General features: G+C 49.9%; 1 protein-coding gene across 2 annotated transcripts; it reads left to right on the top strand.

The window, feature by feature from the left end:
* Positions 1-17,010: 17,010 nt before the first annotated feature.
* Positions 17,011-42,328, top strand: Slc26a9 (solute carrier family 26 member 9). 2 transcript variants are annotated; one of them, XM_028876514.2, is made up of 21 exons: positions 17,198-17,668; positions 24,445-24,587; positions 26,820-26,959; positions 27,098-27,208; positions 27,869-28,044; positions 29,436-29,600; positions 30,252-30,404; positions 30,697-30,779; positions 31,504-31,651; positions 32,533-32,646; positions 32,830-32,907; positions 33,437-33,532; positions 35,322-35,428; positions 36,118-36,187; positions 36,277-36,369; positions 36,507-36,620; positions 37,090-37,371; positions 38,222-38,276; positions 39,036-39,178; positions 40,187-40,261; positions 41,727-42,328. In XM_028876514.2, the coding sequence occupies exons 2-21, from the start codon at positions 24,463-24,465 to the stop codon at positions 41,772-41,774; spliced, it is 2,376 nt and encodes a 791-aa protein (XP_028732347.1). In that variant the 5' UTR covers positions 17,198-17,668; positions 24,445-24,462; the 3' UTR covers positions 41,775-42,328. The 2 variants fall into 2 exon arrangements, with proteins under 2 accessions (XP_037067323.1, XP_028732347.1); XM_037211428.1 differs by lacking the exons at positions 40,187-40,261; positions 41,727-42,328 and having other exon boundaries at positions 17,011-17,668; positions 39,036-39,814.
* The last annotated feature ends 24,124 nt before the right edge of the window (positions 42,329-66,452 follow it).

The raw sequence follows: 66,452 nt of genomic DNA, 5'->3' as shown, positions 1-66,452 counted from the left end.
AGACTCCTTCCTGGCATCCGAGGAGACCAATGCTCTCCAGCGCAGAACAGTGTGGTGATCTCATGCGGTGGCTGGAGACCTGATGGTTCCTAAGAACTCTGAGGAACTTACTAGAACGCAGGTTCCTAAGCCCATACCCCATGGATGGCATAGTGCTGGGGTGAGATCTGCCCAGCTCTTCTAACCAAGCCCCCGGAGAAGGCTGACGACCCTGGGCTAGGAAGCCAAGGGGTCTGGTGAGAGCTGGGCCACCCATAATAGGCCAATAGAGGTGGGGGCACTGGAGAGCCAAGAGCCGGGCAGTGGCCATCACCGAAGAGTGAAATTCTCTTCCACCATCCCCGACCTAGGGGTCAGAGATGCAATAGCCAGAGAAGCAAAAGGCAGGAAGGTCAAACATCCAGCCTGACTGACCTGGCTAGCTTCTACAGTGACAGATGGTTCACTCAATCTCAGGACACCAAACAGTCTGGCTGTCTCATTCATAAAGATACCTGATCACTGGGCAAAGCAAGGCAAGCAAGTAAGCAGACGCTAAAGGCCTAGGGTTATGGGTTCTGTTCCACGCTCTGCTTCTGCCCTGAGAGAGGGCCTTTAGTGATCTATGGGGCTTCCCTGTGTTCCACAAGCTCTGCCTCCTTGTATCTCAAGGAAGATCCTGAGTGTTCCACACCTCCAGTACCCCTGAAGCTTCAGGGTAAACAACATCACTGCTCCAACCCTTCAATGGCAGACCAGACACCTAGATTCAGCCGGCTTCTGTGTGTGTACCAGCCCATGCCCACCTCAGGGTAGCTTCAACCTATGTCCAGTAGCCTGGTTTTGCTGCAAACCAAGCTCACCCATTAAGTGGATCCCACCTCCTTCTGAGGACTAAGGGAAGCTACTAGCCACTGACTTCCAGATAAAGACATCTCTAATCAGTCTTCCTCCTGAGTGATGTCCAGGTACCCTGAATTCTCTGCAAGGTTGATGCTGGAGATAGATATACGAATAGCATGGTCCAACAAAGCACAGAGGCTGTGGCTTCCACTGGGGTCTACCCTGGCCCTCATCTCTTGGCCACTAATGTGTGCTCTAATGGAAGACAGACACAAAAGCAAGCAATTGATCACTTGTTGCCCAAGATGCTATAATAAGTCTAGGCGGGGGCTGGGGGAGAGGAGAGGTACCAGATCCAGGCTGAGGGCTGGAGGGGATGGTAGCAGCAGTGTGCCTCATTCAGAAAGCTGTACAGAAACAGAAAAGAGAACATTCCAGACAGCAGATTAGACCCTGGGAGCAAAGGTGTAAAATCAAAAGCATGGCTGTCATAGCTGTGCATGCTTAGAGAAGGATCTAGAAGTCTTCCACCCAGCTGCTATGGCCAAGTATCTCAGGAAAATAATATAATGGGGACTTTTGTTAGGTTTTTTTATTGGTACATTACCATTTTGTTTGAATTTTTATAGTGAGAATTAGTTTCAGAATCAAAACGTATATATGTAATTAGTAAAGAGTATTCTGTGTTAAAAACAAAAAACAAAAACAAACAAACAAAAAAAAAAAAAACCAGCACTCGGGAGGCAGAGCCAGGCGGATCTTTGTGAGTTCGAGGCCAGCCTGGGCTACAGAGTGAGATCCAGGACAGGCACCAAAACTACACAGAGAAACCCTGTCTCGAAAAACAAAACAAACAAACAAACAAACAAACATAGAGTATTCTGTGTCTGGTGGAAGTCTGAGAAACATGGGGACATAAAATCAAGGGAGGAGCATAAGACATGCAGTGGAGGAGAAAAGCAAGGAACTGTCACAGATCCCAGGCCTGGAGAAGCAACAGTCTGACTCTAGCCCAGGCAGAGTCAGGCTGCTCATTCCTGGCCTGGGAGAATGCCCCTCAGCTGGACTGATGTTCCGCCATGATGCTCCCCCGAAGCTCCAGGGAGTAAGCTGCCCGCAGCCATGCCAAGGTAGACGCAGGCAGTCCCCGCCAGCTGCATGAGGGAGTTCCAGGCTTCTTGGAGAGGGGATTTTTTTCCTTGGCCTCCTTTCTCAAAGTCTCATGCCCCAACCCCCACCTCCCCCACCCCCGCCTGGATCTGAGCTAAACTGGAGGGAGATGAAAGGCCTGAGCTCTTAGAAGGAGGTCACTGGCAAAAGAGAAAAAGTAGTTTCCTACGGACTCCAGTCACTTTTCTGTAGAAATCCTTTATTTGTCCTCTGTCAGAGAAGAAGGAAATAGCTGGCAAGCTATAACTCAGGTGTGTCACTCAAACATGCACACATGTACAGTTTTGTTTTTTTTCTCGGTTCAGAGTGAGCCTTAAGACATGGTTGCCATTTGTAAAACTCTCCCTTTCACTGAGGTTGGAATTTTATTCTGGGGTTAGGTGTTAGGTCCTGCTCAACTTAATCCTCTACCTAGTCAGTCTCTCTCTCTCTCTCTCTCTCTCTCTCTCTCTCTCTCTCTCTCTCTCTCTCTCTCTCTCTCTCTCCCACCTCCCTCTGTCCCTCCACATGCCACCACACCCCACCACACCACACCACGGAGATGTCCTTCCTGGTCAGGTTAAGTAGGACTAGGGTTATAACTCAGCAATTTAGTGAGGTTTGTTGATGCGGTACCCAATTTCTTCTGTGGAGGGACGGGCCAAAATGGCATCACTGTTTACACTGCTTCGTGGGGGAACTATTTGAGCCCAAGAGAAGGCTGAATTAGCAATGGTATCGAGTACCAGTACTTTCTCCTCAGCTTGAGAACTCTAGAGAACAAAACATGGGGTGGTGAGGGCAGGGGGCACGGAGAGGCCACTTGTTCAAAGCTTGTTTAGTCCTGAGCCTGGGGACCTCTACGAAGCCAGTCCCTACCATAACCATTGCTTCTGAGTGATCAAAATGAGGAGCACTCCCTCCCAAACTGCTCTACTCACTAAAACCTTGGTCAGCTAGGGGCCGCACAGGACACGGGGACATGATTTATGCAGCTTGTGGTCAAGATGCTGCATCTCCGTCACCAGACAGAGCGGCTGAGAGTCGGCTGCAGGGTTCCAAGAAGGCAAGAGTCTAAAACCATTAAGGTGAAAAGTTGCCAGCTGCCGATCAACATCTGGTCATCTGTGCTGGGAAACAGAGACACACATACTTGGGGAAGAGGGCAGAGAAAACAAGATTAAGGCGAGGCGGGGCTTTGCTGTCCTTGAGTCACCTGGAGAGCTGTCAGGAAATGAGAAGGACAAGCCTCTTGTGTAATGGATCTGGACTCCTAGGAACACAGCCTGGGGATCTGCGTGTTTATTTTTAAATCTTCTAGATGGTTCCCAAGTAGAGCCAAGCTGAAGAAAACTACGTATTCAAATGAGGAGGAATCTGGGTGAAGAAACAGGGGTTTGGGCAACAGGGCGTGGGGTCCCAGGTTTGGAAAGGGAAGAGCTGAGTGCCGACAGTTCTGAGCTGGCTTGTGGTGGCCCCTAATGCTGACCAGTGGCCAAGAAAAACCCAGACTCCTTCACTCTGAGCAGTCTCAAAAGCAAGCTTTCCAGGGCTCAGCTGGTCTCCCGGGAGCAGGGCACCCTGTCATGAGAGACCTGTCAGAAACAGAGACTCGCCATCTGTGTCTTTCCACAATGAATTTGCTGAAGGAGAATAAAATCAACATTATGTCGGTTTCCTTGGCTTTCCTTCACCAACACCCCTAACCTAGTATTTATGGATATGCTGCAGGTATAGATTCTGTCTTCCTATGTTAATGACTAACATCAGCTCCCGGGTCATATGTTACAGTTCACACGATGACACGTGAGTTAGAGGGCAGTTCAGAAAGGGTTAAAGCGGTGACAGGATCCAGAGGGGTCTTGCTGAAGGCTGGGCAGAGGGATCACTGCAGTTAGATGAACCCAGCTCAGCCACAGAGCTACTCTGGAACACCCTGCAAGGCGCTGGGCTGGTTTGGGGCATGCTGAGTCCAGACTAATTGTAATTGGTGGACTTAAGCGGGCCTCATCAAGCAAGGCCATCGTGTGGAGCTGGGCTCCAGAGATAGAGGCAGGAGTTTGCCACCTGTCAATCAATCACTGGGATCTTATGGATGCCATGACATGTGCACCAAAGAGTCTGGTGGCAGGCAGGTGGGTGCTACTGCACCCCAGGTTACATAGCCCTCCTTTTGTGTGATCTGAGTAGGAGTCTTACCATTTTGGTCTCACACGGGTGGTGTGTCCCGTGTACCTGAGGGCCTCAGCCTAGCTTCCTGGCATGACTATGATGCATCCATGTACTCATGTGCTCCTGACTTAACTTGATAAGTTGTCAGGTGACAATATTTTATTTAAGTAAATACATTATTATCAGTCTGGGTCTTGTGGCCTGTGCTGGACCGATAGCAACTGTTTACTTGCATAAACAAAATCAGGAGTCATTCTGCCTGGGCGTGAGCACCCAAAACGGAGCAAACTGCTGCTTTACAAAATGGAGTCACACAGGACACAGCCTGAAGGTGTCTCCCCGCCATCCCAGTTCTGACAGGAGTAACCTGCTCTTCCCTCCAGGGGTGTGCTAAGAACAATTTTCTGGGCCTCTTGGGCCATTTCAACTGAAAAGTCTAGGAAAAGCTATGCCTCCCATCTAGGCAAGGTGTGTATCGTCCGAAGAAGCCCAAGCCCAGAAAATAATGCCCCCTGGAGCCTGGAAATGGGGGAGAGGATGGCTGGAGGGTAGAGGGGCCAGAAGAAGGTAGTAGAGAGGGAAGGCATTGGGAATAGGAGAGGAAGGCAAGAGGGGAGATCAAGGGAGGTGGCTTTTCCCAGGTAAACCCGGGAGGGTGTGGTGTGGGTGTGGAGAAGGTGCTTTCTTGCGTAGGCATTCTTGAGCCACACACGGTGATGACTAGGACACGGCTCCTTGAAGCGGCCCGCCCTCCCCTCTCCCCTTTCCCAACCCTTGTTATTTGGGGTGGGAGGTCTTCTAGTCACTTCCTTTGGTCTTCCCAGGTTCACTCCTGCGACCACTTGTTCAGTCCCTTACTATCCCACTGTGACCATTGTATAACCGTCAACGCCCAGGTCACCTCCACGGCATCATAGACTGAAGCTCTGGGCACTTCCCGGGTCCAGTCTGAGGAAGAATTAAAAATCTGTGACATTTCTTAAAGGGACCTGTGTCCACCATCGAGAGTGGTGAACTGAGCCTTGGGACCTGTGGGGACTGCTGTTCATGCTCCCCCTCCTGAGGGGGTGTCAGTGGAGTCTGGGAGGCCACTGGGCCTATCAGCTGCAGAGGAACACCTGGGGAGGCCTCCAGTCACAGTGCGACCTCCCTAGCGGTTATCCTGTGTACATGGCTGCTTATCAGATCCCTGCTTCTGTCAGGGAGGCGGGAGGGCTTGAGCACTAAGTGTTTGGAATTAAAAGGATCCTGGAGGTGGGGTCGGTTGCCCCCAAGAGATCTTTTAGCAGCAGAAAGTGAAAGCTGGGGTCTGAAATTCTTGCCCAGCTCACAGATATCTCTCCACCCAACCCTGTTGACCTTCTGTGGTCAACCAGAAGGGCCAGTGGGCATCCAGGCGCTAGCCACATCATTTCCTTATGTAATGGAGAGTGTGCCAGGGGATATATTGTTTGGTGGGTAAGAGAAATGTCCGGGGCTGGGGAGATAGGTCAGTGATGGACCACTTTGTAGGAGGCCTGGGTTCCACCCTTAACAACTAAAAAAAAAAAAAAAAATTTTAAACAGATTTTTAAAGAGTTGAACAAAGAAAAATGTCTGGCTTCATATAGCAAATTCTTTCTCAGAGACAGAACCTTATATGCTAAGGGAAGACCTTTGCAAGAACACACTGTAAGATTTTACTTGTATGAATGAAGTCACAGAACAGCCAAACTAAACCAGAGAGAGAGAGAAAAAAAAACTCAGAACAGCTATGATGTAAGAATAGGATGGGATTTCTTGGAATTGGGCTCCCAGGGAAGTTCACCCTCATATTCTGTGGGTGTTGATAGGAACCTCAGTTAGCCGAGGGTAAACGTGCAATAGAATTAGGTATATGGTCCTGCGCAGTAGATTGGTGGGTTTCATTATGAATAAAATTCGCCTCAAAATAGCTGTGGAAAATGCTGGACTGTGGTCATCGATCCGGCACTGAAATGTTGGTCTAGATGGAGATGGATTGCCTCACCTTGCTTTGAAATGCATCCAAAGAAGGAGGCTGGTGGGCAGCCGGGGTGTGGGCAGTGGGGAGGCATGGCTGAGACATGCAAGATTCCAGGTGACAGGCACATGGCTCTGGCTGCAGGGGTCTGGCAGGTTTTCTGCATGTTCGTCGTTTCTCCTAATAAACCATGGAGGGAGAAAACAAGTCTTACCTCCTAAGATCATCCCAGGCCCCCAGGACTCTGAGGGTCCCTGTAGAGTGTCAGCACCTCACCAGCCCTCCAGCAGCCCAGAGTCGGACGAGCCCTGTCCCCCTTCCGTCAAGGTGCCTGGATTGTTCTTCCTTTGTTCTCCTGCATCAGGGTTGGGGACCAGTGACTTCATACCTCATTCATCCACTTGGAAAGTCCCCTGATTCCACTCCTACCCCCACCACCAGAAAGAGAAGCAGCGCTCTCCTGTTTTTAGAAACTGTCACACATCTTTCTGAAGCTCCACACTGTCCAGGATGATCCAACAGCCTCGCCCTGAGAAAGCTTCCTTTCTGTCTTACCTAAACCCTGCATGCAGCTTTTCCACAGAGGTCTCTGGAGCCTGGGGCCGATGGTGATTAGCATATGTATGTGTTTGTGTCCATGTGCTGGGCTGTGCCAAAGCAACCAGTGGGGCAGAAAAATTAGGGGCACCAGGGTCAATCCAGGCTTTCTTCCTTGATGGCCCTTTGCCCTGCACTCCACCCAGTCACCTGACATGGCCAGGCCACTGTAGGTAAAAGAGCACTTATTCAGTCATCCAGTCTGCTTTGGCCGAGGACTTCTCTCAAATGATGTATCCCTACCCAGAGGCCAAACCAAGTGGGAGGCAGATGGCCCTCTGGGTACAGAGGACACTAAAACCTGGGTCAACACAATGGCCTCTTCTTCGGGCCATCCTCATGGTCCACACTTTCTGAACATTTAAGTCAAACACACTGCTGTCCAGCCTGGCAGTGCACAGAAATCCAAGGCTGAGCATTCTGTGTTGTGACGGACAGACCCTCAGTATCTACACAGGAAAAGTGGAGACAAATAGCCCATGCCCACATCTCAGGCCATTGGCACAACTGGATGAGACCGCACTCACAGAAGATCTTTATGAACTCCCAAGGCTTCACAGCTGCAAGGCGTTTGCTCACAAACCCAGATGCATTACTGAAGGACTCAGATCCTTGCTGTTTCTTTGTTGATTTTTGTTGTGTTTTTCAAGACAGGGTTTCTCTGTGTAACAGCTCTAGCTGTTCTGGAACTTTGTAGACCAGGTTGGCCTCTAATTCACAGAGATCTGTCTGCCTCCCAAGTGCTGGGATTAAAGGTATGCTTTTTGTTGTTGTTATTGTTGTTGTTGGGTTTTTTTTGTTGTTGTTGTTTTGTTTTGTTTTTAAATAGCGTCTCACTGTATAGCCCTGGCTGGCCATAAAATCATTATGTAGCCCAGGTTGGCCTTGAATCATGGAGATCCACCTGCCTCTGCTTCCCAAGTGCTGAGATCAAAGATGTGTGCCACCACACACAACTGGCTATTTGATATCATATAACCCAGGCTAGTCTCAGACTCATTATATAACCAAGGAAAACCACCCCGAGCGTCTGATCCTCCAGCCTCAGCCTCCAGAGCGCTGGGATTACAGGCGTGTCTCGCAACACCTGGCTACAGCCCTGTTTGTTTTCCATCTCTGTGAGTGGTACCGCTTCTGCCACCGCCCGCTCACCATTTCCAGGAAGAGAATAAGAGTGACCGAGAAGCCACCGAGCCACCAGATTCTTTTTGAATCCCAAGGACCCTCACTGCTTGCCCTGGAGACAGAGGCAAGGCCAACAGGAGGGCTGAGCACTCTGCCAGCCTTACTTACCTTAACACCTAGGAAGCCAGGAGATGGAAGTCCTGCTCCAAGTGATGCTGGGATCCCAGCTCGCCTTGACGAAGAGCAGAGTCTGGTACATCCAAATCAGAGTTCTGGAGGGGAAAGAAAGCAAGTGTATAAGAAGGGACCCTCTATGGCCTTTCCCCCAGCTACCCTCCTGGGTTCCATCCAGTCACTGAAGAAAGGTATTGAGCTTCAAGAAGTGGCAAGAACAAGCGGGGCGGTGGTGGCGCATGCCTTTAATCCCAGCACTCAGGAGGCAGAGCCAAGCGGATCTCTGTGAGTTCAAGGCCAGCCTGGTCTACAGAGCGAGATCCAGGACAGGCACCAAAAAAAAAAAACTACACAGAGAAAACCCTGTCTCCAAAAAAAAAAAAAAAAAAAAAGGTGGTGGGCGCTCTTATCACCTGGACCTAAGTGAGGTTTGCAACCAGCTGTGTGTTAGAGAGCCAATTCCTGCTGTGAAGGGAAACTCATCGCAGCGGGTTATGATACAAGAAAGAACTCCCCTGACCCACTCCAAAGAGAGTAAACCAAGGCTGGCAGTGCCTTTGGCTTCACAGGGTCGTTTTAGGCCCAGATTCCTTCAAGTTTGCCAGACCACCGTCGGCAGGCATGGTGGAGCCAGGAGTTAGGGAGAAAACACAGGAGAAGCAACGCCCACAACCTGAGCCAGGGCACAGAAGTGGCTTGTCATCCCCGTAAGTTCGGACACAGTCACACAGGGAAGGGAGGCTGGGCCTAGCATCCTCACGGTGACCTTACTTCTGACGATAAAAGCTGGCGGTCTACACCACAGGAACCCCCTCCCGTGCTTCTGATGGACATGAGGTGGCTCCTGGCCATCATTTTCCCTGAGATACTTGTCCCTCAAGCACTAGAGCTCCAAAATACAGCAGAAGGGTAGAATTTTCCAGATGACCTTGCTTTGCAACTCACCTCATCATCATCAACAACAACAACAACAATAACAACAAAACCTGCAAGGACCAGTTTTGGGTTGGGGAGGGCTAGAGTGTAGCTCAGTGGTAGATATCAGCCTCAGGTTCAACCTCAGATCCAAACAAAATAAGCTTCAAGGAGAAAAACTGGAGAATCTCAAACCTAAACCCAGCGAACTACAGTCCAAGGGAGATCCAGGTTAGCGAGAAGATGTGGTCCCCAGCCAGAGGGTCATGTTGCAAGCCCAGGCTCCTCATGGGAACGCTTGGCCCTCCAGACCACGTAACTGAATTAATTAAGCCTCTTCTCACTGCTCTGGGGCAGGACCCAGGTTGGCCACGGTCAATGACGTCAGCGGATAATACAGCTCGTATCTTAAGTGCCTCCAAAGCTCATACACTAAAGCTGGTTCCGCTGCTGATGTCAGATGCTATTAGAAGATTGTAGAAGCCGCTAAGGTGCAGCCTGCCTGGAAGAAGACTGGTCATTGGGGGAATACCCTTTTTTTTTTCCTCTCTCTGTTTCCTGGTGGTTTTGTCCCACCATGCAGTACCTGCCAGAAAGTTCTGCTTCACACAGACCCAAAGACAATGGAGTCAGCCGACCATGTACTGAAACCTTTGGAACCGTGAGCTAAAAATAAACGTCTCCTCCTCTCACTGGCTTCTCCTGGTGTCTTATCAGGGCCACAGAAAGCTGACTAACATGGCAAAACATGACACCAACATGCCTGGCATGCATGGTCCAGAAGAGGCACGTGCAGTGCTCCTAAGTGCAAGGGGTGAAGAGATGAACCCCAGGAGCAAGTGTGACCATTCGAGCCAAGGCCCTGATAGCAACTGGCCAAGTATCAGCCGAAGTCACCACCTACGGTGAGAGGGCAGGCCAGCCTGAGTAAGAAGACAGGCATCCTGGAGATATGGCTAGGCAGTCTCAGAAGACAGGAGAACATTCCCAGATGGCTAGGGAGAGGGGGCTTCACACAAAGGACAGCAGTGTCCGTGAGGAGGGAAGGGACGCTCTTGAGTGGAGGAAGTGATTCGAGCCGTGTGCTTTCCGGGAATGACGTCACATTTAATCTCCCCCACCTCCCTCTGAGGTAGGTGCTCTTGTTACCCACGTTTTTTTTTTTTTTTTTTTTTTTTTGCAAATGAGGAAACAGCTCAGAAAAGTTCAGTAACTTGCTGAAGCTGAGTGTGGTAGCACAGGCCTGTTATATAATCCAGCACTCGAGAGGCTGAGGCAGGAGAGCTGAGAATCTGAGGATAGCCTGGGCTACCTTGAGAGACTCTGTCTCAAAAACATAAACAGTAAAAAATCGCACGCCCATTCCTCGGGGAAAGCCGGAACCAACCTTCAGGAGATCTGGTTTCAGGGTCTGACAAACTCAGCTCCCTTCCAGGGCCAGTGGTGGTGTATCACGTATCCCTGTGAGAGGCTCTCTTGCCCTTGGGGCAAACAGCCCCAGATGGTCACATCCCCGTCTGACAGGAGCCCTGGCTGCCTCTCGGCTCCTTGCTCCGTGGAGCAGTCCAGATCCTGCCCACAAGCTTGGCACCCTGCCTGCACCCTCAAGATGTCTTTGACTGGAATCACAGCCAAGGAGAATGTACCAGCAGGATGAGACAAGCTGAATGCTGTGAGCAACCTGGCTGGAGCCGGGTCCTGAAGGAATGGTGTGAACTGGCCCGGGTGGGGTTGAGGGGGGAGCCTCTAAGAGAACTCCCAAAGCTGCTTCCGGTGGGCCTGTCCTTACACTCCAGAGACGGAGATACATCTGAAGCTATGGACCCCAACAAGACCCAACGAGACTTTGCCCCACCCACCCAGGGCCTGCCTGCTGGCTGAGGGGACTCAGAGAGGTACCTTTCCTGAATCCACCTCACCAGGGAACTCCACACACGTCACATGACCCCCGGCTCCCAGAAAGCAAGTGGAGTTGACACTGTTCAGGAAGAGCCGAGCAGTCTGAGGAACCAGGAGTTTGTCCCAGCTTCCTGCTCAGAAGGGACTTGCCCTCCTCTGGGGCTGTCAGCTATCTCCACCCTAGCCTTTGGAAGTTTGGGGAAGGATTCTGAAAAGGGGGTGGGGAGGATCTGAGTCCTAAGTGCCCTGAGCTCAGAGGTTTAAAAAAAAAAAAGCAATATAATGTTGATTTTGATGGGGGAGTCGTGGAGCTGACTAATTTGTGCCCCTTAAGCACGGCCTCTGAGGGAACCTCAGAGTAGAGTAGACTCTCTAGGATAAATTGGTGGTGTTGGGGGCACAAGGTTTCTCACAAAGATATCCACACAGAGAGTGGATACTGCCCTAAAGAGTCTGTTTTATTCCAGGCAGGAGCACACCAAGCATCTACAGATCTAAGAGCTCCTTCCAACCATGTAGGGGGCCAATCTCGCCAAGAGCTGGAAAGACCACAGGTCATTAAGGAACATGTGAAGGCTGGGAGGAGAGCAAAGGAGAAAGGTGAACTGTGTGTCCTCTGTCCCCTTCCTTTATGAAGGTCTTCTTGTTCAGTCCCCACGCACCAACAGAGGGACCAGTGACCAAGGTACCAGAGTGAGGGTGCCTGTGGTCCTGCCCCTGCAGCTCGGAGGAAGGCCCTGCTGAAGCTGCCTGGCTGCCAATCTCGGAGGTTATGAGGGAGGGCTTGCAAGAGGGAGCTTCAGGGGCCATCCGCTGTATAGGATAAAGGCATCACCGGGCTGGGGTGTGGCTCCAGGGCAGAATGCTGAAGGATATCAATGCTGAAGATAGGCAAGTAGCCAGACAGTATGTGGTCACCTCAGAGCAGGGGTTTGTGCCCAAAGGAAGGAATTAGCTTTACTACAGCACCTCCCTTCTGTCATGAGCCCCTTTCACAGATGGACAAACTAAACTTCAGTCAAGCAGGCTAATGCTGTGCCTAAGGTCAGTCATATGACTAGTAAGCACCAGGAGTCAAGACATCATCAGTCTGAAGTCAGCCTGAGGTCTCCTGGGGCCTGCCCTCAAGCAGCTGTGAGGAGACTTGCCACCTTGGAAAACTCAGCATTTCACATTGGCAGAGGTCTGTGGTTGGAGTCACTGGGACCCTGGGAGGATTGTGGGTGATAAGCACCCTCTAGGCTTACCTTTTTTCCTAAAGCATGCAGACTTGGGAAGGAAAGACAGACATACACCGCCTTCTCCCAACTGACCCCAAATCACAAACACCGTTTTTCCATCTAATCCCCAAACTGAGCAAGCCAAGCCAGATGTGGAGACAGGATGTCATCCTGCAAACAAAGACGACCAATTTTGTGTTTCTCCAGCTATTTCAATTTCCCTGAAAACTGGGCTCCCTACACCCTGCCCTTTAAAGCATCCCCTATACCTAGTTACTAAGGTACAGAGCCCCGAGTCAGAATTGCAGCCAGGAGGCCTGTCCATTACCATCAACAGCCCAGAACTTGTCCCCGCCAGACCTGTCCCCACGCCTGTCCCCACGCCTGGTCTCAGCATCTCCAGGCTGGCTTCAACTGCCTTGGACAACTCCTCCCTAGGCCACCAACTTCTGGTTCTGAGCAGTATCACCCGCTCTTTCCCTTCATTTTATTTATTTGTCTATTTATCATGAATATGTACACACACATACATATACACACACAAACACATACACACACAAACATACATGCATACACACACACAAACACATATACACATACCCAGACACACACAACCCACACACACATACACAGATACACACATACATACACACAAACACATACATACACACACACACAAACACATGCACACATACACAGACACACACATACCCACACACACATACACAGACAGACAGACACACATACACAAATACATACACACAGACACACACAAACACACACACACACACACACACACACAGGTCAGTGGGAGGCTGGCTCTTCTTTCATTCCACCATGGGGTCCCAGGGGCCAGGTGATCAGGCTTGGCAGCCAGTGCCTCTATCTCCTGTGCGCTCTCACCAGGCCTCCTCTCTCTAGAAGCTGCAGAACTGCAACAGAGCCTCAGCTCCTGGGTATCCACGCCCAACAGACCCGCTCCCCTCCCAGCAGTCCGCAGGGAGACCTGGAGCATCACCGCAGGAGAGCAAAACGCTGAGATGCAGACCATGAGGCGCTGGAAGGAGGTGTTGTGGAAGAAAACTTGGCTTGTGCCAAGGCAGGTGAGCGTCGTGTGGGGCACCAACCACGCTGCCTTCTCAGCCCTGCTGGCGACCTCAGGAAGGCTGCTGGCCTTCTCTGTGGACTTGGCTTCCTCATCTGTAAAATGAGGGACGAGTATCTCAGGCAACCCCAAGGCCTCATTTCCCACTGCCAAGCTCTATGACAGTTTTTCCCTTTGAGTGACAGACTCTGGGGACTGGAACCTGTCCTGACCAGGCCACCCACCTCAAAGGCCACTTGAATCTCCTTCTGGCCTACTCTTCTCCAGCTCTGTCATGTATATTCTGGAAGCCTCTTCCGTCTGCTCCTGTCAGGGTCTTGACCTCTCGGGACTGGTTCTCACTGGGTCTTGGATCCCGCATGCCCATCACGGTGCCAGGCAAATGGCACCAGCTCAGGTTCCCTGTGTGGGGAGACTAAACCCTAGCGAACATCACCCTGCTCACCTTACTTTCTTCCCAGACATTCTGACCAGACCATGATGCCGCAGCTGGGGTACTAAACCCCTGGGGAGAGAGCTAAGGATGTGACTTCCTGTGGGAAGCGCTACATTCTTCCAGTTGCTATGTACTCCTGAAGCTGGCAGCCTGAGACTCAGGTCAGATCCTGCATTTCAGGGCAGGAGTGAAGACTTGTCTGTCTTTGGCCTTGAGGTGTTTGTTTAAGTCACTGGGCCACTCTGCCCAAAACATGATCCTGCCCACACCCTTGGCACAGGCTCCGTACAAGGCACTCATGCAAGAAGCCACAATGCTAGAAGCCCAGGGATGGACGGTCAGTTCGGGGAGATCCAGTGTCTGTCTTACAGGTTTAGCTTCAGCTTACTCATCTGAAAAATTATGGTTCCTTAACAGGAACAGCTCAAAGATGAGCTTTGTCAAGAAGGTAACACTGTGACTTCACCTGCATAACTCAGAAAATCACCCAGACCTGTCTGATGTGAGTACAGCATGTGTGCAAGCCATGTGCGTGCGTGCGTGCGTGCGTGCGTGTGTGTGTGTCTGTGTGTGTATCTGTGTGTCTGTATGTCTGTGTGTCTGTGTGTCTGTGTGTCTGTGTGTCATGTGCGATGTATCCTGATATGTTGGAGAACCGAATTGGGGACACTGAGGAAGCTTGGGCTCAGTGGGGAACCCAAGGACAGGTTTAGAGCAGAGACCCTTGGAATGATTCAGAAATCACAGAGGACCGCACACAATCTAGAAAAGCTCTCCAGAAACAGTGCTTCCAGGAGCATCACACATTCTACTTCCTGGTAGTGACCCCCTGGGGATTTTAGCTCAGCTTTCCTCTCAGCAGCCTGGTTTTTTGTTTGTTTGTTTGTTTTTTGTTTTGTTTTGGTTTTTTTTTTTTTTTTTTTTTTTTTTTTTTTTTTTTTTTTTTGGTTTTTTTGAGACAGGGTTTCTCTGTGTAGTTTTTGTGCCTGTCCTGGATCTCGCTCTGTAGACCAGGCTGACTCGAACTCACAGAGATCTGCCTGCCTCTGCCTCCCAAGTGCTGGGATTAAAGGCGTGCGCCACCACCCGGCAGCACCATCGCCCGGCAGCCTGGATATTTTTATGACAGGAATTCCATTTTAATTATCTAGGTATTCAAAAGACAAGTTCCTAGCTCTAGAGAAGCAGTTTTGAAGGAAGGGAGGAAGGGAGAGAAGGAGGGAGGGAGGGAGGGAGGGAGGGAGGGAAGAAGCCAGTACAACTTCCAGCCCTAAAATGGGCATAAAATGGGAACTTCCAAAGAATAATCTACCCCACTCCAGAGGGAGATGAGGGCCTGTGGCTGGCTTTTGACATGAGAAGACATGAGCTAAGGAAACCCAAGGCTGAGGTGCTCTGGGTGTGGGTGTTTTCACTGTTTTCTAGTTCAGAGAATTGGTCTCTATTTCTCTGTCTCTGGGCTCTTAGTTCAGCTCCACGTCTGTTTCTCTATATTTTCATGTCCCTACTCAGCCCTAACTGTGCCAAGGCTTATTCCATCCAAATGCCCGCCCCAAGATGCCCTTCCAGGCCTCAGGGCCATTTGCCGGCTGGTACCACCTATGACTCCTCACGTTTGGTCCAGGTTCCTCCACCCTGGGCCTCTCATCTAAGCTTCACCTTCAGAGGAGCTTCTGGGTCCACTTGTCTTGTCCAAGTAGGTAAAGCCTCCCTGTCTAGAATTTTTCTGAAACTGGAAAAGTTGAAGAGGAGAGCCAAAGAGGCCCCCACGCTGTTCTGGAAGTCCCAGCTATCCGTGTCCAGACCCCCTGAGGACTGGTTGATGGTATCCAAAAGGTGGCTGTGGCCTGGCACCCCACCCACACCATCAAAGGCAAAGTGATACACAAGCACACACTTAACCAAATCCACTTCTTATCTCTTCCGTGAAGATCTTCGTGATCTTGGGGCAAGTTATTTCCCTTTAGTCGACCTCTGTTTACTCATCCAAACATGAGAGTAGCATGTGATACCACATAGCTGTTTCTAGAATTAAATCAGAGAGCCTGTATGAAAGTTGAAAGGTACTATATAGCAAGCTAACTCAGTTAATAAAGCTAACCTAAACTGGTCGGTAGCCCAGAATATCTATGGGTCATTTCAAAGAGAAGAAATATCTGCAGATAACGCTGTTGGTCTCAGTCAACCGGGCAGTATACTCTCTGCCCAAAAGAAGTACAGCCAAAAATTCCCTGATAAACATGGTACCTCAGCAAAGAGACCTACTGTTTGATCCCGATGGCCACTGTCACTTGGCTACAGTAGGAGTCTGATGACTCATCTGCTCTCTAGGAATTTCCTGGCCAAAATGCAGATCACGGCCAGACTGCCCACTGCACCGGACAGTGCTGGATGCTGATGGACGGATTCTTGTTTTTTCGGTTTTGCTTTGTTCAAAGACCCCATCATATTGTCTGTTCACCCATTTCACAGACGCATAGTGAAGTCTTAATGAGCACTAGGCAGCAGGCTAGGTGGTCAAAATGCAGAAGTACGCAAGCCCGGAACTGGCCACGGACACCTCCATAGGGTAAGCAGGTTTGAAAGACTGACAGCTGAGCGGGCCACGCCCACTGGCTATGCTCTACAGTATGACACCAAGGCAGGAAATGCTGCAGGAAGAGGGCGTGCTGTGGACGCAGGAGCATGGGTACCGGCTCGCAGACACACCGCCCACCCACACATCCTCCCCCTCCCCCGGGGGGGCAGGCACGCTTGGGTCCTCTGCATTCTGGATTTCTCTAGCAAGTTGTCTGGCTACACCTTGACAACTCGGAGTGACCTTGGGTGTTTCCCTAGTCCCCACAAGCAATGCATCTACAAACTATCCCTTGGGTTGGGCTTGCAGACAATTCATACTTTCATTCATTCAACAAATATTTGTTGAGTCCCTGTTATGTACGGAAGCCAATTCATTTCGCCTTCCCGGGGACACTTCCAACAGTGCTCGGCCGAAGCACCCTATGCCGACTCCAGCACACTTCAGAGCTTCTGTATTATCTCAGAGAGATGGAAGGGCAGCTCGGAGCCGGGATAGTCTTGTACAGGATGTCTTGGGGAAAAAAGGGCACCTGGCATCAGGGAGGAACCCACATGCTGGATTCCCACACTGCCTTCAGAGGTCTCTGGCTGCATCTGTGGCCATGGAACCCGCAGCTCTGCCCCCAAAGGCAGCTGGGGACCTAAGCATTACCATTGGCTCCTGGAAGGGGTGGAGCCTGCGGTGTAGAGAGTTACTGGCTTCTAGAATACCTTGCCTAAATTTGCTGTAGGTCCTCAGTCTTAAGCTTCCTTACCGACGTGATCCTGAGCCTCATTCGTCTCTGATGGTTCTGAGCATACTGCACGGAGACAGATTTCACAATGATTTAAGGTCAGGGACAGAACTGGAAACCAAGTCTCCACCTCAGCTCCTCCAGGGCCTCCAGACACCATTCATTCCCTTTCCCAGGGTGCTCAGAGGTCCACTGTCCCCCACCTCCAGTGCCCCAACCTTCAAAGCAAGAGCCTCAGAGCCCCACCCCTCAGGTGCCTTCAATAGCGTCCATTGTCCAAGAGGCTGTGTGGCTTGACCCCCAGCCCCATAAGTAGCAGGACAGCAAGCTCAGAGAGGAATCTGCCTGGTGCCCCTCCTCTGCGGACTGCCTTGGGGGAGTCTGTGGGGTAGCGGGGCCCCGCTGAATGTGACCTATTGTCTTTGGGGTGGATTTAGGAAGTGCCAAGCTCCCATCAAACAGCCCTGCTCCCGGGGTAAAAACAAAAAAAGGGCTGTTCATTTGGGACCTTTTCCCCCTTATCTCCTTCTCCTATCTCCTTAGGCTTAGCTCTGGTGTAGTGTTCAAAACCACTTCCCCTCCGAGCCAATCAGAAGCCGGGGCTCACCTGTGGCCCTGAGGTGAAGTTATTTATAAACGCCTCCCTGGATTATTTGAGCAGAGCCTTTTCACACACCTCAGGAACACCTCTCTGCTGCCTGCTGCCCGCCCGCCCGGACACACCTGCAGCCCTGCCCAGCCGGCTCTGCTCACTCAGAGGTAAGCCCCACCCAGCCCAACCCACCCTAAGGGCTGGGGGTTATCCCGAGAAGAGGACAGGCCCCAGGGGTACCTCCAAAAGAGAGAGGAGAGGGTGGGCGCTTGCCATCCTGAGCACAGGGAATGAGGACACTCTGGACCGGCGCCTATGAGCAGCCCGCCAGCCCTGCCCTATGTGGAGTCCACCGTAAAGACCTCAGCTACTAGGCTGAGGAATGAGCAGAACGGACACTGGACCGGAGGAGGTCGGTGACACTCAGCAAGAGTGGGGTAAAATAAGGTCTTCCAGGAGAAAGAATGGAGCCGGGGCCTTCCTGGGGCCACCTGGGTCTCTCAAGCAGCCCGTTCTCTCTACTTCTTTTCAAGTCCTGGAAGCAGAGGGCTCTGGGTACATCTGTCCGTGTGGCTGTCACCGTTCTTCGGTCCCTAGACCCCCTCCATCCCTCACTTACTTTCCTGAGCTCAGGGTACTGAGCATGAGCTGTGTGGACTCCTATTTGGTCCCTGTCACTTCTGTGAAGCTGAGAGAGGTGGACAGAGAGGAAGCTAAGGAGCAGAAGTGAGGGTCAGTCTCCGCCAGGCAGGGGGAGCGTGAGTAGTGCGGCGTGGAAGGGTCTGGGTCAGTGGGGTAGGAGAGGAGCCAAGCCCGTAAGCGCCCAGCTCCTGAACTTCCCACCCCATAGTTCTCAGGGGTCCCGAGGCGTCCCTAGACAGTGCCTCTGCTCTGGAAATCAGCCCAGAGGATCCCCAAACTAAGCCAAGCAAATCTTTTATCATCACAGCACCAACTACTCGGTTGAACTTGGGTCTGTTAGGACTGAGTGCCTGGAGAAGACCAGCTGTAAGGATGTGCCCTTTGGAGTGGTAAAGCCTTCCCCACCGGGAAATAGGACAAACTGAGAGAGGAATTTCTCCCTATGTGTTTTTAATTGAAGATGCTCCTCTCCCAGAGCCCCTGCAGCCACCCCCCCCCCAACACTCTCTCTCTCTCTCTCTCTCTCTCTCTCTCTCTCTCTCTCTCTCTCTCTCTCTCTCAGAACCTGGCCAGAGCCTGCTTGGGCAGCATGAAGACCAGCCCATACCAGAACTAGATCCGATACTCTATCAGCCTTTCCAGTCCATGCCGGGGTCAATCCTGACCCGGGGCTCACTGTACAGAATCCTGAAGCAAAGCTGCCCCTTATCTCTCAGCACTCAAGGGCTTCCAACAGAGTGACATCAAATCTACACTTAGTGAAAGTGTGTCCAATCATACAGAATAACCTGAGGAGGTTCAGTAAAGGGATGGGGACCAGCTGGACGTGGGCTAAAGGGAGGCTGATGTGGTCATGACTTGAAAGATACAGTCCTCCAGGGGAGTCAGCCTTCCTTCCCTCAAGGCCACTTGGAATTCTGGCCTAGAGTCTTGGATTTGCTGGTCTCTTTAGGGGTTTCTAAGACTCTAACCCACGTGTCCTTACAGGGACCTCGTGACCTGGGGCAGGTCTCACGGTTCAGCATCTCACTTAGTCCCTCTGCTGGGACCTAGTCCCAGTTCACCCTCCTCAACAGGGAGAGCAGACGGGCAAGCAGGCTTGGAGATGAGGGATAGGGACTGGAGTGCCGCAGCAGTGAGTCCCCTCCACAGGAGACAGTCCCAGAACAGCCAGAGAGTCGACATTTGCCTCATATCACAAAGGAGGACATCGCCTAGGGCTAGAAGGGGCCTGCAGATTTGCTCAAGAGACACAACGACAATAGAAAGAGTATTTCAAAAGGCCTTAGGGGGACAGGCTTCTAGAGCCTCCCTCCTCCTGGGGGGAACATGGTCTGCAGCTAGGGCCCCAGCCTTCTGTCCTGTCAACCAACTTAGAGCCGGAGAGAGACTGCCCTTTCTTGGGATACCTACCCTAGATGAGGACGGCAAGGGGACCTCAAGGGGACCTTTCCACGCCCCCAGAACCTGTGATAAGGACACCCGTGACCTGCCAGGCTAGGCCTGCTCCAGTGTCTGGCACAGGTGTGTCAAGGAACAACTCCCCTGAGGCACCCTCCCCCCAGCCAGGGCTTAGGGAGGAAGTCATTCTGGGCTGCAGTGACAGGGTGACCTCCAGACGTGACAGGAATGCATGGCAGGCCCTCCGCTTTCTGCTCCCCGGTGTCCCTCCTCCTACAGAAAAGACTTGTGTCTCCCTCCATTAGTCCAAAAACCATGGGGAGTATGAGGGCCTGCGACTGAAGCTTAGGATCAGGGAGGAAGAGGAAGGCCGAGTGAGCTGCCTGAGATGGCAGAGCTCAGGGAGAGAGGGAATCTCCCATAGTGACGGTAACAATGCCAATGGCCAGAACTGACTATGCTTCCCAGGGCCGGGCACCCTGCCACTCATTGCCTTGGGCATCGTGCTGAGCACCCCACCCCTCCCACCCCACCCCTACTCCCATCCAAGCATCCTAAGGGGATCCACAGACCTAAGTGGACACAAGCTAGGGAGGAGAGCCGGTGGGCTTTCTTTTGTCCGAGCTCACTGGAGGGGGTCCTCACAGCGTCCGTTTCTCCCTTTCTCCAGGTCCTCAGCTGTACAAGGTCTCCAGATTCCTCTAGCCTCAGGCTTGACCTTATTCCTTCCCTGGCCCCAGAGTTAGGAATTGCTGATGTGACCACATGTCCTCTCTTCTCTTCCCTTCCCCTCCCTCCCCGCCTCGCTCTTCAGGATACCCTCCCCCCTTCTCCACAGTGAGATTCACCTCTCTGTCCCTCAGGACTGTCACATGGCACCTGCAATCTGTTGAAGCAGAGGACGTCCACACTGTGTGATGGGGTAGGGCTCCATACACCGCTGTGGCCACAGAACGACACTTGCCCCCCCCCCCCCCCACTGTGTTTAACTAGGGATCAAATCATCTCGTTCCTGATACCTCTCTCACTGTCTTGCTCTTTTTTGTTGTTTGGGGGATTTGAATTTTTGCCTGTATGTGTGCATGTATACCACATGTGTGCCTGGTGCCCACAGGGGCAGAAGAGGCTGTCAGATTCCCTGGAACTGGAGTTAGGGGTTGTAAGCCACCATGTGGGTGCTGGGAATTGAACCCCAGTCTTCTGCAAGAGCAACAAGTGCTCTTAATCCCCGAAACCATCTCTTCGGCCTTCTTGTTCTTTTACCCCCGCCCCCCGCCCCAATCCAACATCTTAAGGCTCTCTTAGCTCTCTGAGAACCCCTAAGGCCCATCTACCAGAAACTGAGGTCCTCTCCACGGTGATGGCTCACCCCTTATTCCTCCTCACACTCCGCTTTACTCCACAGCACCGGGGTCTGAAGGACTGAGTGGGGACGAAGGGGCCATCCCTGCTGTGCCCACCCCACCTCAGCCTTCCCTTCCTGAAAACAGGAGCCAGGGGTGTCCCTGAGCCTACACCTGCATCTCCGTCATCCTGCTAGACAAGCTGAGGCCAGGATAGGAGGCAAAACCCAGGCAGAGTCCTCGGGAGGTAAAACAGAACCCATACGACCTGTCTGATCAGAGGTCATGCGAGAGCACGGGTCAGTGTTGTCCCTTGGGGTCCTGAAGCCCCCTTCCACCAGAAGCCTTTGAGAAGTTGTCAAGGCCCAGTTCACACACATCTGCCGTTCTCCGTGACTCAGTTTCCCTCAAACACAAAATAAGAGAGTTGGACCAGCACAGTCTCAAATCCTCCAAATCCTCGTCTAGACAAAAACGTCCTGACTTCAACCAGCTGCTGGCTTCTCCTTTTTATAAACAGGCTTGTGAGAAGCCCTGGTCCCCTGCAGCACCCTGCTCCTGGAATAGATGAGGAAGCGTATAGGAAAGGAACAGACTGTTACCAAGAGCAAAGGGACTTTTCCTTCTGCTAGCCTGTGTCACTGGGGACTCCCAAAGTTGAGGCTGCAGGGAAGCCTTGCCCAGAGGGGCAGAGACCATGCTGAGCCACACCCCCATTACTCTCCGAAGGCTTCCCACCCCTGCCCTTTCCTCCCCTCCCTTTTCTGGACAGGCAGCCAGGGACAGCTGAAGCCCACCACAGTACCCGGACCAGACTAGCCAGGAAGGAGAACTGAGAGGAAAGAGCAGTCGCCACCGGCCAGGGTGGGGGGAAAGGCTTCCGGATGGGGGCGTGGGGGGAGGAATTCGAGCAGGTCCTGAGGACAGGCAGGGCTGGAAAGACAGCAATGAGTCAGAGCACCTAGGGTGAGGAGGCTCTTTGGAGAGAGACCCAAGCCTGTTTGGGGCGAACAACCAGCCTGCACAGGGCAGAGGGACCAGTCGGCTGCATCGCCGAACACAAGGCCTGAAAAGGGAGCCTGGGCTTGGTCCTCCTGGAAATGACGACTGGACTTTCCAGCCGGACATAGGTGCCGAGTGGGAGAGTAGAGGGTGGTGGCCAAAAATTCAGTGAAGAATGGTGCTTGAGCGGAGCCAGACCTGGAGGGTGGGGGCAGGGCGAAGGCCCGGCCCAGGAGGAAAAAGGAGAAACGGAGGAAGAACGGACTGGCCTTAGGATTGGCTGGGGGATGGGGACAAGAGACAGGAAAGGAGTGACTGGGTGGAGGGAGAGAGAGAGAGACCCCTGAGGAAATGGAAGAGCTGCTGGGGGGATCTGAAATAATATCATGGGATGCCCACACACACACACACACACACACACACACACATGAATGTGCTAGCAGAACAGATAGCCTTTAAAAACAAATAGCCTGGGGCAATCCTTCAGCCCACCCCCATCCTAGCACAGAAGCCAGACTCCCTCCCTCTCGTCCCTCTTCTTAGTGGCTCTGCTTTTTCGTCAGTCAGCTCACCTTGAAACATTTGGCCAGTTCTTTTGGTCTGTTCAGGAGCCTGAGACATACGCCCCAAACTGTAAGCATCCCTAAAACCGGGCCAGGCACTCGGGGTTCCTCTGAGGAGTCGTGCTTGACACTCATGGCTCCCAAAGAGCCTGTCAAGCAAACCAGCTAGAAAGGCAGACCCTGGCAGACTCCGGGGGGGGGGGGGGAGGGGGGGGGTATGAAGCCATGCTGCTCCGTGAAGCATGAAGACTGGTGGATGGAGAATCATCTCTCATTAAGGAAGACAGCCTCCTCCCATCTTAATAATCAGTGTCCTTGCCATTCACTGGGAACCTAGGAAACCGGCGCGTCAGTCACACACAAGCTCCCTTAATCCGCACAGCAACTGCCCAGGACTGTTATTAATCCCCACTTACAGATGAAGAAACCGCATCTTGGAACCCAGGTCATTCTGCCTCTAAAACTTGGGCTGTTCTCTTGAGGCCACTCTGAGTTTCTCACACTACATGTCTCACATACCATGGCCCTTACTCACTTCTGCTCGGTGTCTCCTCCAAAACCCCACTGGTGGATTCTCTCAACGAGAGAGAGAGAGCACGTTTGTTAGGTACTAAATACCAAGCAAGTAGCTGGGCAGAGGCTCTGAGGTAGGTTCACCCACCCACTCTTACCCTCTGGTGGGTATCATCCCGGGGTTTCACTAACAGTCCAGCCCTTAGCTGCCTCAGCCCCCAGAGCAAAGGAATGGATACTCCAAACCAACTCAAGCACTTCCTTAACCGAGACCCTCGCATGGCCAGCCTTTTCATTTTGCTTATTTCCTTCTCGGCCATCATGCTTGCATCCCCGTGCAGTGGGCAGCCAAGCTCACACTGCTGACGAGGGTTGGAGGATCAGAGGGAGCAATATGACCTTTCCTTCTTTCCAACAAAGACAGGACCAGTCTCGGGTCCCTCGGTGCTCACTTGTTCCCAGTGTTTGTTCTCTTCCCAAAAGGCATGTGCTAACCACTCCCTGAGGCCTTCACCTAGAAAGTCTGGCGGGGTGGGTCCCTCTGTGGTTGCACATGTTCAGCCCTATCTCAAACCTTGTGTGGTTCCAGTCAGCCCAGATTCCCCAGGACCTCTCAGATGTAAGTCTTCCCTCAGACCACCTCTACATAGCTTTTGCCAGCTGGGCTTGAGGGACAGGGGAAGGGGTCAGAGTTAGAGGAGGGCGGAGGAAAGGTTCTCACAGGGAACTCCTTCGGGCCCCAAGGGCCCTGGCACCAAGCTCTGCCCGACTCAGCTCCTGGAACATCGCTGAGGTTGCGCAAAGCGTGAGGAGGAGAGAGACACCAATACACAAGGGTGGAGGAAGCGCTAGGCACAGGAAGCTGTGGGAGAGGGCTGAAGCCGGCCATCCAGACTTCCCCAAGCACACCATTGTCCTTCCCGGGGAAACCTGTTGGTGAAGTCGTAGGCAGGCAGGCGCGGCTTATCCAACAAAGGTCCTCCTGAGGTCACGTTGGCTATCCCCCTGCCTCTAGGCAGGCTGTTTTCCCAATTGTTCCAAAATCAGCTGGCTGGATGACATGAGCCCTTCTGCCAGGAAAACAGAGGCCTGGGGCGGGAGGCAGTCCATGGGGCCATCCCAGCCCGAGGGGAGCAGGATGCGCGCCACCGTGGAGACCAGCCCTGCGCTCCCACCTCCTCTCTGCCTGGTGTCCGGGCAGCAGTGACAGTGATGTCACGGGTGTGGAGTGCCAGCCACGTGCTGGCTGCCAAGCAAAACAGCCAGGGCGAGTGTGTGTATCATCAGTGCCTGGGAAGGAAGGCCACCAAAAGAAGGGAGCCTGGCAGAAAGGCTTGACGGAGGGAGGGAGGCACCTTGCTGGATGGGGGCGGGAAGACCGGAATAAATCTCTGTTGCCGTGAGGACCAGAGAGAGAAGGCCCTAGCTGGCACTGGGAAGGGATGCCCCTCACCTGTCCATACTCTGCTTCTCCTAAAGCGTGTCAATGCCCCAGCCATGAGCCAGCCCAGGCCCCGCTACGTGGTAGACAGAGCTGCATACTCCCTCTCCCTCTTCGATGATGAGTTCGAGAAAAAGGACCGCACCTACCCGGTGGGAGAGAAACTTCGCAACACCTTCAGGTAACGTGGCCCAGAGCCCAGCCTCCTCTTTCTTCTGTTCCCCACCAAAATCCATCCTGCTCCAGTCAGGGCTCCTGGACCAATACCCAAGGGGTTAGGGAAGCCCTTGGGGGAGGGGAGATTCTGAAACCTGAATATAAGAGCCTGGAGGCTCATAGACCCCGAGACCCTTAGGGAGGATGGAGAGGAGGAACAGGAACCACTAGCCATTTCTGAGGGTTGTAGGGTGTTTCTGTCCCCTCCATAGCGTCTCCTGAAGTCTCAGTCCTCTTGAGGCTCTCTTGGGTCTTCAAAGGACCTCTAGATGGATGAGCTACGACATGGAGTGGTAGGGAGCACCTGAGCCCATCCTCCGTGCCCCGTTCCTTGTGCATCCAAAGGCTCCTGAGGTCCCATCTCCCCATGCCTCATCCCCTCATGGATAGTCCTCCTGTCTGGTTCACAGAAATCCTAGAGGAGGCCCTAAATTCCTAGGCTGTACTAAGAGGCCTCACCAGCCTTTGGGTTCTTCCCACTCTCAGGTCCCTGGACTCAGGTGGTGGGCTGGGCAACCTTGCCCCACAGGAAGAGGCTGTACACGGTGGCCCACATCCCTACCTCAGGAACCTGAGGCCACAGGCTCCCCCCTCCCCCTCCCCAGACTTCTGGCAGACCTCACACTCCCTCGCTCCCCTGGGGAAACAGCTGATTCAGTTACCTGGATTGAGGTCACCGGCAGTAGCTAAAGTGGAGCCGCAGGTGGAACTGGTTGAGGCCGGGGAATCACCCACTGGAGTCTTTCCTAAAAGTCCTAGACCAACCCTGCTTCCCCTGGGAGGTTCCATCTCGGCCCAGCGACACTCAAGAGTTGTGTGCCCAGTGTCTGAGCCCCCGTCCCTGAAGCCATGCTCCCCAGACGGATGGGCTCAGCCAGTCTTGGTGTTCAAGGAGTTTACATTTAGGTTGTCTGTGTGCCGGAGCGATGGAGGATCTGATGTTTTCCTGAAGGTTAGGGACGATTAGGACTCTAAAGAGAAACAGAAAAACTAGCAGTGCCCATGACGCTGGCACAAAAGCTTGGACGTAGGCACCGTGCCAAGGAATAATGGTTGAGTGAATGAATGAGTGAATGAGTGAGTGTCTAGAGAGCTAATCCTTCCCTCCATTTCCACCCTGGCCTCTGAGGCTTCCGTATAAGTTGTCTGGCGCCTCCTCTTCCAGCACTTCTTGCAGACTTCAGGTTGCTTTGCCTGACATATGGCAGAGATGCAAGAAGGCTGGGCATGTGAGCCAGCTGCCTACCGGTGAGTCCAGTTTCCTCTGCCATAAGCAAACCTGCTGGAGCTCCGGCCAGGCTGTTGCCTCCTAGCCCAAGCCTTTTAGGTATGCATGAAGCCATTCACCACGGTCCTGGGCACAAGAAGCACCACAGGCCACAGGCCCCGGAAGAGGCTGGGCTGACAGGCTGGTGGAGATGCCGTTCTGCAGAGTATTTAATCGAAAGGGGGAAAAAAATCTGCCTAGACTTTCCAGGATACAAAGCATTGTCTGTGTTGGTTTCAGTCTTGGGTGACATCCAGGGGCCCCAGTGTCAGGGAAACCATTGTTGAGCAACAGTAAAGAGTAAAGATTGGTGCGGGGCAGGAAAGGAAGCCTAATCAGACTCGGCCCGGCGTGAGTCACCAGAGGGACCTGGAGCATTGACTTGCCTCACTTGGGAGAAGAAAAGCAACCCCCACCCACCCCAGTCATCAATCCACCGGCTGTCACCCCCAGGTGTATAAGCCCTTGTTCCCGCTACTCATGACTTTCCACGGAAGGATCTCAGGGTGCTCCACAAACAGTAGCGATCAATACGCCTCACCCTGTCGGCCAAGGAACGGCTCTCCCATCTCTCTTTTCCCCTCGGCTGCTTTGCCAGGGGTGAACACCCATGCTAGACTCACCAGGTGGAGAGGACAGCAGGTTGGCAGAGGGCACCTCACGGGGACAGCCGAGGTTGCCTCTTTGAGATGTTCAAAGAGAAAGGAGGCTGAGCTACCATAAAACCGACAGCTTGAAGCCCAGCCTCGTCGATTCCCACGTGGAGGGCTTGCAGTGATGCCCGGGGTGTATTGCTGGGCTCTCCCGTTTAAAGCACAGCTCTGCCTCCGCAGCATCCCGCGGCACGGGATGTGCACTCAGGCTACTGAGCGAACCAACTCCCAGGGATGCTAGCGTCCCCCTGTAACCTGCCCTCTTCTCCTCCTCCAGGTGCTCCTCCGCCAAGTTCAAAGCCATTGTGTTTGGGCTGTTGCCTGTGCTCTCCTGGCTCCCCAAGTACAAGGTCAAAGACTACATCATCCCTGACTTGCTGGGTGGACTCAGTGGGGGTTGTATACAGGTGCCACAAGGTGAGAGCACCCTCCAGGCAGGCCTAGCTGGCCGCTCCCTGCTATCCTTTTCCATCTCTACCCTCCCACTCTGTGACCCCGACCCCTGTGAAGAGGATGCTCTCCGGAGCTAAACCTCCCTCTCCTTGTCTCCTGCAGGCATGGCATTTGCACTGCTGGCCAACCTTCCTGCAGTCAATGGCCTCTATTCCTCCTTCTTCCCCCTCCTGACCTACTTCTTCCTCGGGGGTATACACCAGATGGTGCCAGGTGAGGTCTCTTCCCCCACACCCCCACACCACCCCTCCTCCCCGACGACCCCCGCTAGGCACAATGACTTGGACCTCAAAGACACAGGGCATGGTGAAGGAGGCTCCATGTCCACCTTTCTTCTCCCGAGTTGATGTTGATCCAACCTGAAGGGATGGTCGCTGCATGAGTCCTAGGTCCTCGACGCGACCTTGGAGAAATCACGGTGGCGCCCCGTGTGGGCTCAGTCAGCACAGCCTGTTGTATCTTCCTCCCAGGAAGGAGAGCAAAGTGTGACAGAACAAGATATACCATATGCTGTGCAGACCATGAGCAGATTGGAGACATGGCTGCTCCCAGCAGGCCGTGGCAGGGATATTGGGAGCTGTCTAGCGTGGAGTGAGATGGAGGAAGAGAACCCGGACACAGGGCTGGTTTCTGGTCCAGGCTCTGCTTGCACTTCTGAGTCGGTGTCCAAAGAGATGATGTTAACAAGGATGTATCTGATCTAGGGAAGTGTCTTTGGCAGCTTAGATGTGACTGCCGGGGATGTGCTAGCAGAGGCCAGTATAGGGAGCCCTCCCTCTGGGGCTGGTGCGTGTTCCAGGGCTGGACCCCTTGGTCATTTCCATGGGCATGCTGCAAACTTCTGACTTTTGCTGGCTGGGTGGGGCACCACAGGTACCTTTGCCGTTATCAGCATCCTGGTGGGTAACATCTGTCTGCAGCTGGCCCCGGAATCGAAATTCCAGATCTTCAACAACGTCACCAACGAGACCTACGTGGACACAGCAGCCATGGAGGCAGAGAGGCTGCATGTGTCAGCGACACTTGCCTGCCTGACTGCTGTCATCCAGGTGAGGAGCACAGCCCCCGGCCCTACCAGTGACTCCACCTCAGAAAATGGCAGGCCACCTCAGCTCTACCTCAAAACCGCCCATGTGGTGTTAAAGCTATTCCCCACCCTAGGGACTGAAGGGACCTTAAAAAATAGTTTAGAGTCTCCACCCCTTGTGTGGAGCAGTGCCCCTGACAGAATTGTCCTGAGCTTAAAGTCTGCGCAGAGACGTTCAGATGCCCCTTAGAGAAACCCTGGTCTCTGCCAGCATCCCTCCTGCCCCTCCAGCCTCCTCTGCCCAGCCCCGGTCCGGCCCTGGCCCCGGTACACCAAATAAGCTGACCATCTAGCCACGGGGGCAAAGGATTCCTCCGGTGTTGATGAAAGAGGCACAGTGTGGCAGAATTCAAGGACACCGGCCACTTCAGAGCGTACCTATCATTCGGTCATCACTCACCTAATGTTTTCTGCCAGGAACTGAGCTAGGCCCTGAGGATATAAAGATAAGGCAAAAAAAAAAAAAAAAAAAAAAAAAAAAAAAAGAGGCCCAGTTCACAAGTGGCTCCAAGCGGACAGAGGAAGTGGCCTTGTCCACAGATAAATGTGTGTGCCACGGTGAGATCAGAGACACAGTAGAGCCATGAACAAGTGGCTATCGGAGCCCAGCAAAGTCCTCAGAGAGGAGGGGACATTTGACCTGAGAAGGCAAGGACCAGTGGAAGATCCCCAGTGACGAATGAAGAGGTGTAAGGGCTGCTCCGGGCAGAGGGAACAGCCCCCGAGAGCCCCGAGGCCTCAGGGAAGCCTAGCTAGGAAGGAGACAGCAAAGAGTTTAGTGTGGCTCAGGGGCAGAGGGGCAGAGGAAGCCAGAAAGGTAAGCAGGGGGCCAGTAATGAAGTCTGCACTCACTGCGTCCCCGTGGCAGCCACTTGGGTCCTATTAGCCTCAGAAAGACCGTCTCGGTGGGTGGAACGAAGGCAGGGATTCGGCAGGAGCCCAGGCAGGAGGGACAGAGGGGTGGCCATGGAGAAGGAGATGGGGGTCGGAGGAAGAAGCATTTTGCCAAGAGCATGCCCGGCTCTTACTGGTTAACTACCTGTGGGAGGAAAGGCGGTGTGACTCTGAGTGCTCAGTGGGGCACCAGGTGGCCCCAGGGGAGGACCACGTTTGTTGAAGGGAACCGAAGCCAGGGAGGGTAGTGAAGAGACGGAGAGGCTGTGCGCACTGAGGGAACTAAGGTTTGGTGGCAGGTGCCCAGGTCACAGTGAATGGCTGGGAAAGGCTGCTGGGGACGATTTTCCCTGAGTCCACACCGCCTCTGAGCTGCACGAGGCTCCAGGCCAGGCTACGTGTCCAGCTGGCATTTGGAGCAGGTGACCCACTGTGGACTCTCCCCTTCCTTCCTTCCAGATGGGCTTGGGCTTCATGCAGTTTGGCTTTGTCGCCATTTACCTCTCGGAATCCTTCATCCGGGGCTTCATGACAGCCGCTGGCCTGCAGATCCTGATCTCGGTGCTCAAGTACATCTTTGGTCTGACCATCCCCTCCTACACAGGCCCAGGCTCCATCGTTTTTGTGAGTCCAGAAACACCCTTTGGGGGAGGGACAGGATGGGAGCAGAGTTCACATTCGCAGGAGGTGGTGAACTGGTCATCCTAATAGCTGGCTGGGCCATTGGGCCGAGGGGATCCCGGTGGGTTCTCCTTGTGCGGAAGGAGTCTAACTCAGATCCTCATGCACTCTGTGGTCCATCCCTGAGAACAGGAGACGCCATTCCAGTGCCTCAACTCCTTTCCCTGGGAAGTCCCCCCCCCCTTTTTTTTTAGTTTAAACTCTTGACAAGAAAAAGAAAATATATTATCTTAAAGTCCCGACTCCTGCATCAGGTGGATCACAAGTCCCTGTAACTCCAGTTCTCGTAGATCTGACACTCTCTCCGGCCTCCACAGGCACCTGCACACATGTGGCATACAACACACACACACACACACACACACACACACACACACACACACACACACGAATAATGTGAGAGAGCGTGACACCCGAGCACTCGCTCCTGACGTGCCCTTTGGGAGAGGGTAGCTGGAGATGGGATGGCATTCACAACCAGGGCTATGTTCTGCCTTTGTATGTCTCCAGCGGCATGTCTCCCCTGGGCCAGGCACCCCTGGGCAGGGCAGTATGGGAAGAAAGGATGGGAACCTGTGATGCTCTCTCCCTTAGACCTTCATTGACATCTGCAAAAACCTCCCCCACACCAACATCGCCTCGCTCGTCTTCGCCCTGGTCAGCGCTGTCTTCCTGGTGCTGGTGAAGGAACTCAACGCTCGGTACATGCACAAGATCCACTTCCCCATCCCTACGGAGATGATCGTGGTGAGGATCCTGCCTGCCTGGAGATGGGGTTCTGGGGGTCAGGATAGGAGGGTTGTGAGTAGGGGAGCCCCTGTCCATCCCTCTACCCACTCCACTGGCAGCCAGCGGGACAGGAAGTCACATGTGAATATGTTGTATGGCCCATCATGTGACTGCTCAAGCAACCTCATACACACACCCTAAGGCAGCAAGACAGTGGGAGCTAGGAATCCTAGAGAAAACATTTAGGAAAGACCCCACACCTAAGCCCCAACCTAGAGCCGATATCCATTCTCCACTTTGGGGTTTGCAGGTGGTGGTGGCAACAGCCATCTCTGGGAGCTACAAGATGCCAAAAAAATACCACATGCAGATCGTGGGGGAGATCCAACATGGGTGAGTCCAGATCACTCAGAGGCCACCCCCAGCCCATTGTCCACCAGACCCCGGGGCCCTGATGGAGAGGAAAGGCTCCAGGTGAAATTGAAAACTCTGTGACCCTGACTCAGAAGAGCCACATGACCAGTCCATACTGGCCACTTTATGGGAAATGAGTCTCAACTGCTACCCTCCCAGCCCCCATAAGTTTCCTGTCCTGAACATAGTTAAACAAATCTCTCTGACCCACCCGTTGCTGGCTTTCAGCTTCGCTCTAGTACATACTCTTTTACCCATGCAGAAAGGAAGACACTAAGATGAACCACATTCTTTAAGCATCTCTTCTATGTCAGGCACCACGTTGGATCCAGGACGACTGGGACAAGGCTTACCCCACAGAGTTGGAACGGGGGAGGAGGGAGGCCAGGCCTCATAGCACTAGAGGTCTGTGGGTCTAAAAACCAGTGTAACAGAGAGTCGGAGTCAGGGCCCGAACAAGGGAAGCCCTCCCATTTACTGGCTTGTTGACCCGGACAAGTTAATTCTCTTAAGCCCTGGCTTCCTCCTTTAAAAACCAAGAGTGATAGGACCTGCCTTCTGATTACAGAGAGTGAGATCATGTGGGACAAGCCATACAAATAAGACCCTGGCATATGGTGGGGTCTCAGCCCCCTCCTTCTCACACCCCTGTGCCCTCTCCTTCTCACACCCCTGGGCCTTGCCTCTTTTGGATCCTCGGCAGGTTTCCCTCTCCAGTGGTGCCGGTGGTTTCGCAGTGGAAGGACATGGTGGGCACAGCCTTCTCCCTGGCAATTGTGGGCTACGTCATCAACCTGGCTATGGGCCGGACCCTTGCCAACAAGCATGGCTATGATGTGGATTCTAATCAGGTATCTCCAGCTGCCCCTGGCAGGGCTCAGGGGTATGGGCCCACAGAAGCCTACTAATGACAGCTTAGTGGGGGTGGCGATGTGACTCAGTGGTAGAGTCCTTGCCTAGCATACAGGAGGCCCTGGGTTACACCCCAGTATCTCAAAAGGGGATAGAAAGATGTCTTGGACTCCATGCTGAGGTGAGACAGTAAGGGTTAGGGGACTAGACCTGAGAGACTGACCTCTGGTTTTCAACTTTCTTTGTTCTTTCTTTCCTTCCTTCCTTCCTTTCTTCCTTCCTTCCTTCCTTTCTTTCTTTCTTTCTTTCTTTCTTTCTTCCTTCTTCCTTCCTTCCTTCCTTCCTTTCTTTCCTTCTTTCTTTCTCTTTCTTTCTTTCTATGGGGAGTCTTAGGGGAGAGTTTACATGTTTACATGTATGCACATATATATGCAAGTTCATATACATGTATGTGTGTGCTACATAGGGAGACCAGAGGTTGACATCTGAAGCCTTCCTCTATCTCTTCTCAACCTTTTTTTTTCCCCCTTGAGACTGAATCTCTCACTGACATTAGAGAGCTCATTAGAGACTGACTATATTGCCTAGACAGTAAACTCTGGGAATCCTCCTGCCTCTGCCTCCTCAGCACTGGGATTACACATCCACTTTTTTTTTCAGATGCCCAGGTGCTGGGCATCTGAACCCAGACCCTCATGCCTATGCAGCAAGTGTTTACCTGCTGAGCCATCTCCCCAGCCTGGGGCTAACCTTTTGAGTGGCAGAGTGTGGTCATACAGCATCACAGTCACTTCCAAACCGAGCCTCAGGCTCCCCTCACACAGATGACTGCCGACATCTGGCCCCTATTCCCCACCAACCCTGCCCCCTCTCTCCACAGGAGATGATCGCCCTGGGCTGCAGCAACTTCTTCGGCTCCTTTTTCAAGATCCACGTCATTTGTTGTGCCCTCTCTGTCACGCTGGCTGTGGACGGGGCTGGAGGAAGGTCTCAGGTGAGTCTTGTCACAGGGCACCCGGGGAGGAGTGGAAACGGAAGCGATTGTTCCAGAGAGTTCCGGGTGCCACAGGCATGCCCTCCTTAGCCAGCTAGTTTTCATTCCACAAAGGATGAGCTGTGAGATAGTGGAGCCACGAGACGCCCATGCCCACTCACTCCCAGCTCTTTCTCCGACTAGGTGGCAAGCTTGTGTGTGTCTCTGGTGGTGATGATCACTATGCTGGTCCTGGGGTCCTATCTGTACCCTCTCCCCAAGGTAAGAGCCCAGCTGAGAACAGGGAACAATGACAGCCTCCAGCAAGAACAATCCCTAGGGGTGGGAGTGGCACTTGATGGGTCGCCAAGGGCCACCACTGTCACACTTGGTGTACGTACCCAATGAAGCAAACGACAGAGATTTTCTTTCTCGGTTATACTGGTGAGGGAGACAGGTTGACAGTCTGACGTGTGTCATGAGGCTGTGTGGGATTGGTTTCAACCTCTGGATGTCTGGGAGCTTGGTCTCTTTGCTGAAGGGTAGAGGACAAGGTATCCAGAGCTCAGGGCACCCGCATGTAAGGTGTGAGCCATTCAGGGATGCAGAGAGAGGGTAAATGTACAGGCGGGCCCACAGTGGACTCTGTGGCTCAAGAGGCTATGCTTTCCAATCCCAAGATTGAGGGGGAGTTTAGGGAAAGCCCTGGAACTCTAGCTCTGTCCTGCCAGGCTCCAGGGGCAGGTGTGGAGGGGAAGGACAAGATGAAGGGATACCACAAGTGACACAAAGCAATGCTCTGCTTCTCCAGGCTGTGCTAGGAGCCCTGATAGCTGTCAACCTCAAGAACTCCCTCAAGCAACTCAGTGACCCCTACTACCTGTGGAGGAAGAGCAAGCTGGACTGTGTAAGTGTGGGGGAGTCTCCAGTGACCCACAGAAGTTCCCATCCTCCTCTAACCCCGCAGCTCTGGCCTGTGGATGCAAGGCCTTCCTGTCTCTAGTTCCCAGGGGCTGAGAAGCCAGGCTTCAGAGAGAGCCATTCTCTGTTCAAACCTACCTCAACCACTCCCTGGCTCTGTAGCCAATAGCAAACTCCTTTACCTCTCAGAGCCTCGGCATCCGCGCCTGTGAAGTGGGCACGTCCAACTTCAGGATGGCTCATGAAGAAGACGGGATTAGGGAACTGCGTGCGGTCTGAGTTGCATTTGTGGTCAACAGAACGTAGTAGCTATTATTTTTCTAATTTACTACCCACACCTCCCCTAATCAAAGGAGATCACTCCGTAAAAAAGCTTAGAACATAAAACCAGAAGATCAGGATCCTGAGCAAGCTTCGAGACTTCTCTAGGCCTCTACTTCCCCATCTGTGTGTGGGATGAGGTTGTGTTCCGCATCAAAGATCGGCTCTAAAGATTAGATGAATCACAATGGGTAAGCGCCATGCTACGTAAAACATCCAGCGACGGTGACTTCATACCTGAGCTGCGCCTTCACAGGCAGTACTGATAAAGGGTCCAGTGTATTGACGACACCTTATTTCCACCTAAGCTCACCCACCATAGCCCAAGGATGAGACTCACTAACGCTGTTGGAGATAACAAAAATCGAGGCTCAGCATGGTTACATAAATAAATCATCAGAGACAATGGAAGAAGAAAGAGCCAGGGTCTGGCTAGAAACTCCCTGCTGGGCTCCAGACTTCTGGGCTGTCCTGCTCCCACAGGCAGAGACTTTACCCACACCACATAGGAAAGGAAATCTTTAAAGTCAGGAAATGTGTGGTCCCTCTGAGGACTCCTGGTGAGTGACAGAGATAGGAAGAAATGAAATGTTCTAATTCCCAGCTCATGGATCTGCTTTTACCACATGGCACCCCTCTCCTGGCTATGGCCAGAGTCCCTTGTAGCCATATGGTGCCATGTGACTTGATCTTCTCTGCATCTCTCTATAGACATTCCAACAGAGCCATTCAGAGGCCCCTGAGGGCCCTTGGGGGATAATGCACACAACCAGGGCCCCTGCCCCACGTTTTCTGTTTGGGAGCTGAGTTTCCATTAAAGCACACGCGCGCACGCACACACACACACACACACACACACACACGCACGCACGCACGCACACTCCAGTGTCAGACAGGAAGAAAGCTCACATTTTCTCGGGAGCACCCTGCAAGCCTGGGAACAATGGCTCTCTGACCTTTCAATCTTCTTGCAGAGTGGACCTCATTTCCCCTTTTATAAACCAGAAAACTGGCCCACACAGCTACACAATCCAGAACCCAGCTTTGAACCCGGGGAGCATCCGAGCCCAGGGCATGCTCTCCTGACTCTGCTCATGCCGTCTCTCGGTGCACACATCTACCATCTATGAAAATAGAAGGCTAGAATTCTATTTTTAAAACTAGGCCAAGGACTAGGGGTGGGGGGTGGAGCTCAATGGTAGAGTACTTGTCTAGGATGTGAAGCCCTGCATTCAATCCCTCGCTCTGAAAAAAAAAAAAAAATCAAGAGCTGCACTCAATGCAGAGAAACGGGCAAGCAAACCAAAGTACCAGCACGTGACCCGTTGCAAAAATTAAGCAAGAACAGAAGGAGAGATCTGAGTTGAGCAGGCCAATTAGGGCCTTGGCGAACCCCAGAAGACTTCCTGAAAGGGGTAGTTTTTCTCCCCATACTGATACCTCTCTCTTCACAGTGTGTCTGGGTGGTCAGCTTCCTCTCCTCGTTCTTCCTGAGTCTGCCCTATGGCGTAGCAGTGGGTGTCGCCTTCTCCATCCTGGTTGTGGTCTTCCAGACCCAGTTGTAAGTGACACCCTCATCCCTCCCTGGCCCAGCCTGAGGTTGCTGGCCCAGTCTGCAAGGGCCCTCCCAGGCCAAGGCCCAGCATACCACACTGTCCCCTCTGCCTTCTGGGCCCAGCACAGGGACGTGCTGGCTGCCAGACCTCAGAAGTAGATAAACCCAGCCAGGATGGTGGGCATAGACTGAGCTGTCTGACGTCTGTCCCCCTAAAACCCCAGAGCAAACCAGCATGGTTTCGGAGGGCTGGGGATTTGGGGGGAGAACACAGGAAGGGTGAGTAGACCTTCCCACCCACCCTTCCAGAAGCACCGTGGGAATCTCAGCTCGAATGGGACCCTGCCCTGGAGAACACTAGGTCAGAGGACGGACCCCTCCCAAAGAAGCCATTAGCACAGGTCAAGGATGCCACAGAGGAGGTCAGGGTGTGGCTAAGGACGATCCTGAGTGTAGGAGAAGCCAGGAAGTGGTGGCTTTGTCACCTGTGTGCGCTTCTCCCTTCTCTCTCCTGAGCCCCATTCTGGGGGCCTCATCAACATATGCCTGGCTGTAGACCAGCCGCAGACCAGCAGGGCCAGGTCCCCAGAGCAGAAAGACTAACAACCCAGCCTGCCTGAGGACAGGAGTCCCCGCCCCAGCATCCCTCCAAGCCGCTAGCATCCTTACCCTCCCCCCTCCCCGTCTCCCTCTAGTCGAAATGGCTCCACACTAGCCCAGGTCATGGACACGGACATCTATGTGAACCCCAAGACCTACAACAGGGTAGGTAATCCAAGCTCGGGACCTCCCCGCTTCACTCTGTCCCCTCCCCGAGACCTGTCGGCGACCTGAGCTCAGTCTCCCTGTCACAGGCCCAGGAAATTGAGGGGGTTAAGATTGTGACTTACTGCTCCCCGCTCTACTTTGCCAACTCAGAGATCTTCAGGCAGAAGGTCATTGCCAAGGTAAGGCTCCGCCCTTGCTGACCAGAGGGCTGAAGAGAGAGTGGCCAGAAGATGGGAGGCAGAAAGGGGTTAGGAGCCAAGGGCAGGCCATCCCACAAAGGTTGGGGTCAAGGTTGCTGTTGGCCCTCTCCCCACAGACAGGTATGGACCCCCAGAAAATACTACTGGCCAAGCAGAAATATCTCCGGAAGCAGGAGAAGAGGACAGCGATGCCCACACAGCAGAGGAAGTCCCTCTTCATGAAAACCAAGGTGAACTGAGGCCAGGACCACCTCCATGACCCTTTCTGATCTTGACCCTGGCTCCCAGCCTGCAGCACATTGAGAGGCAAGCAGGAAGTCTCTGAGAGCGCTGCCAGGCACTCTTCTAGGGGAAGGCTGCCAGCTCCCGGAGTAACCGCTGGCCCCTATCTCCAGTGGGAATTTCCTAGGTGCCCAGGCTGTGTGAGGGTGAGAGTGTGGGAGAAGCAGGTAGGCATGGGCAAATGCACAGAGAGTCCTTCCTGCTGTCTCTGGAGGGGCTTCCTCTCGAGCAGAGTGGCCAAGGCTTCCGGCTTCTCTGGAAGGTTCTTCCCACTTGGACTGGGAGAGAGAGAAGCTTGCCGACCTCCCGCAGGAAGGGCTTTAGGGGAAGCCTGTATCCACTACCAAGCTGAGATGTTACCTGCCTCTGCTTGGGGCTCAACGTCACAGTCCCTGACTGTCCCCTTCCCGCCCGCAGACGGTCTCTCTGCAGGAACTCCAGCAGGACTTTGAAACTGCTCCCTCAACTGACCCCAACAATAACCAAGCGCCTGCAGGGGATGCCAACATATCCTACATCACCTTCAGCCCAGACACCTCGGCAGCTGCCCCGTGCGAGCCGCCCACCTCCGCTCAGTCCCCCAGGGAGCCTAGTGAAGCGCTAGCCAGCGTCCCGCCCTTTGTCACCTTCCACACCCTCATCCTCGACATGAGTGGAGTCAGCTTCGTGGACCTGATGGGCATCAAAGCCCTAGCCAAGGTGAGGCCTCGTGGGGCAGGGAGGAGGGTGTGCGCCCCTGCTCCTGCCCACTTCCCTCCGTTTGAACTCGCGGAGGGAGGTTCCAGACCCTAGGGAGCAGGGTGGATACACTCTTAGGGCAATGAGGTGTTGGAGCAAGTTCCCTGAGCCTCAACACATCCACCAAGGCCATCCTGAGTTCTTTTTTTATGTCGTCAGTCCCCAGAACCCACCTTGGGGCCTCTGAATGAGGCCAGGCTGGCCCCTGATTCTGCTGCCCCTTCCTACACTCAACAGCCACGTCAGGAGAGAGGAAAACAACAATGGTGTGTCCCAAACAGGCAGCCTGCAAATGCCACGGATACAAGGGCCCGTCTGATTACTCACCAGGGGCCCTGTGAATGTCATTTTGACAGCAAGCCTCGGAAGGGCTCAGATGGAGGCAAGCCAGGAGGTCAGAGGGGCACAGAGACTGTACTGGCTGATGCCACCACCAGACAGGGACAGCAAAGGTCCCTCCCTGGTGTTGAGCTCAGCTGGCTTCTCTAGCCTGGACCTGGATTCCCGGACTTTCGCGACGTGCCTAACCGAGCCTTGGTCCTGAGCATTGAAAAAGGGCCACGGTCACTTTAAGTGTCTGCCACACTGGCAAAGCCCCATTTCCGCTCCACTTTTCAGAGAGGCCTTGGCGAACACTCCAGAGAGACGTGGGGTGTGCTCTGCCACTCATGCCTGTGGCTGCCAGGGCCCTCGGGAAGGCTTGTTTGTTTGGCTTCCCCTCTGGAGTGTGTTTCGTGAGTCCCTCTTAAGACCCACTCAGAACATTCCTTTCCTTTCTTTTCTCCCCATTTCCTTCCCCTCCTTCCTCTAGCTAAGCTCCACCTATGGGAAGATCGGAGTCCAGATCTTTCTGGTGAACATCCATGGTAAGAAAAGTGGGGGCTGGGTGGGCCTTTAGGGGACCAGAGGCTGGAGGGGGTGCAGATGCAGAGGGGACAGGTGGTGAGCATCCTGGGGGTGGGTATGTTGATGTGGTTGAGAGCAGACAGGATTATAATCTGCTCGCCGCTAACTTGTGTGTGTATCCTGACTCAAGTCAGCCAAGTCACTTTACTGTCTGGGGTCCGTCTTCACCCATGTAAGTCGGAGGTTTGGCTGGTTGAACTTGGGATCCTTTCCAAATAAGATCCATGTGTCTGTAGAAGCCCAGAAAACCCACATACCCGAATTTCCCAGGGCCTTGTCTCCAGAGGATGCTTTAAGCAGCTCCAAGGACATGCCTCAGAGCAAAAGACACTCACTAAATTTTCACATATGCCTAGTACAGACAGCACACAAGGACCCAAGAGATATGCAGATAAGAAGGAGATGCACAGATACCGCCCAGCAGGACTCTGCAAGGGCCCCATAATGAGCATGTTCATTACTCTTACCCTTGATGAACACTCCCCGGAAACCATCTCCAGAGTGTGATGTATTAACTTGTCCTTGGCAAGCAACTTCTCAAATCCAAAGGCTTCCTTCCGCACGGGGTTGAAGGCTCAGTATTTTCAAGATCCTACTGCCCTCTGCTGTCCAGAACTGATATTGCAGGGCCAATTGTCCTCTTCACCAGCCCCCACCCTCCCTCCAGCTCCAAACCACAACGCCGCTACTTTTTCCTCACGGAACCTGTCTCCTTCCAGCCCAGGTGTACAATGACATCAGCCATGGAGGAGTCTTTGAAGATGGGTGTGTCCAGCGCGATCACGTGTTCCCCAGCATCCATGATGCGGTCCTCTTTGCCCAGGCGAATACTAGAGAAGCCCCGGCAAGCAGCTTCCAAGGGGTAAGGTCTCCCCACACACCTGAAGAATCCAAGGGCTCCCACAAACAGGAGGACCAATGCATGTTAGAAAGAACAGGAAGAGGGTTTCAGATCCATCACCAATCCCGCCACCTCACTCTCTTGAATCTCGGTTTCCCTATCTGTAGAATGGGCACCACCAACGATCACATGCCACAGCGGCTTTTCATTGTTTCTGGTTAGGGTGAAGTAATGATTATACATCCTTATACAAAAATACAATTTTACTGACTGCTCTGTGTATCTGGTGTCTCGCCGGCCATCACCTTCACTGTTTTGTAGTAGTGGTGGGTGTCCTGGCTTGGAGATTTCAGGCTTGGAGGGAGAGGCTGAGTTTTGTCTCAGCCTCTTGGCATTTAATTTACTAGCTCAGGGAGTGATGTGAGATACAAATAACTGTCTAAAACTTCAGAAGCTGAAGAGCCAGACCCAGCCTCCTCTCACTTGCAGGGCCTGGGAGACTAGGGAAGTGTTCTGATTTGTCCACAGGGACTCTTGGAGAATCCTTCTTATTTGTCATTACACCAATAATATCCAGTTATGTGGGTCCTGGGAATCGAACTTGGGTTCTTTGGCTTGGTGATGAGTGCCTTTGCCCACCGAGTCATCTCTCTCACCCTTGTTTTAATATTTATAATTCATATTGTATATATTCTCTATTACCTATTATAAATTACACACACAATGTATATACACGCCTTAAAACAGTACAGTAAGAAAGCCAGAAAAGGGAGTCAGATTATCCTGCCTTAGCAGAATTCAGAGAAAGGAAAGGAATTCCAAGGTCAGGCAGCCTGTGCCTCCCTGCCTATAATGCCCACAAGGGAGGTCCTATGGGCATCTGCCTATGGCTGTACTGTATCATGAGGCAGGCGGGGGAGGACCAGAGAAAGGGATGAGGGAAGCGTGGGGTCCTCTCAAACATCCTTCCTACCAGCGTGCACCTCCCTCCGATACCCGAACTCACCCTGCACCCGCTCCTTCCCTCAGGCTCCGGGAGACACTGAGCTCTCCTTGTGTGATTCCGAAGAGGAAGACGGTCCCAGCTATTGGGACTTAGAGCGGGTGAGTAGAGGGGCAAGGGTGAGGGGGGAGAGGGAGGAGGACCTGCTTCTGCAGGAGGTGTTTGCTGCCTGTCCTCTCCAGTTCAGAGCAGCAACCTTGAGGGTGGCGAGGTTTCCCCTTTCTTTTAGCAATAGATCTCGATTCCTCTCAGCATCAGCACACACACACACACACACACACACACACACACACACACACACAACACACACACGCATGCACGCATGCACGCACGCACACGCACGCACACACACACATACACACGTGCACACACACACACACACACACACACACACACACGCATCCCGGGGAATGAGAGAGCCTCTGGACCAAGTCCCAGAGAATTGCTGTCTATTCTTAACTCTCCAGTGTGCCAAGCCTGTGACTGTGGCCAAGCCTCGAGACACCACTGGGCCTGTTGTCACTGTCTGTAAAATAAGAGACATTTAGTTCAGCTGTCCCCACCAGGCCTGGCGGACGAGGCCACTCGTCCTCCATCAATTCATGAGGCGTTCATGGAACACCTACTGCTTGCCTGACGCTGTTGCGGGTGGACATACAGCAGTGAACACAGGCCCTTGTCCTTTGGAAACTACATTCTGGGAGAATTCGGTGAAGTTTAGGGGCATAAATGCATTGTTACTGCAACTAGATAAGCATTTAAAACTAAAAGCATGGGCTGGAGAGATGGCTCAGAGGTTAAGAGCATTGGCTGCTCTTCCAGAGGTCCTGAGTTCAATTCCCAGCACCCACATGGTAACTCACAGCCATTTACAGTGAGATCTGGTGCCCTCTTCTGGACTGCAGGCATACATGCAGGCAGAACATTGTATACATAATAAATAAATAAATCAAAACAAACAAACAAACAAAAAACTAAAAGCTATGCAATACAAACTGTTACTGCCTGCTTGGAGCCTGAATTAAAAGAAAGCAGGGGACTACATTTAGAGACATCTGGACTTGAACTTGTTAAAAGTAGCAACTCTCTTCCCATTCTTTCCGGGCTTGAGTCCCATGGTCCTCTGAGTGTGTCACTCGGAGTGCGGATGATAGGCGAGGGACACCTGAGATCTAACAGGCTGATTCCCGTGTCCTCTGGGGAATCTCCAGCATATTTCTTAAAAATTAAAAATCCAGGTGGGACAGAAATAATACAGCTTCTCTCGTCCTGACGTTGGTGTTACCTAACGGGGCAAAAACGAAGCTGACGCTCAGAGAGGAAAGTGTAAAAAAAAACACATAGCACAGGCCGATGGGACACAATTCACAACTAGATGCTACTAGCGCTTTTTCCCATCGCCCAGTAGCAGTTCATGTCTTATGCTAGCCTGCCTCTCCCCTGCTCAGCTGCACACAGAATCTCACTCGGGATGCTTCCTTCCGGCCTGTGGTGCAGAGTCACCTCCTAACTCCAGAGGCTCCAACACTCCCTTGCCCTCACCCTTCCTTCCTGTGGTCTCTGCAGGAGATGTTCGGGAGCATGTTTCACACAGAGACCCTGACTGCCCTGTGAGGGCTCCTTTGGTTCCCATACTGCCTCCTGAGCACCTGGCACCTGGGATGTCCATGGACGATAAGCCCGGGACCACAGGGAGTGACGGAGAGAAGAGTATCCGTCCACCAAGGCTCTAGATCCTCTCTCAACTCCTTGTTCTCTCTCTGACTCCCCCACCCACCCTCCCTGTCTCCCTGGGAGAGAGCCATCTCAGCCTCTGCAGCCGCAAGAGCCTGGCCAGACAAGGATTGGCAAGGGTGAGAGCCTGGTGGACCCACCTCATCACCTTTCCCTTCCCACTCCAGCCTGGGCCAGCAGTAAGCTTATTCTGCCCATCTGCTCACGCCCCACCCACGGCAGCCGATGGACACCTTGACTTCCAGCCTTAGGAGTGAGCCAAGAACGGAAAGATAAGAGCAACCGTCCTGCTCTGTGGCCTGGGTGGTCTGGCCTCGGAGGTCTCAGGCTGTCGTGGGACCCAGGGATGAACTGGGTTAGAATGTTGACGCTTGTCCCTCCAATTGCCTTATAGTTGTCAGCCTTGTGCCTCAAAGACATGGTACTATCCACAATCCAGGAGTCTCTGTCTCTGTGCCCCTTTCTCTCACTGTCCTGAGACTGCTGAGGGTCCCATTGCTGTCCAGCTCTTCAGACTCTAGTGTGGGCAGTGGGCAGGCCCCTCGGGACTGTCAGCACTACCTCTCCAGAGACAACCCACCGGGGAGCTGACTGGGCCTCTTGAATCGTCCCTGCCTGGAAGCTGCCCCATTCTGGGGGACGGGGGCCAGCAGAATCCTCCGGCGATACTGCAGCAGCTCTTATGCACAAAACCTTTTGAGAACCCCTCTTTGTACGAGAGACATGGAACAGGGAGTCGGTTGTTAATGCAAACTCAGGGCAAACCGGTGGGCCCTAGGCCTGACAGTCCACCTGACCTCAGAGCCCACGGCGCTTCCCCTTGGGAAATCTGCCACGTCCATTTCCGCTTGGAAAAAGCCAGCGATTTGAACTCTCTTTTATCAGCCTGTAGCCCGGAGCTGTGGCGGTAGGTCCTGACAGGTGGAGGAGGAAGTTCTGAGGTGCTAGCTTCAGCATCCACCTGGGTACAGATGTGAAGGACTGTTCCAGACTGCATCTCCCTCTACAAAGAATTCCTAACACTCTCAGGACCTCTTTCCCCCAGGAAAGATGAAAATGGGAATTAAATTCTCAGGAAGACAGGGAAGTAACTAGAGACATCCCACTGTTGACTTGAAAATAAATAGGTTCTCTGTCTCTGTCTGTCTGTCTCTCTGTCTGTCTGTCTGTCTTTCTGTCTGTCTGTCTGTCTGTCTGTCTGTCTCTCTCTTCTCTCTCTCTCTCTCTCTCTCTCTCTCTCACACACACACACACACACACACACACACACACACACACACACACACACACACACCCCTTGTAAACTGCCATACAAGTACACAGAAAATCTGGTCTCTCCCCATTGTTCTCTAAGTTCCTTCAGTCCTGACCCCTGTACCAACAGGCTGGGCCGGCCCAACCTGGGAGAGCATCCCACTTCCCACCTCGAGCCTGACCTTTGTTTTGTGTCCACGTGTGAAGGGAGCCGGTGAGGCTCCTCCGCAGAGCTAAGGCACAGGGCTCTGACACACGGCCAGCACATTCTTGGCCACAGCTGCTGCGTCTCAGTGAATTCATTATGCCATCTGGCTGCCAATGGAGCCCAAAACTTGGAAGGCTGAAAGACAATGTTATCTGGGATTCACTGTGCCCAGCACTCACAGTGCCAAATTCCAGGAGGAAGAGAACCCCAGCCAATGACAATTTACCCTCCCCTACTCCACCTCCTCCAAAGTCCAAGAAGCAGAAGAAGGTCACAGAGCTGGAGGACATTATAAGGCCCTTTTAAAGCAAGTGTCTAGATCCCATTAACCTGCAGGTCAGGCCTGGAACTGGAAGGGATTGCTGACTCACCGGTGGCCTGGGCTTTGGGCTTGTTTTGGGGGAGGGGGAAGGATCGGCAACACGTTGAGGCTGTATACACTCACAGAACACACGGCGAAGGTGTTATTAGAAACACGGGGGGGCAGGGGTACAAAAATAGGTACCGAAGAAAACTCCACAGTCGCAACTCTTGGGGCAGAATGTAAAAGTCACACAGACTGCCGCTCTGGACATGACCGAGGCAGGATGGGAGGGCGCAAGGGAACAGAATAATCCAGATTTTCAATTGCTGTGGATGTTCTTACAGACACTGACCTGTGACATAGGATTCCCTGGAAGGGCTGCAAACCTTACCTCTTGAGATGTTTGTATAATTTATTTAAATGCCAATCTCCTTTGTTTGTTTTGGTAATAAAGTGGTCTTGAAATGTGGCTGTGTGTATGTGCTGACAATGTTTTAAAGACTGGCAAGTAGATCCCTCCAAACAGCTGGCTTTTTGCTCTGTGTCACCCTGAGAAGAGGCCATGGTGGTTTCCTCATGAGTCTCCCAGAAAGCCTCCAGATCTGTTTACCCACCCCTTGCCATGAATACATTTGCATGAGCCAGCCAAAGAACAGATTGGAGAGAGGAGACGGAGCTGAGGGGCCGCTTACTCAGTGCCGGTTCTGAAAGTCAACTCGGTGCTTCTGTAACTCCAGAGGAAGTTGAACAGTTTGGTGCAATGGCGCACACCTGTAATCCCAGTACTTGGGAGACAGAGGCAGGAGGATCGAGAGGCCATCCTTGACTACACAATGAGTTCAAAGCCAGCCTCAGTTATACACGCACATGCGCGCGCGCACACGCACGCACGCACACACACACACACACACACACATGCACACACGTCATACTTTCTGCCAATCCTCTCATCAATTCTTTTTCATTTGTGAAGAAAAGACTATTAGAGATCAGTCCCACCACTACCTAGCAAAGCCTTCGTGAGAGATGTGGTCTAATCTTGGCCCTCCCTCCCAAATGGGAGATATTACACAGGTCTTGGGTCCAACAAGCGAGACTGACTCCCACTTTGTTCACTAACAGTGGGGAAAGGCAGGTAAAAGGATCAGAAAAACAGAGCGATGGTGGAGAGGAGATGGGAAGAGGACAAAGCAGAAGGAGATGAGGGGGCCAGCGAATAACAAGGCAAAGAGAACACAGACCAATCAATCAATAGTGAGCAGAAAGTAGAGACGTGAGGGGAGAGACAGAGAAAATAAAAATGAAGAGAACTGGATGGAGGGGGACGGACTCACAATGCAGAGGCAGGAGGATGGTGAGTTCTGCATTGGTGTTTAATATAAACATAACCTGCTCTACTCGGCTGCTCAGGACTGTGGGGATTCCGCTAAATTACCAGTCAGCACCCTCCCCTTTCAGCACCCTCCGCTTTGAGCGTTAGATTCTCTTCCAGTGACACCTTGATCTTGGCCTGAGTCCCTCATGAAGAAGAAAACCCCAGGACATTTTTCTCTCCCAATTTCCCACCATTCTACCAGAGGCCAAAGCTGATGCACAGGCTGTTCCTGTGGTCCCAGGAAACAGTCAGGCGTGGGCCAGCAGTGGAGGGAAAGCCAACGCAAGAACGAGTCATGGGCGCCGCCTGCTGAGGACCACTGCCTTCCAGAGATTCCTGGAGTAGCACTGCACGCTGGCCTGAAGGAACGTCTTACCAGTGGTCCCATCTCACATTAGTCATGGGCAGCTGGTGAGGTTTCAGTAAGAAATGTTCCTCACAGGCACATGTATCTGAACATGTGGTCCCCAGTGAGTGGGGATGGTTATAGAGCCTTTAGGAGGTGGAGTCTTGCTAGAAAATACACATCACTGGGAGTGACTTTGGGGGGTTTATAGCCTCACCCCACCTCCCCACGCACGCCCACTGCTTTCCCTGTTTTCTGTGTGGGGTTGAAACTGCAATCAGCCAGCTTCCTGTTCCCACTGTCAAACCAGGCTTTCCCGCCATGACAGACAGACTCTATCCCTCTGGAACCATAAGCCAAAATAAACTCTTTCTCCCATAAGCCATTTCGGGTCATGGTATTTTATCACAGCAACAGAAAAGTAACCCATGCAGCGCCTCGAGGCAGTGAACTCTGCAGTGACTCCAGGCAGCATGGCTTCCCAGGGTGTCCCATGAAAAGACATCCGCCAGGAAGGGGCGGGCAGGTTAGACCCCTCAGAACTCAGTCGACAGAGGCGTAGCAGCATTGAAACTGAACGTACGTTTTTATCTTTCTGTCTTTAAATCCTGTTTCTTCTGGGCTATAGAGCTGTAGCCTCCAGAAGACGTCCAGCTGCTATGCTAAACCGGAACGGGGTACTTCAAAGGCTGTGGCTCCCCTCTCATAGGCATCCTCTGCAGGCGGCTGCCAAAGGAGCCCAGCTGCAGAGGCCAGTTCATAAGCGCCCACAGAAAGATGACTCTAAGGTTGGATGACGTAACAAATGACATGATTTCCTCCCACTTTTCAGTCTTCCTTTGACAAATTTTAAAAGACAGTTTCTGTTTTTCATCTTCTATTTGGAAAAGAACCCAAACTAAGAAAAAGTTGCAGAACCAAGAATAACACAAGAAGCGGGCTGGAGACATGGCTCAGAGGTTAAGAGCACGGCTGCTCTTCCAGAGGTCCTGAGTTCAATTCCCAGCATTCCACATGGTGGCTCACAACCACCTGTAATGAGATCTGGCACCCTCTTCTGTGTACATAATAAATAAGTATAAACAAACAAACAAAAAAAAACACAAGAAATACCCCATCTTCCTTGCTCTCCTTCACTTGTTAACATTTTACTCATTTATTATTTCATTCTCTCTCTCACTCTGTAGATACACATAACTTTTTTTTTTTCTGAACCATCTTAGGGGAAAGTCCTTGTGATAAGCAGTCTTGGTCATCAATTACGACACACCTGAGGAGAGGGGTCCTCAAGTGAAGAATTGCCCCCACCATGTCAGTGGGCATGGTCTTGGTTGATGATTGATGTGGGAGAACCCAGCCCACATCAGAGTGGTGCTGCCCCTGGGCAAGATGAATTCTAACCAAAAGCATGGGATAGCTGTGCTCGTATCGGACCAATTAGCTTTAAAAGAATGGGGTTATTCTTTTAAATAATGGTGGCATGGTGGTACGCACCTCTAATCCCAGCATTCAGGAGGCTGACTTAAGGATTTTGAATTTGAGATTTTTTTTTAAAGGACAGGGGGAGAATTACTAAACATAAAAAGAAATAACATCATAATCAGAATTTAATTTCGAAGGGAGATGGGGGAGAGGAGTATGGAGAAGGATCAACAAAAACACAGTGTACACGAGAATGCTGTAACAAAACCTGTTACTGGCACGCTGATTTAAAAACAAATTTAAAGGTGAGGGGCTTGAAAGACAGCACAAAGGTTAAGAGCATTGGCTGCTCTTCCAGAAAACCAAGGATTCGATTCCCAGCACCCATGTGGAAGCTCACGTAACTCCTATTCCAATGGATCTGATGCCCTCTTCTGGTCTCCATGGGCACCAGGCACATACAGGTGCACAGACATACACGAAGGTAAAACACTCATGAACATAAAACAGTTTTTAAAATAAATAAAAGAGAATTTCATTTCAGCACAGTTATATAAAAATTCTCAACTTGCAGGTACCATATGAAATAGTCTCAAAATATACAATGCAAATCCGTCATCTCATAAGCCAAAAAAAAAAAATCAACAAATCAAAACATAATGGAATACTTTAATGCAGTTCCTTCACTGTTGACTAGTCACAGAGACAAAAAAGTTACTAAGCACAAAAAAGCTCAACAAGAAAGTAGTATTGATTTAATGGACATATGTGGAGACCTGTACAAACCTGATAAAATCTACTTACCCTTTTTCTTAAACACACATTAAATTACTGTTTTTAAATTGACTGCATACTAGGTCCTAAAGCAACAATTTTTAAAGGATAGGTGTACTTTTTTTTTTACCATAATGCATTGAAGTTAAGACTCAAGTGAAAATGATAATGTGAACAATAGTTTCACAGATGATAGATAGATAGATAGATAATAGATTAGATAGATAGATGATAGATGATAGATAGATAGATGATTGATAGATAGATAGATAATGATGGTGATGATAATAGATAGCTAGATAGATAGATAGATAGATAGATAGATAGATAGATAGATAGATATAGATAATTTCATTCTCAGCCACTTCAGCATGCAATTCTTTGTTTCCCTAATAAGTGAATCATTTTCGTGTTTTTACTTAAAGGAAGTACTTGATATATTTTTATTGTATGCATGTGTGTTTGCATGTTGATGTGTGGGTACATGTCCATGGGGGGTGCAGGTATGCATGTAAGTATGTGTGCATAAGTGTGAAGGCCAGGGACTTTACCAAATGGGCTAGGCTAGCTGGCCAGCAGCTCCCAGACAGCTGCCTACCTTTGACTCTCCTCTTGCTATTACTGGGGTCGTGGTCTCTCTAGGCTTCTTGTGTGGGTTCTGGGAATCTGAACTTAGGTTCTCACACTTTACCAACTGAGCCAGCTCCCCAGTCACAAATACAAATAGGGTATAAGTTGTATGTCGACTTTGTTTTTTATTTTGTTTAAGATTCTGGCAACTGTACCTAAGATCATAAGGTAGACAAGGCTCTACCACTGAGCTATATGCCCAGTGTGTGTGTGTGTGTGTGTGTGTGTGTGTGTGTGTGTGTGTGTGTGCGCGCGCGTGCCTGCATGTGTGCCTGCCTGTCTGCCTGCGTGCATGTTATCTGAATTGCCAGCATCACTATCCTTGCCTTTGGGGACCATTATTAAGTAAAGTAAGTGTTCTGTGAGTTCAAGTATTACAACAACACCACAGTCAATCTGATAAGTGAAAGTACTCATAAGTCACTGATGGCAGGTAGTGTATACAGTGTGGACATGTGATGGCTAAAGTTATGTTTGAAGTTTACATTGCTGTGCTTAAGAGATCTATAAAACAAAAATGCCTCTGACCTGTGAGCCCCGTTTGCCCAAGGACAGACAACTTCTTGGAATGCTGGGAGCTGTTCATATAAGATGACAAGCCATGTGTTTTCACTTCTGTAACAAGCTTGGTTGTACCAATTGCACAGTATATGCATGTTATCACAATAGGCAGGAGGTGTGTCAGGATGTAGACTTGCCCCTGGTTGGATAAAAGCATGAAATATGTAGTCTTGTGGGTTTTGCCTTTATAAGCCCCTGAATCCCATACTCTGGGAATCCCAGATATGAACTTGGCCATCATCCTGGCCAGTATTTAATAAAGTTTGCTTCAAATTTGGTTCAAAATTGTGGTAGTGGTCTTACTCTTGCCCAGTGGGATTAACATTTTCTGGAGGCCCCCAGCAAGATCAGACCATGCACCCAAATTCTAAAACTGGACCTTCACTCCAGGACTCCAGGGCTGAAGGACCACCTCAGGAGGTGTGCACCTTGAGACATTCCAAGGCTCCAAGCCGTGCTTTTGGTTTCTCAGACTATCAGAGAGAACTGCCGTGCCAAGAAAAGCAACAAGCATCTATGGAGGCCTCCCCTGGTACGTCATAGTAATTTTCTTGTTCTGTTGAGATCTAGATCTGGGATGAGAAGGGGTCTGACAAGACCCAGTACTCTCCCATCCAGAGCAAAAAGTGAGACATCACGCCACCAGCCTGGTTCTGGTTGTTGGGATACTAGGAGCCGAATTTGAAATCGGTCAGGCCCAGTTAAATGTATGAATGATGGTGGCCACTGCATGCTTTGTTCCTGACTGGCCTCCTTTGGGTGCCTGGACTTTCTGTGTTCTGCGTTTATTGGTATTGGTTTTGCCATCTTTGCCAAACCAGCCACTGGCCGCCACTGACGCCGCTTGCCTTGACTACTTCAATGGCTGGGGCTCAAAATCTCTTATCTCTGGGCTTTTCTGGTCACTGGATTCAGGTTAGCAGGGATTCAAATATCTCTTGGGTGTGGAGAATATTAAAGTTGCTTTATGCTGTTGTACTTTATTGGAAAGCTGGCTCTGGGGTTGAGTTATGGCTCTCCCTTCTCTAGACCCAAGCACGCTTATTTAAAGTTTCCTCTCTGTCCTATGTCAGAAGAATCACTTGATTTTGTGACAGAGAAAAGAGAACAAAGCAAAACAGCTAAAGAAAAAAAAAATAGAATATTGCCGGGCGGTGGTGCGCACGTTTTCATTTAATGCACTGCACCTCAGAGAGGCAGAAGCTCTTTTGCGTAAAGATTGACTCAAAACTGTGAGTCATCTCAAGATTTGTAAGACTGTTATGAGAACTTTTCTGTACAACCTCAAAACTTTGTAAGGTTATTGGGTATGGTTAAAAATTTGTAATATCTGCAACAAAAAAAATATGAGCTTAAAACTCGTATAACACAGGGAGTTGATAGTTAAAAATACATAGATGATCTTAAAGGAACTGTGGGATCTAGGCAACATGTGGTTTGTTACCATCCTAGCTGGTGACCCCATCAGAATGGAGGTGAACATGTGGGGAGGAGCAGAGGCTTGGCACTGTGTGTAGCAGGTTCCTAGAGTGTCTAGAAGGGTGAGTGATGGAAAGTCAGCCCCGTTGAAATGGGGGACCGCGGATGTTTTGGAGATGCTGGTGTCATCAATGAAAGGGAGCAGGGCTGTATGTGCCACCAAGGGTGGAGCTGGAGAGGTGACCCGAGCGCTCTGGGGGAGGCCAGAGCATGGTGAGTGAACCCCAGACGCTGAGCATGGAGTTGCTTACACTGTTAGAGTTTGGTCTTGCCTTGTCTGGGTTGTGGCTGTGCCCTCTTTCTTCCCTCTTGAAGTAAAATAGGTACTTAATTTATTTTTTAATATTGCAGGACCCCACAGTTGAGAGATTTTAAACTTTTAAAAGGAAATTTTGGAGTTTTACAAAGAATTTAAATTGAAGCGGGGGTGGGACGCTTTAATCAGCATCGAGCAGAGCAGCGGATTCTGTAGTTCGAGGCACTGGATACAATGATCCAGAAAGCGAAAACACAGAGAAACCCTGTCTCGAAAAACAAACAAACAAACAAACAAACAAAAAAAGAATTTAAATTGAAAAAAAAAACTATTTAAAACATAAAACAGCTTGTTAAATATTATGGGGCATTTTAAGTTTATAAAATATTTTATTGTATGATGTCTTTTTTTAATATGTAATCTTAAAAACATAAATAAACAGAAGGCTAAAGAGTTAGGGCCACAGCTATGAGCAGCAAGCACAGAACACCAGAAACTGAGATATTCCTGTCTTCCGATGCAGCAAGACAATGACCTAAGCAGTCCGGCAAACAGCCTGTAGAACGCCGCTCTCACAGAGACTGACTTAAGAACGGATTTCCAGCCTCCTGACTTTTCCAACTTGGTTAAACTTTAGCTATTTTGATAAACTGAGTCATACAAAAACTGTGATATTCTGTAATGGTGCACTGTGAAAGGACCAGGCAACTAAAGTTTCCAGCCTCCCCGTGGTCTATATTTATGATTTAAAGTTTTATTTCAGTACTAAAAGAGCTTCCATTCAAAAAGTGTTATTTTTAGGGCTAAAACTAACAAGGATAAAAATACAAATCCTAATCTTGTAAAATACTAACTTGTTGTAAACCATTAAAGACAATTAACACACACAAGTTAATAGTTACCTTGTAAATAATCAGATTCTTTAACGTGTTCTCATGCTAAGTACTGATGTAATTTATTTATCGGTATAAGCTTTATTTGGCTTCCTATATTTTTTTCAAGGTTAAGCCTAAAGCAAATAACTAAAAATAAGTGACATTTGCTTAAAATCAGGTAACTTTAATAGATTATGGTCCTCAAATTCATCAGTTCAACTGAAGATGGCATTTTAAATGTTTAGTGGAAGAAGCTTCCTGTGACAGACAGAAATGACAGCTCCTGGAGGTGGCCCTAAAGTCTCCAAAGAAGACAGATGGGGCACTGACCTGGATTGTGGTGACGGTAACCACTGGGGAAAACTGCCCCATGCCTCGCTCGCTCGCTCGCTCGCTTCCAGGGCCTCCACAAACCGTGGACACTGTTGGGTTGCCTGCCCTCCTCTGCCTAAGTCAAGGCAGGCCAATTGTCCCAAGTTCTTCACGCACAGGAAAATCCCGGACCTTCTGGTTCTGACAGCTGAAGCCTATGGTGTCCTGTGCAGCAGCTGAAGGTAAAATGCTGTCCTATGTGACAGCCAAAGACCTATGACCTCTGCCCCACAGCCATCAAGAGAACAGGAGCCTAGTGGGACAATCCAGTCAGCTGGAAAGTCTCTGTCATTTTAATCGATACATTTGGGTTACACTTCCTGCTATAATTTATCCTTCTCAGATTTCTGATGGTGTTGATGGCTAACTAGCTTTATCATTTGGAAGCAGCAGGCACCCAGCATCTCCCCCAAGGGTACAGCTGCTTGGTCAGTGTGTTTCATGTATGAGAACAGACCTTGCTTTTCTAGAATAGTAGGTCTCCTGATGAAAAAGACAAACTCACAGGCAGGTTCGCCTTGCTAACAGGCTTCATAAGGATATACAGACTTCAGGTGTAACTTTTTATGGCCCCTTTATTTAAAAGAACTCACTCTGCAACAGCTGCTCCCAGTAACCAACCATGTGTGTCTAATGGTAAATAATCAGATGTTAGAAAAAGGGTTGCCGGGCGGTGGTGGCGCACACCTTTAATCCCAGCACTCAGGAGGCAGAGCCAGGCGGATCTCTGTGAGTTCGAGGCCAGCCTGGTCTACAAAGTGAGATCCAGGACAGGCACCAAAACTACACAGAGAAACCCTGTCTCGGAAAAAAATGAAAAGAAAAAGGGTTAAGGTTTATATAAGTTGAAGAGGTCTATAAAAGTAACTTAAGTTATATAAATACAAGTTGTAAACCGTACAATTGTACAGCTGACCAAGGGAGAATAAAATCATGAAGAAGTAAACCATAAATGGAGGGGGCTGAGTGGATGGGGAGCAAGGGGAGAAAATGGAGTGGGGAAACACTGTATACCCCCACACAGACATGCACCCACACATGAACACGTACACACACACACACACACACACACACACACACACACACACACATACACACACCATGCAAATGCATTTTTAATTTAAAAAAAAAAAACTTGTTTTCTTAAATATTGGCTTAAGGTGAGCCCACCTTCCTAGGGGTGGTCCCCTGACCAGGCACATGACCTTCTCAGTTGAAATGTTATGTCTCCACCCAGGCAGAGATTCTATTCTATTGACCAAAAGGAGTCATCTCTCAGCAGGCCTTCACTGCTGCTACAATGTTACCCCTTTTAAAGATACCCTAGAATCATTTAGAAGCCAGATGAGAGATCAGATCCACTCCCCACCCCCTGTAATGCTTTTGCCATGTCTAGAATGGATGAGGCCGCTAAAGGTCCCAGGTACGTCCAGGTGGTGGTGGCACACGCCTTTAATAACAGTACTTGGGAGGCAGATACCAGGTGGATCTCTGTGAGTTCAAGGCCAGCCTGGTCTGCAGAGCAAGATCCAGGACAGGCACCAAAACTACACAGAGAAACCCTGTCTCGAAAAACCAAAAAAAAAAAAAAGTCCCAGGGACATTTCTGGCTTTTAGCCAAGAGATGAACTGGTTACTTTCTTTTGGGGTCTTTTTACCTTAACCTGCCTAGTCCAAATCTTACCCCCTGTTTTCTTCATCCTCCCTTCCCAAAAGGTAACCCTAACTGCCATTATGGACTTGGGGCAGCAACCAAACCAGCTTCTCACAGATGAATGGGGATGTTAGATGCAGCAGCCAAGACACCCTGCAAGGGGCCTGTCTAAGAGGCCCCAACAGCACATCGGTGGTTTCATTTATACACCAGCCAGGAACAGGGAGGAAAGGAAGGCCCTGACTAGTGCCTGGAGAGAGATGTGAAGGAGACGTAAAGGCAAGAGTTATTAGCATTATTGGGCTGGAGAGATGACTCAATGGTTAAGAGCACTGGCTGCTCTTCCAGAGGACCAGGGTTCAATTCTCAGCACCCACATGGCAGCTCACAACTGTCTGTAACTCCAGTTCCAAGGCATCTGGCACCCTCACTCAGGTATACATGCAGGCAAAACACCAATGCACATAAAATAAAAATAAATAAATCTTAAAAAGAAAGTTCTGAAAGATCATTAGTCATGAAGGGACCATAACTCAACATAATAAAGGTCACTTATGATGAATATACAGACATCATCATGTTAAAGGGAGAAAGAGTCTAAGCACGTCCACCAAGATCAGGAATGAAACTAGGGTGTCTGCTCTCTCCACTCCTGCGCAATATGTGTCACTTAAGCGTCTTAGCTAAATCAATAAGACAAGAGAAGGGAATAGAAGTATATAAATAAGAAATGAAGAGGGATCCTTGTCTGCAAACTATATAATTCTGTATAAAAGAGACCCTAAAGACTCCACTGGAAAATTCACAGGGTTGATAACTGTGTCTGGCAAAATGCAGGATACAAAATTAGTGTATGAAAGCCAGTAGCTGCCCTATACATCAATAACCAACATATTGAGGAGGAAACCAGGGCAACAAGCCCATTCACAACTGCCTCGGAGAAATACCTTGCAAGGAAGAGAAAGACTTCTGCTATGAAAGCTTGTAAAACAGGAAAGATGATGAAGACACTAACTGACAGAAAGGCCAGCTATTGAAAGAAGTAAGTGTTACAAATAGGTATCTTCCCCAAAGCATCCTCTAGACTCAGTGGAGGCTGCATCAAAAGTCCAAAGCCATTTTTCACAAAAATAGAAGAAAAAAAAATCTTGAGTTTCATTTGGAGCCATAAAAGACTTGGGATAGCCAAAGTGATCCTAAACAAAAAGAATAATTCTAGACCTATCACCATACTTGATTTCAAGCCATATTACAGAATGATGGTAGGGAAAAGAGCATAACACTGGCTTAGAAAGACATGCAGACCAACGGGACAGAATAGACATCCAGATCCAAACCCACACGGCCATAACCATCTGACTTTGGCAAAGTCTGAAAAAGAAAAATACACATTGGAGAGAAGACAATCGCTTTGGCAGTGCTGGGAAAATTGGATCTACTTGTAGAAGATTCAAACTAGATCCTTCTCTCTCAACCCGCAAAGAAGTCAACTCCAAATACGTCAAAGACCTTAATGTAAGACCTGAGACTCTGACAGAGAAAAACAAAAAGAGGGAAAATATGGACATAGTGAGGACTTTCTGAATAGAACTATTCAGGTGTGACAGGGCGAGACAGTGCAGTTCCTCATCTTCTATTCTTGATGAGGCCATTTCAGGTTTAACTAGAATTTTATCTCCTTGGTAGAGAATCCCACGGGAAATTACCCAACTCTATTCTAGGAACCCCAGGTCAAGATGTCTCAGATATCTTAGCTTCTATCAAACTGCTTGCTTATGCACAGCTCCCATTCCTACCCCACCCCCATACTCCCCTGCGGATGCCAGGCTGGTGTGGGAATTTGGTCCAACAGCCAATTGTATTGGAGCGGCTTGGCCCAATGGGCGTGGTCTTCTCTGGAGCTAGGTGACCAGATGAGAGCTAGGGAGAAGAGGCGCCGCCCTCTCCTTCACTGTGAAGGGCTTGCTCCGGACCTCCCCCATCTCTCCCTTGGGAACCAAGAGGCATTGGCGCAGCTTCGTTCTGTATTCATGAGTGTATTGTATTGATTTTATCCTTTAATAAACCTGACCTGATCCAAGACTTCCGTATCCCAGGCCTTGGCTTCTGCCTTCAGAAACCATGCGCTTTGGACACTTGGTGCCACACTTAGGGCCTGAATACCTGAGTGGAGAGCCAGCCAGCTGGAATAAACACTTTCAATTTTGGCTACAGACTGGGTCTGAGTGGTCATCTCTAGTAGTCTTCTCATAACACAGGAAATAAAGCAAAAAAAAAAATTGAAAATAGAACTTCGTGAAATTAAATTTCTATACAGCAAAGGAAAGTTAATGGAATGAAGAGACAGCCTTCAAGAAGAGAGAGATTGTCAGATGTACGTCTAACAGAGGATTAGAATCTGGAATACACAAAGAACTCTAACAACCGAGCAATAAAGGCCTAGAGGGGTGGCATAGTAGAGCAAATGGAGCACTCACCACACAGGTATGAGGGCCAGGTTTGGATACCCAGCACACATGGAGGGTGGGGTCAGGCAGTGTGGCCCACCTGATGGATTCACAACACGCCCCCACGGTTGGGCATGTTTGCGGGGACCTAGACACTTCCGCCTAGCCAGTTCCAGGTCAAAATAGCCATTTCTGGGTCAAGGCATCTCGTGTGACCAGGATCCCTGGCTTTGCATGGTTGAGTAAGAGTGTGCAACGCAACCATGTGATCTGCATATGCATGGAGTAGCTACGTCCACCTGTGTATGCACGTGCGCCACCCAGCCTTTATAAGCCGGGGCCATATTCCGTCCCCCCTTCTTCTTCTTTCCCACACACAAGTCTCTCCGCAGGCCTGAGCACCTGTCTGTCCCTTTTATCTAAATAAAACTCTTGTTAGTGGATTCTGTTGTGTTTCATGACATTTCTTCGCAGGATAAGAGCGCCGCTAAATAACTAACACCATCTGCCTGTGATACCAATGCTTGAGAGGCAGAGATCAAGATCCCTGGAGCAGGTTGGCCAGCTAGACTGCCAAATCAGTGAGTTCTGGGTTCAAATTAAAGACCTTGCCTCAATGGATAAGACGGAGAGTGATAGAGAAAACACCCGACATCAACCCCTGGTCTCCACACACACGTGCATTCGCACACATGAGAACATTCATTTACACATATACTGTTAATCTCACCGATGGAGAGTAAGGCCTGTAGCAGGAATCTTAAAAGTTCTTATTAATAAAATCAAACCCAAGGCCAGTTATTGGGGTCAATGCTGGTAGATCAGAGAGACAGAACAAACCACAGCTATCTCACCTCGCCGGATCCTCATCTGGTCTTGTCTCCTCAGACTGGAGGCCTCTGAGTCCTCATCCGGAATGGGTCTCAGCTGAATTACTGCTCAAAAGCCTGAGTGCTTAATCAGCCACATGCTTAACCAGCCAAATGCCTAACCAGCCAAAAGCCTCTAGTTTCTCGTCCTCACGCCTTATATATCTTCCTGCTTTCTACCACCACTCCCTGGGATTAAAGGCTGGCTTTCTGGGATTAAAGGCGTGTGTCACCACCATGCTTGGCTATTTCCAATGTGGCCTTGAACTCACAGAGATCCAGAGGGATTTCTATCTCTGGAATGCTAGGATTAAAGGTGTGAGTGCCACCATTTTCTAGCCTTTGTATCTAGTGGCTGTCTGTTCTCTGACCCCAGATAAATTTATTAGAGTACACAATATTTTGGAAAACACAATACCACCACATCTCCTCTCTTTTTGTCTAAAATTAAAAAAGCTTATAACTAATACAAGAAAAACTATCTTCAATAAGTATATGCAATATACAGTCAAAAATTACATTAATGATGTCTAGTCCATTAATATTTGACAGATTCAGATAAAAACTCCATTATATATATTAACAATGTCCAGTCCAGTAACATCTGATAAACTCAGACCATAAAATTTTCATTACTTATCTTATTTAAAACAAGTAGTTCCTTTTTAAAAGTAGATTCCATAATCTCCCTTTTTATCTTATCATATCCATATTTTCTCTTTTTTCTTTTCATAATAGATTCAGTAGTCTATCTTTTGTTATTTTTATATCTTCCCCTTTTTCTTCAGTGTAGATTCAATGATCTACCTATTTATCCTATTATTTCTTTATCTTTTTTCTCAGAGTAGATTCGATGATCTATCTCATATCTATATTCTCTTTTTATCTTTTTTCTCAGAGTAGATTCAATGATCTATCTCATATCTATATTCTCTTTTTCTTTTTGCTTTCTAGGGGTGAAGATATCTTTAGGGAATCTTGAAAAGAAAAATTTTGGGTTAATCATCAAGTCCCGTATCGTTTGTCCAGTCTCTGCATAATAGGAAAGTTCAGGGCTTCTTTCAAGTCCTTGTTCGAGTAGTCTGTCAGGCTGGATCATCTCAACTAGTCCTCTCGAAATTGTCCTGACCAGTTTTGTCCAAAGTCGATTTTTCCATGGTGTTAATCGGCTTAATGGCTTTATCATAGTCCATGTGGAATCATCATTGTAGGATCCTGTCATCTTTTTGAAGATTTCAAAGTCACTGTTAGGCGTAGTCATGGTTTCCTGCGGATTTTTTTTTTTTTTTTTTTTTTTTTTTTTTTTTTTTTGCCTCCTCTGTGGTTTGGAGCAATCATAGTCTGATAAATGTCTCTCTCTTGGAACCATGAACATTCTAACCTAGTACAGGAAATCTTCACAGCAATTTCTCCCCACCATTTGTCTTGCCAAACTTTTCCAAACTGACCTTTGCCGGTGCTTTCTTGTAACACGATGGTCCTGGCAATTCTTCTCTGAACCAGCAGCAGTAAACCCTTCGTCCCAGGTTGCAGCATCACCGCAGTCACCAACATGATGAGAAGGAGCTGGCAACGTGGAGCAGTAGCCACTGCTTCCATGGTCCCACCACTGTTTGTGGCTCAGTCCAGGCCAAAGCTTCTCCCAAGCCTCCTAGGCCGGCTCAAACTCGGCCTCAAACTCGGGATCTTCCCGCCTCTGTCTCCTTCAGCAAATCCTACCGGCGTGCGCCACTACAAGCGGCTGAGTGTAGCTTGGGCCTGAGCTGGGGCTCACAAGGCCACAGGCAAACAGCTTTTTCATGAATTCGTAACACAAACGTTGGGCGCCAGATGTAGCATGAATCTTAAAAGTTCTTATTAATAAAATCAAACCCAAGGCCAGTTATTGGGGTCAATGCTGGTAGATCAGAGAGACAGAACAAACCACAGCTATCTCACCTCGCCGGATCCTCATCTGGTCTTGTCTCCTCAGACTGGAGGCCTCTGAGTCCTCATCCGGAATGGGTCTCAGCTGAATTACTGCTCAAAAGCCTGAGTGCTTAATCAGCCACATGCTTAACCAGCCAAATGCCTAACCAGCCAAAAGCCTCTAGTTTCTCGTCCTCACGCCTTATATATCTTCCTGCTTTCTACCACCACTCCCTGGGATTAAAGGCTGGCTTTCTGGGATTAAAGGCGTGTGTCACCACCATGCTTGGCTATTTCCAATGTGGCCTTGAACTCACAGAGATCCAGAGGGATTTCTATCTCTGGAATGCTAGGATTAAAGGTGTGAGTGCCACCATTTTCTAGCCTTTGTATCTAGTGGCTGTCTGTTCTCTGACCCCAGATAAATTTATTAGAGTACACAATATTTTGGAAAACACAATACCACCACAAAGGCCACTACCACAGTTTAAAGAAAAATTTGAAGCAAATTTTAATTAAATACTGGCCAGGTGGATGGACTCTGACCAGGTTCATGCCCAAGTTCCCAGGAAATGGCCCAGAATCACAGTTTGTAGCAAATTAAGAAGGAAAACCCATAATTCATTGCATTTCCCATCAGATCCAATTAGAGGCAAACACACATCCTGATGTACATCCAGACTACATCGAATCAGGGGCAAATGTACATCCTGACGAACCTCCTGCCTGTGAACCTCCCACCCACATGTGATCAGGCACATCCAGTGCACATGGGTCAAACAAACTTGTTCAGGGGAGTGAAAACATGTGGCTTGTTGTCTCCCATAACAATAGCCTCCAGCATTTCAGGAACCATCTGTTCTTGGGCAAGGGGCTTGCAGATCAGAGGTATTTTTGTTTCATAGATCTCTTAGGCATAGTAACTAAAACATAAAATGTAAGCCGGCTGGGCGGTGGTGGCCCATGCCTTTAATCCCAGCTCTGGGAGGCAGAGACAGACAGATCTTTGTGAGTTCGAGGCCAGCCTAGTCCACAGAGCTAGTCCAGGACAGGCTCCAAAGCTACAGAGAAACCCTGTCTCGAAAAACCAAAAAAAACGAAAACATAAAATGTAGCTTTGGCTGTCACAATTAACAATATACAGCAATGAAACTCTTTTTTTAAACTGAGCAATAAGTAAACAAATCATCCAGTCAATAAATGAGCTAATGAAATGAATACAGTTCACAAAAGAGGAAATACAAATGGCCCATTACCTTATGAAAAAAAAAATGTTCCCCGGGCCGTGGTGGTGAACGCCTTTAATCCTAGCACTTGGGAGGCAGAGGCAGGAGGATCTCTATGAGTTCCAGGCTAGCCTGGGCTACAGAGTGAGTTCCAGGACAGCCAGGGTTGTTACACAGAGAAACCCTGTCTCAAAAAAACCAAAAAAGAAAAAATGTTCAAGCTCTCTAGCCATCAGAGAAATGCATGTATCACAACTACATTAACATTATTCTCTTTGACAGCCTGGTGTGCTGGTGTGGGCCTTTAATCTCAGTGCTTGGGAAGCTGAGACAGTCGGATCTCTGTGAGGTGAGGCGGCCAGCCTGGTCTACACAGTGAGTTCCAGGACAGCTAGAGCTATGTAAAGAGACCTTGTCTCAAAACTCACACACATGCACACACACAGATTCTGTCTTACCCTAATTATTAAGAAATAAGAGCACTGCCTGGTGGCACACACCTTTAATACCAGGACTTGGCCTGTAGATCTCTGTGATTTTGAGACCAGCCTAGCCTACATACAGAGTTCCAGGACAGGGCTACATAGCGAGATCCTGTCTTGAGAGAGAGAGAGAGAGAGAGAGAGAGAGAGAGAGAGAGAGAGAGAGAGAGAGGGAGAGGGAGAAAAGAATCAACAACTTTGTTGGAATGAATTCCCAGCTACTCCCCCAGCTATACCACCACACATACGCAGTTCAGTAGCCAAGTAAGGGGCCATACGTCCTACATAATCCATGTGCTGCGTGATCGTATAAATTGAGCACAGCATGATCAAGCAATCTATGCGCATGCGTGGCTTAGCTCCATAAACCCATGTGCGCATGTGCAGGGGAATCCATAAAAATGGGATCACAGACTCCTCCCCTCTTTCTTCTCGTCCCCCTTCTCTCTGTGCACATGTCTCCCACAGGCCTGGTCACGCTCCCTTCTGTCCCTCCCTTCTCCTAATAAAGCTCTGACAGTGGGTTTTGTCGTGCCTTGTGGCCTTTCTCGCACGGTAACAACGCCACTTAAAGAATAAAACAGAGCTGCCGCATTAAAACGTTTGTTCGTGGAAATCTAAACTTGCTAGAGTCCAGCTCCTGTAGGGGTTCAGGTCCCAAAGAGGAGGTGTGGAGCCATGGACAGGAAGAAGATTGACACAATCTGAGGGTGAACCTGGATGACTGCCTGTTTATTGAAAAACAAACTACACTTTTTTTTTTTTTTTTTGAGTCAGGGTTTCTCTGTGCAGCTTTGTGCCTTTCCTGGATCTTGCTTTGTAGACCAGGCTGGCCTCAAACTCACAGAGATCTGTCTGGTTCTGCCTCCCGAGTGCTGGGATTAAAGGTGTGTGCCACCACCGCCCGGGCCTATACCTTCTTATACTCAAAGGATTAAATGGGAGAAAGTGGGGTGTGGCTTGTGATCCGGGGTTGAGGAAGCTAGCATTGACCTTGACAAGTTAATCCTTGACAAGTTAATAGGCACCAGTCATATGTTAATGGAAGGGCCAAAAGTTCTGTTCAGTTGGAACCTCCAGCTCACCCCTGCATGATCCAGGAAGTCCCATTCCTGTGTCTCTGTCTCTGTCTCTTTGTCTGTCTCTCTCTCTCTCTCCAAACCCCGCCCACTCAGAGAGGCTCTGAACAAAGGAAAGGCACCAAAAAGCCCAATTCCACATTCTTAGCAGCTACTGCTGCTTCCTCCCCTGAAGTTGCTGTCTGCCCAAGTCCCTACCTAAAGCGCTCAGCTTTTGACCATATTTGGGCACAAACCCAGCTTGTGGCAGACACATCACACCCCTTGCCTACAACCTATAAAGTCTCCCTGCTTTCCTTTGCTTCTCTGGCCTCAGTCTCTGGGACTGGAGAACCACACTCGGGAGTTGCTTTGCTCAAATAAACCTGTTATACTTTTATAATTTGGCTTGATCTGGCTTACTGCATCACTGGAGAAACCTATTTTGGTGTGTGTAGTGGGAGGGGGAAGTTGCAGAAAATCTATTAAGTTCTTCTTGCCAGAAATAAGAATGATTCCTTTTTTTAGCAAGCAGGAACTTTCAAGCCCCTGAGAGAATGGGGACTTTTATCTAAATGCCTTGGGAAAGGGGCCTTCTTGGGGGATCAGACATTCCATTAAAGAATATTGCAGTTCTTTATGTGGCTCAGTTTATCCAAATAGCTAAAACTTAAGTGAGCAAAGACGAAGCTAGACAAATATTACTGTGAACCTGAGTAGATCTTAGGAATTTATAAATCTTGATTATCAAATATACCTTATTTGTATTACTTATCTGAATTTTCTAGCACCTTGGCATTAATTTGTGTGGGAGTAAGCAGAGTTATCACACTATATGGCTTCACAGTAGCAGGGATTTTTTCCAAAGAATTATTTTGTTGAAGAGGCTGTCATTTTATACATTTTCATGCTTCAAAGCCCACACAAAATTTCCTAAATGGAAAAGCATAATAATGAAAATTATTAAAAATGAAAGTAAATGAGTACTGGAGAATTGTGATCCACAAGTCCAAAATGCTGGAACTTAGTCAAGCAGCAATGGTCGTCACCATATGGTCCATGTGATAAACTAGTCCAATCTCCATGAAAGTTTTCTTTTGTTTGTTTGTTTGGTTGGTTGGTTTGGTTTGGTTTGGTTGGTTTGGTTTGGTTTTCAAGACAAGGTTTCTCTGTGTAGTTTTGGTGCCTGTTCTGGATCTTGCTCTGTAGACCAGGCTGGCCTTGAACTCACAGAGATCTGCCTGACTCTGCCTCCCAAGTGCTGGGATTAAAGGCGTGCACCACCACCACCACCACCACCACCACCACCACCACCACACCACACCCGGCTCTATGGAGGTTTTTCAAAAACTAGAAATAGGGGCTGCAGAGATAGCTTAGTGGTTGAGAGCACCAGCTGCTCTTCTAGAGAACCAGGGTTCAATTCCCAGCACCCACATGGTGGCTCATACTGTCCATAACTCCAATTCCAGGGTAGACACCGCCCTTTTCTAACTTGGCAGGCACCAAGCATGTACATGGTGCATACAGAAACATGTAGGCAAAACGCTAATACATATAAAATAAATAAATCTAATTTTCTATCTTAATTCTTATACTTTTTTTTTTTTTTTTTTTTTTTTTTTTTGGTTTTTCAAGACAGGGTTTCTCTATGTAGCTTTGCGCCTTTCCTGGAACTCACTTGGTAGCCCAGGCTGGCCTCGAACTCACAGAGATTCACCTGGCTCTGCCTCCCAAGTGTTGGGATTAAAGGTGTGCGCCTGCGCCTGCGCCTGCGCCGCCGCTGCCGGCACCTGGCTAATTCCTATACATTTTTATATTCTGATCACATTCCTTCCCCTCCCTTAACTCCTCTCTGATTCCCTTCTACCTCCCTACCCTCCCAACTTCATATGCTCTCTCTATCTCTATATTTAATTTCGCTGAGTTTTTTTCTCTCTTTTTTCTTTTTTTATTTATTCTTCCCCAAGTATTACATCCTGACTGAAGTTTCCCCTCCCTCCCTCTACTCCTCCCAGTTCCCCCCATCTCCCCTCTCTCCCAGATCCCCCCCTCCATTTCCTTTCAGAAAAGAGCAGGTCTCCCAGGGATATCAACTAAACATGGCATTAAAAAGTTACAATAAGGCTAGGCACAAACCCTAATATGAAGCCTGAACAAATCAACCCAGTAGGAGGAAAAGGGTCCCAAGAGCAGGCAAGAGTCAGAGACACACCCCGCTCCCACTGTTACCAGTCCCACAAGAACACCAAGCTACACAAACATAACATATGTGCAGAGGACAAAGTTGTGGCTTCAGTCTTAGTGAGTGCCTAAGAGCACTGCACAGTAGATTCTTTTGGGCCCTGTTCTCACGGTGCCCTCTACCCCTATGGCTCCTGCAATCCTTGCTCCCCCTCTTCTGCTTGGTCCCCTGAGCTCCACCTAATGTTTGGCTGTGGGTCTCTGCATCTGCTCCCATCAGTTGCTGATGAAGCCTCTCTGACGATGATGGGGTAGGCACCAATCTGTGAGCACAGCAGAATATTACTAGGAACCATTTCATTGACTTTTTTTTTTTTTTTTTTTTTTTTTTTTTTTTTTTTGGCCAGTCATGTTTGGTTCTATCCTAGGTTTCTGGGCATGGACTCCCACTCATGATGTGATTCTCCAGTTGGACCAGTCATTAATTGACCACTCCCACAAGTTCTGTGCCACCAATACCCCCAGCACATCTTGCACGCAAGTCAAACTATAGGTCAAAGGTTTTGTAACTCGGTTGGTGTCCCAGTCCCACCACTGGAAGCCTTGCCATGTTACAGAAGATGGTTGGTTTGGGCTCCGTATCTCCCGTTACTAGGAGTCTTTGCTAGGGTCAACCTCATAGATTCCAAGGAGTTTCCACTGCACTGGTTTTCCCCATCACCCTCCCCCCCCCAAAAAAAATTGGCATGGTGGCACACACCTTTAATCCCGGGAGATAGGGGCAGGTAGGTCTCTGTGAGTTCAAGGTCAGTCAGGGATATGTAGAGACACCCTGTCTCAATCAATCAATCAATAAATATGAAAATTGCAAGAAGCTAGCAAAAGAACATTTAAACAAAGAAATGCACCCACCCCACCCCACCCACCCGCATGCTTGCCAAAACATCACACACACATACACACACACACACACACACACACACACACACACACACACACACACACACACAATGTTTATTTTATGTTGGCTAACTGTTTCCTGTCCTGAGGCCTGTCCTGGATCACTCCATAGAAGAAAATTGGCTTTTCCTTTACCAGCAGGGATCAGTTGCAAATAGTTTCTTGATTAGGAGTGAGACCCTGTGTTCACTTCCCTGTCAAGTGCTGGGACCCTACCTGGCTTGATAATAAGCAAACAACTAGAAATGGATCACTACATAGTCTAGCTATACCACTCCTGAGCATTTTTGCCCGGAGGACACCAAATCAACAGATTACACAGACACTCATCAATGCTTATGGCAGCAATATTCCTAACAGCTAAGTCACAGACCCTAGGTGTCCAACAGCATACAAATGGGTGAAAAGGTGTCATATATACACACAATGGATTTTTTTTCTTTTTTTAGTAATTTATTTTTGTATTATCAACTTGATACAGTATAAATTCTTATCCTAATAGTGAAATGTTTCATTGAGGCTTGCCCAGTAATTGAGTAAAACCAAAACTTATTATAAGCCACAGTCATCCTAGGGTCCCCCCTGCTATGTAGCCTCCCTGATTCTGTGGGTTGCAGTCTGATTGTTCTTTGCTTTATATCTAGAATCCACTTATGAGTGAGTACATACCATGTTTGTCCTTCTGGGTTTGGGTTACCTCACTCAGGATGATATTTTCTAGTTCCATCCATTTGCCTGCAAATTTCATGCTGTCATTGTTTTTCTCTGCTGAGTAGTACTCCACACAATGGATTTTTTTTCATCCATAAATAATGAAGGTACGTCATTTGTGGGGAAATGGATACACCTGGTGTGAGAGCCAAAGTTACATTTTAAGTTTTAATTACTATGCCTTAGAAATCCATGAAACCTGTCTCTGATCTGCAAGCCCCTTGATAGTTCCTGAAATGCTGGAAGCTATTTTTTTTTTGGAGGCTATTGTTTATGAGAGATAACAAGTCATGTGCTGTTCACTCCACTAAACAAGTTTGTTTGACCCATCTACACTGGATGGGCTTGATCACCTGTGGGAGGGAGGTTCAAAGGTAGGAAATATGTCAGGATACTACGTGTGCCCCTGATTGGATGTAGGCTGGATATCTGTCAGGATGTATGCTTGTCTCTGATTGGACCTGATGGAAATGAAATGAATTATGAGTTTTCTTTCTTAAGCCCTTGCCATCCTTGATTCTAGGCTATTTCCTGGGAACTTGGGTATGGACTTGGCCAGATCCCATCCACCTGGCCAGTATTTAATTAAAACTTGTTTCAAATTTGGCTTTGAATTGTGGTAGTGATCTTATTCTTGATTGGTGGGATTAACATTGGAGGTAATCATATTGAGCAAATTAAGGCGATCTCAGAAAGATAAATATATCTCCCTCATTTGTGGTTCCTACATTCCATATGGTCTCATAAAAATCATATATGTGTTGACTGAAAGAACTGAGGATTGTCTAGGAAAACAACAGGATCAATGCGACAGAGAAACAAGAAAATGGAAGGTAGAGAGTAATGAAGAGGAGATATTTATGTTCAAAATACAATACACACCTGTAAGAAATTTGTTTATAAAGATGAATGTAAGAGCTGGAGGAAGGAATGTGGGCTATGGAATGCTGTCTTGCCGGCACGGCATGGCCTTTGCATTTTTGAACTGCTCAGCAGATTGTCTGCACAGAACTGGGCTACACAGGTTCTGTCATGGAGGGAGAAGGGGTTCATACAGGCTCCCTGCTTCTTGAGAATTTATAAGCGGTCAATGTTGCTTGGAAAGGAACAGAAATTTTCTTCAGAGGGGTTGTCACTGGAAAGTTGTCCATGCTCCTCAAGTAGCCCTAATTAAACTCATTGGATCACACACACACACACACA

This window comes from Peromyscus leucopus, chromosome 15, assembly GCF_004664715.2.
Source record: "Peromyscus leucopus breed LL Stock chromosome 15, UCI_PerLeu_2.1, whole genome shotgun sequence".
Taxonomy (NCBI): Eukaryota; Metazoa; Chordata; class Mammalia; order Rodentia; family Cricetidae; genus Peromyscus; species Peromyscus leucopus.
The sequence above is the reverse complement of the archived record's forward strand: the minus strand, read 5'-3'. Positions and strand labels throughout refer to the sequence as shown.

Excerpts from the sequence above, each read along its gene's own strand:
- Slc26a9 (XM_037211428.1), top strand. The coding sequence starts at position 24,463 with ATGAGCCAGCCCAGGCCCCGCTACGTGGTAGACAGAGCTGCATACTCC. Across the intron at positions 30,405-30,696 it reads TCCCTACGGAGATGATCGTG|GTGGTGGTGGCAACAGCCAT; the intron begins GTGAGGATCCTG and ends TGGGGTTTGCAG. Across the intron at positions 36,188-36,276 it reads ACCCCAAGACCTACAACAGG|GCCCAGGAAATTGAGGGGGT; the intron begins GTAGGTAATCCA and ends TCCCTGTCACAG.